The sequence below is a fragment of the Coniosporium apollinis genome (genome assembly GCF_000281105.1).
Source record: "Coniosporium apollinis CBS 100218 chromosome Unknown supercont1.1, whole genome shotgun sequence".
Lineage (NCBI taxonomy): Eukaryota > Fungi > Ascomycota > Dothideomycetes > Coniosporium > Coniosporium apollinis.
This window is the reverse complement of record NW_006913263.1, coordinates 728712-800800: the sequence shown is the minus strand read 5'-3', so window position 1 is coordinate 800800 and position 72089 is coordinate 728712. Positions and strand designations below refer to the sequence as shown.

Below are 72089 nucleotides of genomic sequence, written 5' to 3'. Positions count from 1 at the left end.
GCTGCAAGTGGGTAGCTTATATTAATATAGTAGTCTTTATCTACTACTTCTAGTATAAGGCGGCTTTTAATTATTATATATTTATACTACTAGAAGCTTTAGCCGGGTTTAGTAGTAGATAGAGAGGCTATTAATTTAATAACTAGTAGTAGTAAGTCTATCTAGACTTAGAATATTAGTATCTCTAGTAGCTAAATAGGAGGTTAGTAGTTTTACTTCTTATAGATTAGACGAACGTGCTATTATAGCTTATTTCTAGAGTTAAAGATAGAATTATAGGTAAGGTATTTATAGATAAAAGGTACCTTAGATATTATTAGTGTAAGTAGAATTAGAGTTAGCTTTAGCGTAACTACTAGAGGTAGTTAGTAGGACTTAATAAAATCTATAAAGGCTTCTTTTAACTTAAACCTATTTTTACTAGTAATTATATTAGAGAGAAGGTTATTATTCTAGTTCTCTATATTCTAGACTAAGGTCTTTTTCTAATTAGAAGGATACTTTATATTATTAGCTAGATTTATATTAATACAGTAGGTCTCTATAGGCCTCTCCTAGTTCCTACTAGTATTTTTATTCGAATTATTCCTTAGCTTATTTAACTAGTAGTTACCTTACAGCTTATTAAAATAGCTAGAGAATTAGATTGCTTAGCCGCCTTACTTTAGCTTATTTTCTAAGGTAATATATAGGTGCTCTATTATTGTTATATACCTCTCGCTTACACTTAGCGGTTATTACTATAGAGAGTTAGGTTTTTAGAAGTAATTATATTAAGTGGAAGAGTTAGGGTGTTAATTGAAACTCTTACTCTAGTCTTATTTATTACCCTTATACCTATTTAGTTTATTCTTATTTAAGTTCCTTTTCTTATTATACTAAGACTACTATTAATAGATGTCTTTCTAGGTCTCTTTCTTTTATTTAAGCTAATTAATTAAGTCTTCTATAGTAGTTAATAGTCTAGGCTATTAGAAGTTAAGTCTAGGTACTAGATTAATATAGTTCTAGACTTAAGCTAGTTATCTTTTAGTAGCCTTAATATCTCTATTCCTTAAATTATAAATTACTAATAGAACGAATTTAGTAATTAGGCGGCTATTCTAGATATTTTAGGGTGTATAGTATTTGTTCTTTAAGGCTTTCTAAGCTGTAATAGAGTGCTTCTTATACCTATTAGTTAAGTATTTAATCTAGCGTTTAATTCTATTACTATTAGTTAGCTACTCGCGCTATATTAGAGAGAGTTAGTTAATATACTATTATTAGGCGGAGTTATATAAGTACTTATAGAGATTCGTGCGAATTACCTTAGCTAAATAGAAGACATAAGCGTTCTTTACTATATTAATAAAGAGGAAGATACTTTAATAGTAGATCTTTCTATTTTTATTAATAATATCTCCTTTAGAAAACCCCTTAGTATCTAGATCCAGATTAAAGAAGCTAATATTTTTAGAGAAGAAATACTATTAAGATTAGTAGTCTTCTTCCTCTTTCTTTATATTATGCATTAAGTAGAATTAATAGTATAGTTCTTCCTAAGTGTATCTTAGCCTTTTAAAAGCCTAGTCTAGAGGGGTTATAACTATTAGTAGTTTAGCTAGAGTGCTAAGCCCTACTTCAGCCTCTTTTATATATTAATTCCTCTTAAGCTATTTCTAGTTAATAGATTCTTAAGTAGAGTTAATTACTTACTATAAAAGTAGCTATATCGCCTAAGCCTATTAAGAGGTAAAAGCTAATAGTAAGTCTTCCACTAGAGGGGTATTATAGTTAGATCCTTTCTTCCTTAGAATAGACTTAGTAGAAGAGGAATAATAAGGTAGGACTATTATCTCTTACGTTATTAGAGGTGTTATGTATTAGTATATAGGTTAGTTCTAACCCTTAGTCCTCTATAGAGCCTTATATAAGACTTAAGCGATAATTAGGGTATTATTCTAAACCAATTAGTCCTTTAGTAATAATTTCAATAGGGGGAAGAGGTTCCTTTAAGGCTTAGAAGGCATCCTTATTAATTAGTTAATACTTACACTTAAAGTCTTTTCTTAGCATAGACGGTTCCTTAAAGACTCTTAATAATAGAGGGATAAAGAGTAGGAATGAGTCTATTACTACTAGTATAGTAGCGTTAGATAGAATAATAGGTTGTAAGGTTTCTAATCTATAATCTAGCTAGGAATCTAGGGGTACTAGTATAGCTAGAATAGCTAGAGTTAGGGCTATAAGAGTGCTATTAGTTTTAACTAGATAGTGTCTTTCTAGTATTTCTCTAGGGGTTAGTTTATTATCTTACTTCTAGACTAGATAGAAAGGGAACTCTTTAATAAATTAGGTATCTCTTTAGAAATATAGAGGGTAAGAGTAATAAAGTATTTACTATTAATACTAATTATCTAGTTAATTAGGTAGCTTAGTCCTCTAGCCTATTTTTAGATAGCTTTATTAAATATTAGAGGGAAGGGAAAGTAATTAATAATAAAATCTTAGAGCTTATCGACTTTTTCTTTTATAATAATAGACTTATAGCTTAGAACTCTTTTATAAAGACTTGAATATAGTATATAGTCCTAATAGTAGCTATAGATAGGTCTAGAAGAATCTCTATTAAGATAGCTAGCTTAAAGGCTTACTAAAATAATAGAGTTCCGTTAACTTAAGATAATAATAGAGTAATACTTTAAGTATTAAAGGAGATAGAAGTAAAAGTAGGAGTTATAAGAGAGTAAAAGAAAAGAGAAAGAGAAAAGAAAGAGGGGGAGTATAAGTTAGTTAGTAGTAAGGTAGGTAGATTTAGTACGTCGCTAGTAAGAAAGAATCTAGCCCCTAGCTTAGTTTCTAATTAGTAGATTAAACTATAGTTGCTTTTTAGATAGAGTCTAATAAATAAGATTAAATTAGGAAGGCCTAGAGCTATCAGTTAATTAGAATTACAGCAGTAGTATAGTAAACTATATAGTAGCTAGTAAGTATTAAATTAAATTAAATCTAGGTTAGTATTTATTAGTGCAACTATAGAGGGCGCTACTAGATTAGTATAATTATAAGAGGCGCTAGTTTAGTAGAGTTAATACAACGCTTTAGTTAGCTTATTAAATATAGTACAGAAATCTTTTAGCGCTATATAGTAATAGCTAGTAGAGTCGATTAAATAGTTAAATTCTATGGTATACTTTTTAGCTACTATATATTATAATTAGCTCTAGAAACCTCTAAATAGTTATAAATATATAATTAATTAAGTAATAGTCGCATTATCTTAACGCGACCGACTATATATCTATTATTTAGTTAGTTCTTACTATTTAGGCTACCTTACTATAGCTTAGACCTATAATAAGAATAATTAGAGCTAATAAAGGAAATAAAGTTTAGTAAGTATATCTAATACATAGTAAAATTAGGTAGTGTTATTAATAAGAGAGTAGTTTAGTAATATAAAAGAGTAGGTAGACTACTAGCTAAACTAATATAGAGCTAAGACCCGTAAGTGCCCTTATATAGAGAAGCCTAAGTACTTAAGAAAATAAATTATATTTAGCTTTCTAAGACTAAAGAAGAAGAGGGAGATACTAAATAAAGATATTAAGACATTTTCTAACTATAGAGTATTATTAAAGAGTTAATATTATTAAAAGTAATAGATTTCACGAATAAAACTAGTAAGAGCTTGTATAAAACCTTAAAAAGTAAGAAGTAAGTGTATTTAAAGTAGTAAGGTAGAAGGTAAGACTATAAAAAGTATATAACTTTATCTAGACTAAGCTTCTATATGCCTTTTAACTAGTTAAACTCTAACTATTAAAGTAGCTAAAGATAGGCGTTAACTATATTAAAACTCTACTCTTATAATAGATAGAAGCTATAAGCTTTATAGTAGAAGTATAATACCTTATTCCTATTCTATTAATAGTATCTTTATTAGAAGACTTTCCTAAAATACTAAGTATTATCTCTTTTTTATCTAGATAACTATTCTCTAGTTATTAGACTTAGCTAATAAACTATCTTTCTTACTAAAAAATATATCTCTAGGGTACTTAAATTAAAGAAAAGCTTATCTCCCTTACCTAAAAGATAATCTTAGGGTAGTTCTAGATTTAACAACCTTAATTCTTAAACTCTTTAATAAGTATCTCTTATTACTTTTTAGATATTAACTATAGTCTTCCCTTCTCTTAAAGAGATTCTCTAAAGTTCTCTTTTTAACTAGATTTAGGTTTTCTTTTATTAAAAATAATCTCTTATTTAAGGTCTTAAAATAAGATATAATTTCTTTAAAGTGCTTTTAGTATATTTCCCTTAACTTCTTTTTAATACTTTATAGAGCTATAGCTAGCCGCTCTAGCCTACTAGATATTCTCTAGTAATAACTTATAAAAGTGCTTTTACTTTCTTTCTTTCTTCTTTTTTTTTATTACTAGCTAATAGATAAGCACCTTATAGTATCTATTTACTATACTAACTTCTTAGTAATAGCTAGGGAGGATAATAGTAAAAATAAAGCTAGAGTCTAGAAGTTACTTTCTTTCTTTCTCTCTCTTTCTTTTATTACTAGTTAATAGATAGCTATCTTATAGTATTTGTTCTTTATACTAATCTAGTCTATAGAGTAGAAGACTATATAGCGCTTACTTTATTTAAGATACTAATCTAGTTTATAGAGTAGAAGATTACTTAACTATAGCCTTTCTATAGTACTAATCTAGCTTATAGAGTAAAAGACTATATAAATAGTACTCTATCTACTATACTACTCTAGCCTATAGAGAAGAAAACTATATAGTAGTAGCCTACTTATAATACTAATCTAGCCTATAGAGTAGAAGACTATATAGCGCTTTTATTTAAAAGATAGCGCCTCTATACTTATAAGAAGTAGTATAGGCTATTACTATACCTAAGTTCTTCCTAAATAATAGACATAGAGAGAGTGATAATAAAAATAGAACTAGATTTTAGAAGCCAATAGAGAAGCTAAAGAATCTTAAAAAACTAGATAGTAATTACTAGCCTACTATAAACTCTAACTAGAACTTAACCCTACTATTTTAGGCTTAATTAGAAATAAACTACTTATATACTAACTTAAAGTACCCCCTATACTACTAAAGGGTAAGTTAGAAGCGCTTTTAACTAGCTATAAGCTCTATATTAGCTTTATTACGCCTAGATAGTCTAATTATTAGTAAGAATATAAATACTTAGAAACTCTAACGCGGACGACTATTCTTAGGTAAGAAAAAAACTTATAAATTAAATAAAAGTCCTATAGTAGTAGGTAAGTGAATAGAAAAATAGAAAAAATAAATATAAGTAAGTAAAAGTTTAGTAAATAAATCTATAAGAATTACTATATCTACCTATTTCTTACCTTTCTTTCTACTTAGAGTCCGATCTATTAATTATTTCTATATATAATTATAGATAATAAGGCATTACCACCTTAGATAATATAGTATAGTACTATATTACTACCTATAGAGACTACGCGCGATATTAAATAACTATTTAAGGTAATAGAACGCGTCGGTTTTATAATACTTAGTTAATTACTTTCTAAATAATAGGCTTAATAATCTCTTTTAATAATTTATATAGAGTAACTCCTTCTAGTAATAAAGGGAGACCTAGGGTCTTCTTATTCTCTTCTACTAATAGAATATTCAGAAGCTTAGGTTCTTTATCTTCTAGTATAAGGCGTATATAAAAATACTTTAGCCGGTTACTTTACTTTATACCTTTAACTACTATTCTATTAAGTTCCTTAATTATATACGTCCCTTAGTTAATAAAAGTAGAGTAAATATAGTAAGAATCCTTCGATTAAAAGTTAAGCTTCTTATAGTGTACCTTGTTAAGTTATATATTATAAAGAAGGGCTAGATTACTAATATTAAACGTATTCTAGTATAGGCGCTAATAGTTATTAAAATACTTCTTATTCTACTCTTAGTAATAGCGTATACTTAAAAGAGCCTTACTTATATTCTTATTGTATTACTCTAACTATTAGGCTTATAATATAAGAAGAGCTATAGTTATTTAGATATTCTTCTAGAGTAAGGTTTACTAGATTAGGAGTTCTATCTTAATTAGTAAGATATTGTTATTTCTATAGATAACTTATACTAGCGTTATATTGGTAGTAGCCTATATAGTAGTGCGATCTATCTAGAGAATAGCTAGTAGATAATAGATCTATTTTCCTATAGATCTATTTATTATCTTTACTAAAGCGTCTATTATAAGTTTATATCCCCTTTTAACTATTCTATCTACTTAGAAATAGTAGGTAGAGACCTTAACCCGCTTTATACTATATTAGTCTAGTAATTTAATTAACTCTTCTTAGTTTTCTAGGCTTCTATTAATAATTAGCTTTCTAAAACCGCTATAATAGTAGAGGATATTATCTTAGATAAATTACGTAATAGACTCTAAGTTATTAGTAGTAAGAGTATAACCTTTAACCTATTCTAAAATATTTTTTTATATAAGAACTAAGTAATATCTACTATTTATAGTAGGTATATATACTATATCTAGCATCTACTTCTTATATAGCGTGGAGGTCTAGATTAAGTATAAGGCTTTCTTCTTACAGCTTAAGGCTTTTATCTAGTACTACTTATAGGTCTTAATATACTATTTAATATTCTAGTAAAGATTATTTTAATAGTATTAGTCTATAACCCTTTAGTAAGTGTCTTTCCTTTCTTAGTACCCTAACTTATTATAGTAACTTTATAGAATCTCTTAATAATATTTCTTATAATTAATAACTCTTTATAGTAGAATATTCTTTAAAGCTCTTTAGAATAGATATTTATTTCTTATAAGATACTCTAAAGCATGCTTCTCAAATTAAGAAAAATCTACTACTAAAATACTTAAAGGTCGCCTAAGAGTTAAAAGGTATTTAGTAATAACCTAAGAGTTCTCTAAATATTTAGACTCTAGCGGAAGTTTCTTATTATTCTTAATAGTTATATAACTAACCGGAATTATAGAGAGTTTTATATTAATAAAATTATTAATATTCTTAGTGTTCTATAGAGAGTTATTCTTACTTAATAGCCTTTATAAAAGGGTGTTAGCTATTAGATTCTTTATATCTAGAATATATTAAACTTCAAAGTTCTATAGCTAAACCTAAGTAAGCTATTTAGTTATTAGTACTTCTAGTAAGTTAAATACTATATAATCAAGTTATATAACTAGTATATTAGTATTAGTCTCTATAGTAAAATTCGCTCTATAGAGCTAGATCTAAAGCTTCTTAAAAGTATAAAGTAGCCCTTAATATTCTAACTTACTAGTATTATACTTTTACTTCTATTCTAATTAGAAGCTACTTTTATACTAATATAGATACTTTCTATATTTTTTATTAAGCTATATAAGATTGCCTCTCTATTCTTTTCTACTTATATTAATAGTAAGAGTAATCTCTTCCGCCTTTTCTAAGTAATTTAGTTTAACTAGTACGGGCGCTATTATTAGAGTATTCTTTAGTATTTTTATTACCTTCTTTTATTCTCTTCTCTATTTAAATTTCTAGTCGGATTAGAATAGTTAGAAGATTAGCAATTCTTATATAGTAGCTAGTTAATAATCTTTATAATCTTCTTATTAACTAAATATTATTCTATAGTATTATAAAGAAACCTAATAATCTTAATTAATACTATATAGAACTATAACTTTTCCCTAAAAATAGTTTAACTAGCGCGCTTAAAGTCTATAAGAATACTATTAAGCTACTAGATATACTTAAAAATGAACTAGTAAATTTTAATAATAATCTTTTTATTATTATATATAATTATTACGCCTTTAATAGTAATATTATTAAAAAAAGGGGGACTTTTCTTTAGAAAATAGTCTTAGAGAATCTTTATTATAATTTTTATAAACTATATAACCGAATTCGTAGCTTCCTAGATAAGAGTAGTTTATTAAAATAGTCTAAGAGGAGTTATAAAGATAGTAAGATTACAGTATATCTTATCTAAAAAAATCTAGTTATATCTAGAGAAAAAGTTAATAATACTTATAATTATATACTCTATAAACTATTTTAAGAACTTATCTAGATTTAGAGATATATTTACATCCTAAATTATAACTATACTAATATTCTCTATAGTATTAACTAGTTAATACTTTCTATTTTTTTTTTTTAACTAAGAACTATAGATTATAGTAAGAACTATAGCTAGATTCTAGTAGACTATTCTTAAGTCGCTTCTTTAGTATTATTATTACCTTCTTATTTAGTACTTTAGGTATTAGAAAGCTCTTTACCTACTAGATATTATATAAAATAGTATATATTAATTAGAGAGAAGTGATATCTAGATTTAATTAATTAATCTTAAAGAAAGTCTAAGTAAAAGTAGCTTCTTAGTTTATGATTATTACTTTAAAAACCTTATATTCTTCTAGCTATAGTCCTTTTCTAACTACTATTACCTTTAAGCGCTTAGGAGTTATTCTATATCTAACTAGTAGATTTATAAAATAAGGCTTAATCTAGTAATTATATAGTTCTTTTAAATAGAGATAACTATAAATACTTACTCTTTTAATTACTTTTTATTTCTAGTTAAAAAAGCCTCTAGACTTAGATCTATTAAATTCTATAGAGTCTACTAGATAAATCTGATCTACCTTTTACTTATAGAGTATTAAGATATATAACTAGTTTTAGTATACCTCTATTCTTTAGTAGTATAACTCCTATTTAAGAGTAGTATTATTAAATCTCTTTAAGAATTACGCTATTAAAGTGAGTTTAATACTATTTACTATAAATAATAAGGTTTAATATAAGTGCTCCTAAATTATAGATTAGGATACTTACAATACTTAAAGATAGAAATTAGCCTCTTAATTTAGATTAACTCTAAAGCGGTTAGTATAGCTAGTAAAACTCTAGTCTACCTTAAAATATTTACTTAAAATTTTAAACTCTAAACTCTAAAAGTTATTATAAATATAAAAAGATTAGCTTCTTACTAGAGTGTTATATACTAGCGTAAAATCTAATATAAAAATATAACTAGCTACTATCTCGCGTGCTCTTTTAAAGCTATAGCTTCTATAAAATAGATTATTTAATCTAGACTCTCTTTTATATAACTTATAATAAACCGCGCCTTATATAAACTATTAATAGAAGTAATCTAGCACTATATCTCTCTACTTAGAAAATACTAAATTAGTACTAACTTATAGTAATTAAAAGGTTCTTCTAAAATAATATTCTAAAATATAATTTTTACTACTAAGAATAGTGTATTAATAGTAACTTTATCTATTAAAATAAGCGTATTAGTAATAATCCTAAGAAACTCTATCTTTTTATTATTTACTATAATAAGTCAATAACTATGTATATACTTAGAAAGACTATTAATAATAAGATTAGCCTTCTTAGCGCACCTCTCTTTTATAAGGTTAATTTTAACTCTAGTATCTTGAAGGACTGTTAAAAATACTATACCTTAGTAATCTCCTATAAAAATAAGAATAAGAGAATACTTATAGTAATATTTCTATTAGTTTTAGTAAACTTCTCGCTTTATAAGCTCCTCTATAGTAAAGAATTAGATATAACTAATATAGAACGCCCCTCTTAAAGCTTTCTACTTCTTAGTAGACTATATAAGCTTCTCTTTAAGATCTTCAACTTTATTCTTAGAAACTACTTCTATTGAAAGCTTTTAGACCTTAGGTATTCCTATAAGTGGCTAACTAAGAGAAAGTGTAATCTTTTATTTTATAATTATTAGAATTCATGCATTTATACATAAAGACTAAATTAAGTAATAGAAAGTTAATTCTCTATCTAGATTAGATTAGGCTTCTTTTATAATCGATTCAATTAGCGCCTACCTTATAGTAGGCGCGCATTAACCGGATTTGTCCTATATAGAAGCGTAAGACCTAGATTTATAATAACTCCCCCCGCCTAAATTTCCTTCTAATACTCTTATTAGTAATATATAAGTAAGCTTAAAGGCGAAATATAAATGCGAGCTAGGCAGCGCCTACTATACCTAACTATCGATTCTATTAGGTAGTGGATTAGCGGGCGGGCCTATTCTATAGATAGCGTGCAGGCGGAAAGATAAATAAGAGAAGAAAGATAAAAGGTAGTACAAGCTAGGTAATACCTACTATATCCAACTATTAATTCTATTAGGTAGCGAATTATTAGACGGACTAGTTCTTATAGATAGTATTACGGGCGGGAAAAACAAGTAGATTAGGGAAAGTATAACTTTTAGTAGTTTAGAGGAGACGGGCGGGGCCTAATTAATAGCTAGGGCTTCTCAAATAGTGTGTCTAGTAGCGGTACTAATGCTCCTTAATTAGTAAGTAATAGTATAGCTTATATAAGTCTTACTTCTATAGAGTCTGCGGTACTTAGTAGCTAGATTAATACTAATATAGGGCGTATCTAGTCTAGTGGAATATATTTAATAACAGCATACTCTAGGTCTAGTACCCCTAAGAGGGTACGTTAGGGCCTATAGCGGCTATACTTAAGGCGTACTAGCGTAAGAAGCGGCCTAATAGCCTTAGTATTAACTATACTACGCTATGGGCGGAATATAGTAGAGAGTATTTAGGCCCTAGTAATATAGCGCTAGAGGGTACCCATAATTAGGTCCGGGCGCTAGTAAGACGAAGGGGAGTGGGTTTATATAAGGACTCTAATAGTAGTTATGCGGATTACTTTATAATTCCTACCTTATAGACCCTCCGCTCTTTACTATATTAAACTTAAGAGAATATTGCGATTTAGTGCTACTCTATTTACTCTCTTTTTACTAGACTACCGCTTATTTGCAATCTCTATATAGACTAGGGGGTTAAAGGGTTTACGCTTCCTTCTACTCCGCTAGACTAGTGCTTAAGTAGATAGAATCGAATTATCTTATAATAGGGATGTCTTACTCGGGTGTAGGGCTATATAATAGAGCTTCTACTCGCTTTTTATCTAGTTCGTCGCGTAGATTATTCTCTTCCCCTACTAGGGTGAGGCTTATAAACTCAGATACATTCTTATTACCTTCTACGCGCTATTTCTATTACTAGCTATTATACTAAGTAATTAGCTGTTTAAGTACGTCTAGTATAAAGATATTAGGCTAATCTAGAATAGTGAATCTAGATTCTTTCTTATATACTACGAAACTTAGGAACTAGAGGCTCTTAATATTATTAGCTTTATTTTATATTAATAGAATCTTCTAGACTACTTCTTCTAGTAAGGTAGATACCTCTTTATCTTCTCGCTTCAATCCGTATAATCTAGCTACATAAGCTTAAATCTCTAGCTTTATTTAGTTTTTCTAGTTAAGAATGATTCCCTTAGTCTCTCCTAGAGTTATTAGTGCTATAGTAGTATAGCCCTAGTTTAAGGCGCGGGCCGCTTACTTGAGTTTTCGCTTTATAAGTTAGAAATTCTTAATAATATAGTATTCTAGATATTCGGCGTCCTTATAGAGTAATTTCGCTTATATAGTGCTATTTAAGTATACTAATTAGCGGAGATCGCTAATACTTAGCTTATACTTATAGTTCTTATTTATAAAGTAAATATCGTCCCTCTCTTTATTTAGGTTCTCGCCTTATTTTCTAACCTTAAATAGTACCGCGCCTAGGTTCTTAGCATCCTCTAAGGTTAATCTAGAGTATAGAGTGATGCCCTTAGGGAGAACTACTTCTTCTAGTAGGGTGTTATTATAAATCTTACTATCTTCTATAACTAGGTCCTTTTTAGGGTTCCCGCTAGCTGGATGTAGTCCTAGGATATACTAGATCTTACTAGCTCTCTTTTTTACTATTTTAATCTTCTTCTTTAGAAAGGCCGCGGTTATCTCTTTATTTAGTTAGTAGAGGTCTAGAAGGCCTATTCTTTAGGTATCTTTATTAAGATTAGCTTTAAAGCCTATATAGATACTCTATTTAATAGGTATATACGGCTTACTAGCGGTCTAGTGGGTATATAGGCCCCTATTAAGGCGCTATAGTTATTAATTGTAGTGTTCTATTACTACAGACCTAGTCTAGTTTATCTATCTCTACTTCCCTTCAGCCCTCTATAAGACGTAACTCTCCTAGTATACTAGGTATCTAGCTTAGATAGTCCTATTAGTATTAGCGTATAGGGTCTTTACCGCGATACTAAGTAGCTTATAGAGTTACATCTCGATTTTCTAGATTAGAGAGTTACTCTACCCCTCCACAGTATACGCAGTCGTGATCTTATTTAGACTTTTCACCTAAATAATTTAATAAATATGCCTACACCTAAGAAGAGTAAACTTTATAGGTATATAGTCGATTATAACTATATTATTAAGGTTATAGAGCGGTTAAGCTGCCTAATCTATTATAGAGGGCTTCTTACCCTTTTTAGACGCTAATAGAATGCTTAGTTTAGATTCGTCTAGTTAGTATAGGTGTAGGGTGAAATTCTTTAGAAACCTATTCTTTTTAGATTCCTTTAGGGTCGTCTTCTTTACCTTTAAGGCCTTCTTAGTGGGTGTTATTAGAGCTTAGTTTAGCTTAGTTTCGCTAGCTTTTAATCTTAATTAGATCTAATACCCTACTACTATCTAGGTTTCTAGTTCTTTAGGGCCTAATTCGGCTTACCCTATCTTTACCTTCTTAGTAGTAGCTATAATAGCTGCGCTATCGCCTTTATACTTCCTAGCTAAGACTATCTCCTTCTTATTCTTTTACTTTTATTATATCTTCTACTCGGCAATTAGTTTTAACTCGGCTATATTATTTATAATATCAATTACTCTAGAGTCTATAATAACGTGAACGTTTTATAGGAAGTGCTTAATATATTAAATCATGCCCTTATCTTTAAGGTGTTTTTTAAGATATTTACTTATAATCCTTCTTGTATTTATATAGATACTTAGGTCTATAGTAAGCCTTAATAAGTTCTTATATACTACACTTTAAATATATAGCTATTTAGGTGGAAAAGGGTCTAGTATTAGTATCTTAGGAGCTAGTATATAGTAGATTTAAACGCGTTCTATTACTAATAGTTAGACTAGTTCTACTAGCACTTCTTCCACCTAGAAGTCTAAGTCTAAGGCTTTAGAGCCTAGTACTTACCGCAGTCGGAATATAGTAGTGTTCTTAGAGCTAAAGAATAGAGTAGCTATAGTAAGCTTCGATTCGTTCTAGCTTAAAGTTATAATTAGCTTATATTTCTGGGTAATTGCAATATTACTATTTTAATTAGTAAAGTATATATTGCTTTATTTACGCCCTAGATTCTTCTAGGTGTACTAATTAGTGTAGTTTACTACTCTCTAAGCAATAGTAAGGTTGGTTATAATTAGTAATATATATTAATAGTATTATAGCGGCTTATCGCTTAGTGTAGTATATAGTACTATACTTACTTATCTAAGTGTATTTTACTCGCTTAAAGTAGATAGTGCGGCGCTCTACTCTAGTAGGCTCTCTAGAGTAAATTAGCTAGAGCGGAAAGGGCTAATTAGGGGAATAGTACTATTAGTAAGCTAGTTTATTAGAAGAGAGCTAGCTAATAGGCTTGCTTTATTAGTTATACTTAAAAGTTCGGACTTAGTAGTTTTATTACTTAGAATTTAAACTAGAATATCTAATTCTTCTATTAGCTCTACTATAGTAGGTTAACTCTTAGGTTAGTAAGTTTATTATATCTTTACTAGTATTTAGCCTTTCTTTCAGGCTTTAATTACTATCTCTTACTTTATAAAATAGATATTATCTTAACTATAGATAGGGTTTTTTACTAAATGCCTATTAATAGCCTTAAGGGTCCGGTCAATAACCGCCTTCTAGTCTAATACCTAAAGTATACTTTTGAAAAGTCGTACTACTAGCTTAGCTTTAATAGCTAAGAGGGCGCTCTTTACTAGTGGGGTTAAAGGTTACGCTACTTATTTTAGCTTTTAGAGCTTATTAGTTCGCTTAGGGTTTAATTATTTTCTTATTATCTATAATAGAAGAGGCTAATTGCTTATAAGTGGTCTTTTAAGATAATAGGTATGTATACAATATTATACTATTTATTTATTATAATTAATAATAGTAGTTATGTATTAGCGCGAATTAGAATAGATGAAAGGTTACTACATGTAGATCTAATAAGGTGATAATATTAATTAAATTATATCCCGCATGAATATAAGCTATAGTATTAATAATAAACTAAACTCCCTAATACCTTATAATTATAAAAGACTTATTTGCGCTAGAGGATTACTATCCTTAGTAATTCCTATCTTACGCGGATTATATTTAATTTAGGTGAACTAATAGTCTTAGGCGTGGATTTTTTTTAGCGGAATAACTACTTAAGATAAGGCCGCTTTTATTCTAATTAGCTAAATAGGTTAATCTATTAGGCTTATCTCTAGTTTAGGCGGCTTTTTTTTAATAAATCTTATTCGCTAGATTATCTCCCCTAGATTAAGAAAGCTACGCGGTGTTCTTATTATACTTCTTAGTTTAGGCTATCTCGCTTAAGGTTACTTCTATAGTCTTATAGGCTTTTCTAGAGTATCTAGCTAGCCTGCGCTTCTCTAGACTAGTCTCTTATTCTCTTTTATACTTATAAAGCTTATTAATCAGGTTCTAATAGTCTATAAGATCCTCTTTATTACGCTATATATTATATAGAGCCCTCTATTTAAGCTACTTTACTAGGTATTATTTCTTTCTAGTATACTAGTTAATTTAGTATGCGAGTAGGCGTTCCACTTTATAAGGAGGAGCCGGATCCGATTCTATTACTACTAGAGGTAGCTCTAGATTAGATTAGTGTCTATAAGAGTCCTTATTAGTTAGTGCTAACTCTAGTTAGGAGATTAATACTACTAGGTAAATGCCTATCTACAGTAGGAGCTTTAGCTTATAGGCGAGCTTACTAACTCTTTAAAGAATTATAAAGAGGCTCTTCTATTAGTGCCTAAGCTTCCTATTAGTATGTCTATAGATCTTATAACTATAGTATAGGCGTAGAAAGACCTTTTAGCCTAGTTTTAGGCGAATTAGTTTATAATACTTATTATATCTATTTTTTATAAAAATATTTAAAAAGATGATAGCTTCCTCTACCTCTATATAGAACTATTACCACATCTTCTTAAAATTACTAAGCTTAACCTTATTTAGATATTATAGGCCGTCTATATTCAGTTTAAACTCTATTAAGACCTTATTAGAGGAGAGTCCTATTATCAAGTTTACGGCGTTATTAAGTAATATATAAAGGTAGAGGATAGAGTCCATCTACTTCTAATCTAGGTTAGATATAATAAAGTACTAAAGGGTAATCTCTATAGTTTAGTTTATCCACTCGCTCTACTTATCCATCTAGGTATAATATATAGTTAAGGTGAGTAGCTATATACCGAGCTTAGTAAAGACCTTTTTCTGAAAGTTTAAAAAAAATTGCGGATCGCGGTTGCTTACTATACTCTTAGGTATATTTTAGTAATAGTTTAGAAGGTTCTCTACCTAAATACTCGCCTATTTATAGGCCGTCTATATTTCTTTACTAGGTGTGTAAGCAATACTCTCTTTATTACTTTATAGGTGGTAGTAAGAAGGGTGTTAAATTTCTCTCTAGTTAGAGGTAGGGCCATTATAAAGTCTATAGTAACTATATAGAATAGGTAGGCTAGCGTTTAGATCGAGTTTAGTTTCCTATAGAGTTAGTGCCGCTTAGTTTAATTAACCTAGTAATTAGGGTAGTGTTTAATATATACCTTCACCTTATATATAAGTTTTTAGGTAAAAACTAAGGAGTTAAGGCGGTTGATTATATAATAGATGCTATTATAAAGATAGCGGTTATATACTAACTCTAGTACTTCTTTCTTAAGTGTTAGCGGGATATATAGCTACTTCTCCTAGTTATTCTCTTAATAGTAAATTAGGCTGTTTCGCTTAAAGAACCGCAATCTAGTTAGAAACTTAGAATATTCTTAGTCTATTTTAAAGTCCTATGTATTGTTTATACCTCAATCGTTATCCGATTTATAGTATTCTTAGAGTAGGCGGATTATTTAGATCTACTTTAGGTTATCTTTATACCCTCTTATTAGTCTCTTCTTAAAATTATTTAATATTTCGACTAGAGTAATATAGTATACTAGAATATTAAGTATACCCTTATTATCTATAGATTAAGATATTATCGTTCTAATAAGCTAGCTTAAGGTATCTAGTACTAGGTAGGTACGCTCTAGGTGGTACCTTATATCTAGTTTATACTAGAAAAGGTAGTGTAAAGCCTGAATTAGCCTAAAATTTAGCTTATCTATACTTATTATTATTATAAACTAGGTCTAGTTCGCGATAGTAGTTACTATAGAGTAATCTATAAAGATATAAGTCTATAGTGCGGTCTTAATTATATATTAGGTCTTCTTAATAACTTATACTAGAGCGGCTATCTCTATCTTAGTAGGCTAGTACTACTTTTCGATGTTAGTAAAAGCTTTACTTAGAAAGAGAATTAGTTTAATACTATTACGTGGAAATAGCTTAGCTTATCTTAATTAAGCGGTTAAAGTAAGCTATTACTTAGTAGTATCTAGTACTAATCTAATTAGCTTTTCTAGATTAGTAACCTTTATAATAGGTGTTAGGTCGCCTTTAATATAATAGATAAAGCCCCTAATACTATACTCTTTTAATATATTATAGTTAATATAGAGCGAGCGTTTAGGGTTCTAGTATACTAAGAAGCTCGGTTTCTAAAAGTAGTTCTAAATCGCTCTAAAGGCTTTAAGGTACCTTTTAGAAGGTACTAGCTTAGTTTAGAAGGCGTATATTTTCCTCTACTCTTCTTTTAATTCTAGGACTATAAGAAGAAGCTTAGTCTTAAGTTCTTATAGGGGCTGCGTAAGCTAGATATAGTATAGAATGTATTAGTGTAGCTAATCTATTAGCTTAAAGTAGTTCTTTAGCGCTCTAAGTATAGATGGGAATTATAAGGTGTAAATTACTTCTACCTTCTTCTTATTAGTCTTAAGACTAAGGCTATTAACTTTTTACCTAAGTAGAGTAGTTATTAGGTAACTAATAAATAACTTATTAGGAGTAAGACTAATACCTAGCTTATTAAATCGCTAGAAGACTATATAGAGGTGCTTAATATATTCTTTAAGCGTAGCGGAGTAGATGTAGATATTATTTATATATACTTTTATAAATAAGAGATCTTTAAGGATTTAATCTAGCTACTATTAGATATACTACACGGAATTATAGTATCCTATTAACATAACCTTAAAGTATTCTTAGCTATAGTAGCTATTAATAGTAAACTTATATTAATCTACCTCTATAATAAGCTACTAGTAGAACTATATTATATAATCTACTATTATAATATAGCGGGATTCTTATAAGAACTAAATAAGGTCGGCCTATAGGAGGAGGGAATATAAATTCTTTATAGATACCTTATTAAGGCCGCGGATATCTATTATAACCCTAGTCTTCTATTTAGTCTGTAATAAGGTGCTATTACGAGATAATAAAGGTTACTGTGATAGTTAGGGTCCTAATTAAGGAGATAGGGAATAGTGCTAAGATATAGTTAATAAGGTAAGGATTAATATCACGTAGTAAGATTAGATCAAGTTATAAAGAATACTAGATTCTTATTTAAGTTGAGCACACTGTTTTAATAAACGAGAATGGTGTCTCCTATATACTACCTAGTACTATCCGTGGCTAGCTATAGCTAGTAGTACTTGCACTACTATCTCCTACTAGCCTTACTATCCATCTCTAATCACGTGGTCCTTTCTACTAGTAGTGGCTAGCAGTTACGTGGTGGCTAGCCTGTACTAGCTATTATTCGGCCTTATGCCGGTCGCGCCGGTTCTATCCTATAAGGTCGTAACACTAGCCCCTCCCTTTAAGGCACTTTATCCTTAAAGGCTCGGGCCGGATAATATAAGCTGCGGAGCGCTAGTATTAAGATGTTATCTCTTTGCTATACCCCTAGTTCGTAAAACTTCTTCTATAAATTATAAGACTACTTCCACGGAGTGAGCTAACACTCTTACCGCTATTCTTTATATTACTAGTCCCACTATACCTACTCTGTGCTCTCGTTATCGAATTAATAAGGTGGCCTATAAGGTTAACCTTACTATAGGCCGTTATGCTAAGTGTATTGCAAAAGGTCGAAAATGTGACCTAGTAGTAACCTAGGCTAAGTGTCTATTAGTCCTTCCGTGATTACCTACTTACTTACTTACTACTTATTAGGGGCGTAGCTACTTAATGAGCGAGAACGCCTTCGTAAAGAGTGTAAAGAGGCTGAAAGTGCTTTATTAGCCGCTATTTCCCGGAAACTCCAGGCTAAAGCCGAATAGAGATATTATAAAGAGAAAGAGTCTAAAATAGTCCGTCGGGAACTCGCCTCTCTTAATAAGGTTCGTGAGCTGGAGAGTAGGTAGTAATGACTCGAATATGAGTCTAGCGCCTTTAACCTCTCCTCGATCCCTAGTGACCTTTCCTTATCGCCTACTACTTAGGCGGAGTTAGACCTTAGCTTTCTATCTACCGACTTTAGTTATACCTCTTAATTACCTCTTCGCTTCTATCGAGATTAGTACGTAGCTCCTATATATTCTTTAAGTTGGGGTAGCCTTTCTATTTTACGAGGTATTATTATACACTATTATTGAAATTAGTGCTGTCGTCTAGGATCCTTTACACTTCGTATAATCCTTCCTATTCCATTAGGTAGTTATCTAGTACCCTAGCTAATACCGGTACTTCTAGAAGGGCCGGTTCTAATAGCAAAATGTGGAATACTAGGTGTATTTTTATTCCCTCTAGTAGGTCTAGCTCGTAACTTATATCCTTAATGTTTCTAATAATTCTGAAAGGTCCTATCCTAATATAGTCTAATTTCTTACTTAGCCTCATTATCTCGATGTTTTTCCGAAAGAAGTAAACTTTATCCCCCTCTTTAAGTATAGATCCTCTAGATCTATATTTATTATAGTGAAATGCTAATCTTTACGATAGAAACTCGATATCCTTTTGCAATTCCTAGTATATCTGCTGTATTTCTTCTATTATTAACCTAGCTGCTTCTGCTAGGGTCTGGAATTCTCGGGGTTCATGGAATATCTAGGCGTAATACCTATAGTTTACGTAGAACGGCGTTTATCCTATTATCTCGTTTACGCTTGTATTATATGCTAGCTGTGTAAGCGGTAGTAGTGATACCTAGTTTATTTATCTATAATCCACGTAACCTCTTAAGTACTATTCTAGTACTTAGTTTATGCGCTCGGTTTATCCGTCCGTCTAGGGATAGTAGGCTGTTAAAAGCTTATAGGCTAGTCCTAACTGTGCCGTAAGCGAGGTCCAGAAATTCGATATAAATAGTTTATCTCTATCTAAGATGATTTCCTTAGGTAGACCCTATATTACTATCACATTCTAGAGGAAGGTATATGCTAATTCCTTAGTGTTAGATGATTCTTTATATAGTATAAAGCGTACTTCCTTTATTAATCGATCCATAATAGTAAGCACGGAATCGTATTTCACTTTTATTAAGGGTTCTTTAGAAAGAGATAGCTTAACGATAAAATCTATAGCTACTAAAGCCTATAGCCGTGTTAGTATTACTACTATTTTTATTAACCTGTATGGTTTATACCGAGTTACCTTTATCTTATAGCATAGATCGCAGGTTGCGATGTATTCCTCCACTTTCTTCCTAAGTCTAGGGAAGAAGTAGGTGCGGCTGATTACTTTAACTATTTTAAAAACTCCGCGATATCCCTCCGTAGGACTATCGTGATATTGCTAAATAATCTCTATCCGCTAGGTGGGTGGAACGTACACTAGGCCCTTAAATAATAGTAGACCTTTATCTATTTATTCGAATCCTTCGAGGGTTTCGGAGAGTACTCTCTAAGTATAAGCGTCCTGCGCGTATACTTTCCGGATTCGGTCCTTAAGGTCCTTATTTATAATCACTATAGTAGCTACTAGTATACCTTAATTATAAGTAATCTTCCCATCTAGATGCTATTCTAGAATGGAGCTGACTGTCTAGGGCTTCTCCCCTATATAATCTAGTCTTCTACTAAAAGCATCTACTTTCGCGTTCTCGGAGCCCTTTTAGTAGTAAATTTCGAAACTAAATATCGATAGTTCCTTAGACTATTATACTTATCTTCGGTTTAATACCTTTATAGTGGTGAAGTATACTAAGTTCTTATAGTCTATAAACACTTAAATTAGATACTTTACTCCTTCTAGATATACTCTCTATTACTTAAATGCTTTAATAATAGCGAGCAGTTCTTTATCGTGGATTTTATAGTTTAGTTCGGGTTCGCTAAACTTTCGTGAGTGAAATGCCACTAGATGCTAACGCCCGGCGTCGTCCTATTAATTTAGACATACTCCTATAGCTAGATCTAAAGCATCCGTTTCGATAATAATAGCCCTAGTTAAGTCAAATATTATTAGAACTAGTTCTGTACTAAACCGTTCCTTTAGTGTACGAAAAGCTTTATCAGCCTTATTGTTCTATTAGAAACCTTAATCTTTCTTTATAAGATCCGTTAGTGGTGCTACTATCTAGAAGTAGCCTCGTATAAACTTTCTATAGAAGTTCGCTAGTTCTAGGAACGATTACACATCCTTTACTAACTTTAGTATAGGCTATTCGAGTACCGCTTTCACCTTAGCTCCGTCTATTTTAATACCCTAATCGGTAATAATATAGCTAAGAAACTCAATTTCCTATTAGTGGAATTAACTCTTCTCTAGTACTATTCGTAAGTTCGCCCGCTAGAGTGCCTCTAAAACCTATCTAATATATCGTATATATTCTTCTTTAGTTTCCGAGTATACTAGTATATCGTTAAAGTAGACGACCACGAACACATCTAAGTATTTCCTTAAGATATTATTAATATATACCTAGAACGTAGCGGGAGTATTAGTAAGTCCGAATAGTATAACTAAATACTTATAGAGTCTGAAACAGGTTCTTATCGCTATCTTCTACTCTTCGCCTACTTTAATTCGAATCCGGTTATATACTCCGGGGATGTCGAATTTACTGAACCACTTAGCTCCTTAAAGTCGATCCTATAACTCCAAAATTAAAGATAACAGATAACTATTCTTAATAGTTATATTATTTAGTCCCTAATAGTCGATATAGAGTCGCAACTTTCCGTCCTTTTTTAGTACGAATAGGATAGGATATCCTACGGGTGACTAGAATTCTCGTATAAATCCTTTCTTTAGATTCTTATTTAGGTACACTTATAGCGTCTCTAGCTTCTCTAGTAATAGTAGGTAAATTGCTAACTTCCCTAGTGTCTTACCTTCTTATATAGGTATCGTGTGGTCCTATACCTAGTGTGCTAGTAGAGCTTCCTCTAGAGCCTTATCCGTAAATAACCTCACGTAGTCCCTATATTCGTCTGGAATAAACAATAGGGCTATAGTAGGCGCGAGCTCTTATCGCTTACTCTATAGAATCTATACTTACTTAGGATTCTTTCTAACTTCTTCTATTAGTTCCTTAGCCGAGATTACGCATATCTTGAGATCGTCTCCTAGTGTATCTTCGCTTATCTAGACTAATCTCCCCTAGAAAAAGTCTAGTATCCGACGGATCTAATTAATCTTTAGATTCGTGTCCTTAAGCTATAGTAACCCTAGCACTATATCGTGGGTTCCTATTACTGTGATATCGAACTACATATTCCTAATATAAGGTCTAACCTTTAACCTAACTATCTTAGTTTCTTAGTCTACTAATCCCTAATTATAGCCTAAAGGTTGGCTATCTACTACTATTACTAGGTAGGCGTCGGGCTTATGTTACAACTATAGTCTAGCTCCCTATACGAACTATAGTGATATAAAGTTCGCGGTGGCGCCTAAATCGATTAGTGCCTTAGCCTATACTTAGCTAATCTTAACCTATACTTATAGGTTTCCGGCGTATCTTATTACCGCTAGGGTGTGCTTTCGGTATCCTATTCTAGGTACCTAGGTGCCTTTACACCTATTTAAAAGTCTTTTGGTAGGCGCTTCCATTAACCCTCTAGCCGGAAGGCCTCCTAGTTTTTTAAATTAGAGTCTTCTGAGTCGGAGCTCCCGGAGCTCTTATCCTCGGCCGGAGTCTCTATTCCATTATACTGGAATTTGCTTAGATCAACCCGGCGTCCCGGATTCACTCGTGGATCTCTAGCTACGAATTCCTGTCGTAATACTATAACTTTCTATCGAAGTTCCCTAGGAATATAGCCTCCTTTAGGGGTAATATATCCTCTATCCCTAGTAAATCTTACTTCTATAGGCGGATGTTCTCACACTATATTATAGTATTCGTGTCCTAGGCGGGGCATACTATCCAGCATCTACCCTAGCTAGCGTACACGTTCCGTGACTGCGACTAGTCGTCCTAGAATAAGGTCGTAGACTTCTTTATATAGCTCACTAAAACTAATAGCGGATCTCTACTATACTTCGTATGCGGTTAAGCGTATCTTAATTTTTTAAAGCTTCTCTTTAAACTCTAATTATCCCGCTTATTCCTCTATGAGTTCGCATACGTCGTAGTACACTTAGTGCCATACCTCGGGTGGGTACCCACCCGTAATAGGGTTCGGTTCTAGTACCCTTTCTTCTAAGTCCTCGTATAGGACTAGGTTCGATATATTAGAGCCGAATTCCTCCTCCAACAACTCTTCTTCTAATAATACGGCCTCTTCCTTAGAGAGGGTTCTTAGTACCGTGGTAGGTGCGACTAGGCCTTCCGTCCGTGAACCTTAGTGACTAGATTCCGCTTGAATCCTTTCCCTAATTAAGAGAGGTCGTGGTTCCTCCTTGCGTGTAGGGGTCCTCTAGCTAGGTTCTTTCTTAGTAACCTGCAATGCTTGTCTCGATCGCGGTAGTTCTAGAAACTATCCTAATCTATTTTTATCGCTTAGGTGTATTTAACACCCATTATCGTAGTATGTAGTCTAGAACATAGCCCTATAGTGAGTTATAGTAGCAGCTAGCTTGCCTTACTTCTTTAGGCTAGTTGTCTTTACTAGCGATTAGAGCTTCTTTAGCTACCTATAATCTCGGGCGATATGTTCTATATAATTGTAGTTAAAGCACTTTCCTATAAAAGGCTTCTTCTATTCGGAGAATAGTCCTTATCCTCTTATAGGCATCCCCCATCCTCCCTGCAATCTTCTTTTAGAGAAACGTCCCGGGCGTCTCTCCGTCGCGTTAAGTTCTATAGGTCTAAGCCTATATAGATCTTAGTTATACCGAGTAGGGTGGTTCTATTTACGTCCTACCACTACTAGCGCGTTATAGCCTTTCTTTTCTAACCTTCGTTTATATAGTCGATTGTTAATCCTAATTAATATTAAGATTATTTCCTATAAACAATCTAGTCGGTCGCTTTTAACTAAGTTATCCTTAACGTTTTCTTTCAATCCTTAGTAGTACTATACAGTTAAAGCCGTCTCATCCTATAAGGTGTTAGACGCTACTAATTAGAACTAGGTAGCGTAATTAGCTACTAATCCCTTCTAGATTAAGTTTATTAATTCTTTTTCTATAGTACGTGCCGCGTCGATGTCTCTAAATACTCATTATATCTTTACTTTAAACGAGAGTATGTTAGTAAATAGTTCCGTTATTTTCTAGAACCAGTTACGCTCATCATTCTTAAGGAAATCCTTAAGATGGGGCTAAATCCATTTAAATGCTCGTCCCCTTAGATAGGTAATAACGAATATTACTTCGTTTTCTTCCTAGAAACGTTCCTAATTGTGCCAAATATATAGGTCGCATTAGAGTAGCTATGAGTCGAGTTCATTGCGCTCTCCACTATACTCGTCCGGTACCTTAACCTTAATTGGTTTTAGTGCTAGGGGTGGCGGTAGTGCCTGTCCCCTTAATAGTCCGGCGGTTAATCCTGTAGTAGATATATCGGCGTGTTAATCTTAGGTGTTCCACAAAGGTAGTGCTTAAAGTATAACAAGGTGCTATCACGAGATAATAAAGGTTACTATAATGGTTAGGGTCCTAATTAAGGAGATAGGGAATAGTGCTAAGATATAGTTAATAAGGTGAGGATTAATATCATATAGTGAGATTAAATCAAGTTATAAAGAATACTAGATTCTTATTTAAGTTAAGCACACTATTCTAATAAACGAGAACGGTGTCTCCTATATACTACCTAGTGCCATCTGTGGCTAGCTATAGCTAGTAGTGCTCGCACTACTATCCCCTACTAGCCTTACTATCCATCTCTAATCACGTGGTCCTTTCTGCTAGTAGTGGCTAGCAGTCACGTGGTGGCTAGCCTGTACTAGCTATTATTCGGCCTCATGCCGGTCGCGCCGGTCCTATCCTATAAGGTCGTAACATAGTCGCGCTATCTAGATTAGTAGTTATCTTCTAAACTACAAATACTAGGAAGCTAAATAGGGTAGCTTTCATCGCCTAGCCTATCTTACCTTATTTATAAAGCTTATTAAAGGTCTTATTAACGACCTGCCGATTCTTTAGACCTAAGAGATATAGCTTTATTAGTATCTTATAGCTTTTCTAGCCTTTAATTAATAGAATCATTAGTTATTCGGTCCTTAATATCTTTACTATAGTGTTCTTTTTAATCTATAGTGCGGGGTAGGCCTTAACTATAATCTTAAGTTAGGTTATAGTTTTCGTAGACCTATAGATAGTTACCCCTTATACTATTTTAGTTTCTAAATCTAGGTTAATTTAGCTAGTCTAAAGGGCGGCGAGGGCGTGATTTTTAGAATTAATAGTATATACCCCCTCCACATTATAATCGATAATTCTCCCTAATAGGGTCTTATACTAAATAACTAGTAGAAATTTACTATTATTACGTATAAATACCTTAGGCGTACTAGGACTAAGGATACTCTAGTAGGCTAAGCCTCCCTATACTCTAAATCTATTTAGCGTGATTTTATTATCCGGTTTAAACTTATAGTCACAGTCCTATAGGATCTAGCTATTATATTTAACTAGGACTATTTTAACCTATTTTAGGTTAATAACCGCTCTTATAGTAGCTTAGAATTAGCAGGAGGTTTTTACTACTAACTTTAGCTAGATTAAGATTCTGGTTTTCGCGCTACTATAGGACATAATTATTAGGCTCTTCTCTAGAATATTAATAGTTATCCCCTTAGGGCTGAGGATATCTATATCTATTAGAAGCCCTAGTTATAGGTTATCTATAACTCTAGCTTTACGCTATATATTCGCGAGGACCTTTCGCCCGTCCTTCTCTATAGAAATATATAGGTTAAGTATAGTGTACTTCTTAAAAGGTATCCTCTTACCTATTACTTCCTTAATCTAAACTAGTTTTTTTATAGTATAGATAACTACTTTAGAGGTGTTTGTAAGTAGAAAGAACCAGTTAATATAGCTTAGACGGCAGCTTATATTAGAGTAGACTTTTACTATAGGTCTATTCTTACTTAGTTTAGCCTTTACTTAGATATAGTACTAGTTCTTAAATTCTTTTCTAGGTTCTTTAGTCAATAGGAGTGCTATTAATTCTACGATTATAGACTCTACTTTATTTATATAATAGACTCTAGTATAGTTACTTAGAATAGTACTTAGAGCCTTAAGCCGCTCTATTCTAAAGCTTTATATTAGAGAAGGGGGTAATAGGTTAATATGTTTAATAGAGTAGTCCGATTTAGAATTCTAGTCCGTTTTAGATAGTAGGAAAGAAGAGTCTTCTTCCTACTTATTATTAGGTGGGGTTAGTAATTTATTAGCTAGCTTACCTTTAGTTAAAGCGTTAGCGGTATATATACTATTTACTTAAGAGCGGTAATTAACTTTCTTCTTCTCTATAGTTTGTGTCTTTATATAGTAGTTATCCTTTAAGTAGCCTTATTAGTTATAGTTATAGTTATAGTTATAATTCTCTCCTTAATCGCTTTAGCCTAGGTTCTTCCTTAGGCTTTAGTATAGTATACGCCTCTCTAGCATGTTTACCTACTATTAAGTGTAAGTATCCTTCTAATAAGAATAATAGTTAGCTATCCCTTATTTTCTAGTTATAGCAATTATAACTTTAATTAAAATAATAATTATAGTCCTTACTATTACCGCTTTAAGATCTGGATTATAAGTATTTATAGGAGATTTCTTTACTTATATAAGAATAGATTCCTTCCTATACCTACTACTTCTCCTTAAGTTCCGCGATAAAGTCTTTAATTATAGTCCGGTTATTTAGGGACTAGATATACTACTAGAGTTATAGGTAAAAGCGCTACTAGACTAGCGTAATTTAGCTTTTATTATTATATATTCCGGCGTCTTAGGTATACTAGACTATATTTAGAATATATTTTAAGACTAGTTTACTTTTCTTAATATCCTCTAGGCCGAACTACTCGGCCTTAATAGCCTTTTATACTATTATAGACTTTATTTTAAACTTCTTAAGTAGCGCCTCTTTCTAGCATGCAATACCTAATCTGCTACGTAACTTAGTATATTACTTACATATAAGCTATAAGATAAACTATTTAGAGGCTATACCTTATAAGCACTTATCGAGATCTTAGCGAATAGTAGTTAAGAACTTTAAGTAGATAGCATTTTCTACTATATTAATAAAAGTATAGATACTCCTAAAATAGATTTTGTTTTCTTTATTAACTATATCTCCTCTTCTAAATTCCTTTTTATTTAGGAATAGATTAAAGAAACTAACGTCTTTTAGGTAAAAACACTTATTATTTCTATAATAGGGCGCGTCCTTATCCTTATTAGATAGGTAAGAGTAGTAGAGTCGCTATTTGCAGCCTTAATCGCCGCGTTAGTAGTAGTAGTCTAACTTACTACTTAGAAATCTATTAGAGCGGCTTCTACCTAATCTGCGGCCTTAGTTTAAGCTTCTACTATAGGTATAGTTAGATTTAGTTATACTTAATTAGCGTCTTCTAATTAGTTCCTAGAAATCTAATTGGTAATACTTACACGTGCTATCTCTATATACTTAATTATAGTTATCTTATACTCTAGCGTCACGCTTATAGATAGGTAGAACGCTAGTTATTAGTTACTCTTTAGAGAGTAGTCTAGCTTAGCGCTCCCTTTTATACTATTTAGGCTTAAGAAAATAGTTCCTTATATCTTCTTAGACTTAAGCGGCTGCTTTATCTATAGATTAGTAAAGAATTAGTACTATTACTTCTCTAATTAGGTCGAGTAGCTCTACGCGCTATTTATTAGTAAAACCCAGTCTCCTATTAGCGGGAAAAGGGGGAGGGAGCGGCGCCTTATTAGCTAATTCCGCTTCTAGATTAACTATAGTAGCTTAAGCGGCATTATAGGCGGATCGTACCCTTCTTAGGTTAAGATTACTTATTATAGTTTAGGAGGTTACTATAGTAGTATCTAATCTACTTAATTTAAGGTCTAGAGGATTAGCGTAATAGGTAGAGTCTATTTAGCACGGGAGCTTAAAAGGAAAGGACTAGGTAATAAGAAGAGTGCCGAGAAGGGTAATTACTCTTATTAGGGTGGATTATTAAGTTGCGATAGTATTACTTTAGGCTCTTACTCCGCCTATTATATCTACTAGATATAGGGGTCTAAGTTAAAAAGCAGTACTACGTTCTAGGTTAGGCCTCTATAGGCTTTCTCTAAGAATTAGCTATTACGGAGGAACTAAGTAATAGAGTAACCTAGTATAGTAAGAAGGGTCTTAGTACTTAGGGTTCTAGTTAGCCCTTATTCCTTATATAGTTTGCATCTATCTAGTTCAGTTTCCTTAGTAAAGAGTCCTAGGGCGGAATAAAAGTAGATAATTAACTTTACCGCCTTCTAGGCGTTAGTAGTAATACTTTAATCTAGATTAACTCTATTAAAATAGTTAAAACTAAAGGTAAGAACGCTATATACTATTTAGATTATAAGAAGGTTAAGATTGAGAATAGTAGCTTATATATAAGAGGAGGACGCTAGTATAGCTAATTATAGAGTCTATTAGATAAAGAGGATTAAAGAATAAAAGGCTTCTAGATTAAAGGAGAGTCGAGTGAATTGATCCGAATAATAAAATAAAGTGTAATAATAAAGAGAAGAGGAGAGGTAAAGAAAGAGAAGTTATAGAAATTAGTCGAGCTAGTATTCTAGTAAGCGAACCGGTCTTATAAGGAAGATGGCCGGTATTTAGAATTAAGAGTCTATAGTTTAGGAGGAAGAGCTATAGTGTTGCTTCTGTTTAGAGGTTATACCTTTTTAGTTAGATTAGGTCGTGTCTTAGCTGGTAAATAAACTATAGTTTAGCATAGAAACACTAGCTTAGAATAGGAGATCGGTTTTAATTTAGCGGTAACTTAAGAGTAATTATACTAAAGTGTATTTAAACGGGCGGAGCCTACTATACTATTCTATTTATTTACTAAATTAGTAGCAATCTAATTATTAATCGGATTATCTTACGTGCAAAAGATTTAAGTGCGCTAGGCGGAATCTACTTAACTGGTAGGATAGGTTAATTATAATTATATAGTAATAATTGCTAGATAGTAGGACTTTTAGCTACTAGATGTTAGGATTTACGTATTTATACATAAAGACTAAATTAAGTAGTAGAAAGTTAATTCTCTATCTAGATCGGATTGGGCTTCTTTTATATTTAATCCGATTGGCGCCTGCCCTATAGTAGGCGCGCGTTGACTGAATCGGTCCTATATAGAAGCGTAAGACCTGGATCCGTAATAATAATTAACTCTACTATTTCCTTTAGGAGCTAATTATTAGTTAATAGACTCTAAACCTTAATAGCCTTTACTTACTCTATTTTAATATTCCTCTTTCTAGTTATAGGCTTAGTTATAGGCGCTTCTACTATAGTTATATTATTTATTAGTTTAATCTTTTATATATTTATAGCTCTAGTTCTACTATCTATAAGGTTCATTAGTTTAGTAGTAGCTATAATAGTAAGATAGCGGGTCTATTATAAGGGAAGTACCTTTTATTATATATTCCCTTTATAATTATAGGCTTTAGTTAAGGTTTTATAATCCTTATATTACTATTAATTATAGTAGGTCTATTATTAAACCCTTAGCTAGAAGCTTCTTATATACCTCTATAGTACCCCTCTTAATGTCTAGTATTTTCTTAAGTAGCTGCGTTAATACCCTATCTAGATTCTACTAAATAGGCCCTATACTTGCTATTAATAAGCTCTTTCTTTCAGTACTCTAACAACTTCAGGCTAATCTCTTTTTTATTACTTTCTAAATTATTCTTACTAGGCTCTAGCAGAGTAATTAAAGAAGTAGATATTTTTATACCTTTTATTATATAGTATTATTCTAGCACCTTTAGCTTATTCTTTCTTAGTAAATAGATTAGCTATCTAGGATTCTTATAGGTGCCTTTATTAATCTAGTTTTCTTCTATATAGTAGTATTCTTTCTTAACTATCTCTAATAGTTACTTATAGTTAAAGAAGAAGTTATACTATTTTCTATAATCTCCCTAGTAGTAAAATGAATTTAAAGGTCGCTAGCCTATAGAAGATACTCCGAAATTCTAATTAGTATAGAAAGTATTATTTCTAAATATATACTAGTCCTAGAAAGGAGACTAACTAGTATAATTTATAGAATAAGAATAAAAGGCTTTTTATCTTTCTCTAAATAGCTACGAACTTCTATCTATTATAATATATATTCCTATATTAAGGTATCTATATTATTAAACTACTAATACCTACTTAGTTAAGACCTATTATAGTAAACTATTATACTAGATTATTAGTCTTACTCTTATAAATAGATAGAAGTGTCTTTTAAACCCTAGAGATTATTAGAACTATAGGCTAAGTAGTCTATAAAAGACTATAACTCTATTCTAATATTACTACTATTATTAGAAGAAATATAGGCACCTCTAGAAATAAAATATCCTTCGCCCTTAATATCTTTAGACCTTAAGTACTACTAGTTAGATACTTAAGAGTATCTACTAAATCGACCGCCCCGAATTACTTAAATATCTAAAAGAATTTCTTAATAAGAACTAGCTTATCGACCTTCTCTATTAAATACTTAAATTAAAAGAATACTAGGTTATAAGTTATAAACTTATACTACTTAAAAAGACTTTCCTAGATCTTAACTAGCAACTTCTAAAGAAACTAAGTATACTATAAGTATTAATCGAGTACTCTATTATCTACGCACTTTTAGAATATAATAATATATTTATAAGTAAAGACTTTTAGGTTAGTAACCTTAGTTTTATACTCTAAAAGCTAGCTAATAAAGAAGAGTTAAGTTCTAATATACTATATAGAGTTATTATTGTAAAATTCTAATTTAATATACTTTTTAAGCTTAACCTAATTATTATTCTTCTACTCCTCTATTCTCTTAATTATAGCTTATATTTGCTTAGCATAGAAGTCTAGAAGCCTAGTAGCTTACTCTCTATTAGTAAGATAGTAATCTCTTATAGTAGCCTTATACTAATAAAGCTAGTAAATAGTATTAATACTATTAAAAAGAGAATGTTTAAGAGAGCCTACTATAGGTATTAGTATCTTTAAAGCTATTAGGCGAGATTTAAAATAGAATATAAGCTAGTCTATAGTATTTCTTATATTAGTAGAGGATTCTATAGAAGAGGCTCCACCTATAAAAATAGATATAGGCTTTAGAGCTTCTCTAAAAGAGAAAGTAGGTAGAGAAGCACTATTATTATTACTATTTAATAAACTAGTAGCATCTCTAGTAGTATAAGCTTAGGCGGAACTAAGTCTAAAAGATAGAGTAAATATCTTTAGGGGTAAAGAATAGATTAAATTGAAAGTTCTAATAAGAGTAAATAGAAATCCTTTAAGAGTAAGTAGTATAATAGTAAATAGTATTTAAAAGCTTTTAATAAGAATACGGCGCTAATTTCTTATAAGAAAAGAGTTCTATAAATACTTACTAGCTATTTTATAGTAACCTCTATAGCTCTACTCCTATTTACTACTTTCTAGATTATGGAGATATCTCCTATTAATTAGAGTTTTATTCTAGCTAGAATACAACCCTATTCTTTTATAAAGGTAGATCCGAACTATCTAGAACTCCCTTATAGCTATACTCAAAATAGATAAATAATAATCTTGCTAAAAAGATAGCTTCTAGCTCTTTCTACTAGATACTATTTTCCTAAATATATATCCTATTATTCTAAACTATCTATACTCTTTATAGCTATATAAATCTCTTTCGAACCTCTATTTAGTAATTATATCTAAGTCTATATATTAATATTAGTTACTCTAATGTAAACTAAGACTTCTTAAGGTTAATTTAATATTTATATTAAAATATTAAGTTAAGGGAATCCTCTCCCTAACTATTATTAGGTACGTTAATACTTTATACCTAGTAGAGTCTTTAGAGTTCTTTTAATATTATTAAGATACTAAGTTAAGAGAGTTCTCTCTCTAACTATTATTCTACTTATTAATACTCTACACCTAGTAGAGCTCTTAGAGTCCTTAATATCTATAATTCCTTACTATAATATATTTATAGCCTATATTCTATTCTTAATACAAATTCTAATTCTTATAATAGCTCTTAACCGCGAATTATATACCTATATATTACCTTATAAATCCTCTAGTATAGTTACTAAAATATTATAGGTAAGAGGTTTAAGTATAGAACTTAGATAAGTAGGTTGTATATATTCATAGAGGTAAGATATTAAGGTAGAACTATTAAGGTAGTAATAGAACCGCGGTGATAGATTATATAAGGCTAGATAATATATAGAATAAGTATAGTATTCCTTAATACTATAATATAACTAATACTTAACTATCTTAGTTATCTTAATAAAGAATCTTAAATCTCTACACGCACACTCTATACTAGCTCCTATATAATAAACCTTCTGCACTACTATAATACTAAGAATTTTTTTATACTATTATATTACCTATAGTCTTAGTAATACTACTACTATAATCTTACTATAAACTAGATATATTATTTATAATTGTAAGTTATAAAGACTTAAATAGAAGTTTAAAGAAGATTTTCTCTTATAAAACTAGAAGAGAATAGATAGTATAGACTAGATTTAATATCATTATACTATTTTTTATCTACTACTATAGCCTTTTACTAAGTAAATCTAAAGTAAGTATTTTAATATAACTATCTAGATTATTAAAGATAAGATTTCTTTATATAAAATAATTTATTTATATACTATTTAGAAGTAATAAAAATAGAGTATATATATAGTAAAGTAGCTAGTGTACTTATTAGCTCTTGTTCAGATTGAAAAGATATAGAATTATATTAGAAATAGTATTTAGAGAATCTTTTTACTAATTAGTAATAAGATTATAGTATAGCGGCAAGCTATATATAAGTTTTATACTAAACAGGCGTCTTTACTACAAGATATAATAGATTGCAAGTATATAGATTTTCTTAGAAAGCTCTAGCAAGTAGAGAAGTATAGTAGAGATAATAGCTTTAATAGATAAAGCGATAGTAGGAAACAAGAGGTTCTAGTACACTTGCATGTGATATAAACCTTTCTTAATATAACGATTACCTATTAATCTAGTCTCTATCTTACTTAATAGCAAGCTATCTAATACATGAGCTTAGAATCCTATATATACACAAAATGACTGAAAAATGCATCGTATCGCATCCACATCGAACACAAATATCATGACATCATCGTCTTCTTCTTGTCGTGCTGCCCATCCTCGCCAGACTCCGCCCGTGCCAAACAGCTCCGTCTTGATCCGGCCCGGCTCGACGCCTGCGCCGACCAGCCATGCAAACATCTGGGTCATGAATCCCTCCGGCCCGCAGATTTATTATCCCGTCTGCGCATTGTCGAGGAAGAGGTCCGCGCTGCGCCTGGGTTTCTGCAGGTCCACCCAATCTAGGTGGTAGAAGTCGACGCCGCGCTTCTCGTGCGCGGCGGGTGAGCCGGTGAAGACGATGCCGCGCATGACGGGCTGCTGTTTCTCGACGGAGGAGATGTGGTCGCTGAACGCGCGGGCGCCGTAGATGAAGTGGATTTTGCGCGAGGGCAGTGAGCTGGAGCTGGAGCTGGAGCTGATAAGTGTGTCTAGGATGGAGACCATCGGGGTGAGGCCGACGCCCGCGGAGAGCAGCACGACGGGACTCTTGTTGTTGTTGTTGTCCGATAGACAGAAATCGCCGTACGGTAGGAGACTTCGAGGATGCCGCCCCCCCTTCTCCCTTCTTGGTACGTATACAAGTTGCTGGGTTCAAGAGCACGTCAATGTCCAATTCGAGACCTGCTACCTAACCTGTAATCTCAGAAATCTCACTTTACTAACACAGACTTGAATGAACTACCAAAAGTTCGCCAAGGGACAGTGCCTCCCTTTAACACTCAATTAAAAGTCCGCACCCTGCTAATGAATCGCCGAGCCTCGTTTCTACAAATGAATATCTTGCCAGTCCTCTGCCGCGGACAGCCAACAGTTGGGCAGCAGCATAAAGTCCTCGAACCCACCTGTAACGTTCGCATCGAGCGCTGCGTTCCAGTCGAACGAAGGTAGAATATTATACCGTTGATCGGTCAACGGCGGATAGACGCTTTCAGTAGCAGCGGCTTCTGAAGTGGTCGACAGCTCATCGATCATATCGATTCCCTGCCGACTCACTCTATTCTGCGCGTCGTCTGTGCCGCCGGAGCTCGACAGAAGAAACTCAAAGATCCGCATGGCCCAATTCCCTGGATCCCACGATTCACGGGCCTCGTTCAGCACAATCTGGCAATTGTCAAGGGACGCCCGTCCTATTTCGGCAGCGGCCGGATCGAATTTTCGTGCTTGCCGGTAAAGAATAATCCCAGCGAGGAAGAACGCGGAAAAAAGCTCGTGTGGTAATGCAAATATGACTGATTTGGTCATGAGTGTGACAGCAGTTGATGCTATAGTTAATGCTGCGGACTCTACGACTGGAGAAGACTGAATTTCGTTGTATGCTGTTTGGGAGGTAGACGACACCGCTTGTCCGGGTCCCGCCATATGTAGAAGAATGAGGTGATAGTGGAACAGGATCTTAAGAATTACAGCGAATGTGGGGAGTGGTCGGTTATGTTGAGACCAATTCATTGCCGGCTGGAGCTCTGATTGCCAACTCTTCAACTGACTATGCAGATCGTCTACTGTTGTTAGGCTACGTACCGGACCTATACGGTGATAGACAACATTTCGTAAAATGAGAGAAAGTTTGGCCGTTTGGATTTGGTAGAAGATTGAATGCTTGCAGTTACAATCGGAGTGTTGGTGAGAGCAGGCTGCGTCGTTGTCGAAGTCATCGTGTGACAAGGGTTCTGTGTCGCATATCGACATGTTGATTCGGAACGACCGGCCAAGCAGCGTAGACAAATACGCGTCTCGAACTGAAAGGGTCCACCACAAGCGTCGCAGCAAACCCTTGTCTTTGGAGTGTGCATGTGCAGATACTGTAGACCTGTGTATACCGAGAGACACCGCGATTGTCACTCCAAACCCAATCCAGCTACACGGGTTCCAATGGTTCTTTAACTGAGGTCCACAGAAACTGAGCATAATGGCCGCTTCCAACAAGATGATTTTGTCTTTCTCGTAGCCCACGGTAAATAGAACCTTTGCCTTTTCATAGTACAAAGACCGCGCTTCAACTCTTGATTTGAACCCTGATTGATGTATCAAGGAGGTGTCACAAAAGGTTGCGCCGATGAAGCAAACGGTATGAAGCAATATCCATGGGAGCTTTCGTTCGCAGTACGCCCTTTCGAACTCGGCTTTCTTTACTATAGAGTAAAGCGGGTGGAACCTTTCAAGATATGCGCTCACAAAGGCATCCGCCGTGTCATTTTCGGGATATTCGAATGCGCCCTTTGCTTTCAAATACGCGATATCGTGGGCCTCCAAGTGGGGTGGATGGACATCCTGTTCGATCACAGTCATAGATGCACTCTCGCCGATATGGTCGTGCACGTCATGTAGCCTTGGGTTTCTTCCACGTTGAAACTCTTCAAGCGCGAATGTCAACGGTGACGGTTCGCCGAGGAGTACTATTCCGTGCCTCTCCAGCGTGCTTTCGTTCTGCTGTTTCAGGAATTCTTCGAACATCTCCTTCAATGAGCAAGCCTTCGAATTCGTGCGTATCCTTGGCGCGCGATTAGAGGCTTCCTCCGTACAGGGTTTCTCTGAAGACGTAGAATCATTCAACTGAATCGAATCCGGAGACGCATGGGATGAGGAACCAGCCAAGCTCTCTGGTTGGGCATGGCCACGCAAACTGTCACTTGCGCTCATGGATGTGTCCCGAATAGTAATTGGAGATCCAGGATTCGCTTGGGGCTCGTCCTGAGGGTCGACTTGTGGTGTAGATCTACCCACGGCTGCTGGTTGGTCTAAGGATTGATGATGTCTTCGCGAGTTCTTTCTATCATACATCCCTCGCTTAGAAACAATCAATATGCAGTCATCGACGTGATCCATTTGGCAGCGACTGCAAGGCACACCCATCTGCGCCGCATCGCATTTAATCTTGCGCTGGTTGCATCTCCTGCAGGCTTTGGACGCTCTGAGGCGAGCTCTGATGGTCCCATCCTGCATGTTGCCCCAATCGGTACTTGTTGAGACGTCCGTACTACTTTGGCCGCGAGGTCTCAGGTTCTGGTGGACCAACGAGGAGTCGAACTCTGCGTTGTCCTTCCTTTCCGCGGGGTATCGCTTCGTCAATAACCTGCTCCCTGCGCAGATATGGGCAATCACGACTAGAGTGTCAAGAATGCCTAGATGTTACTCGTCGCAGTGGAGATGTCGCACTTGTGGTCTCACTGAGCGTTTTACTCAGAGGCAGGACTCTTGTGAACTGCTGACTGGGGATGGTGGAGTCGAATCTGACGCGGGGAAGCTCTTGGCGCGGGAAAGTTCTTCGGCAGATTGCAGGCGTTGCACGGTTCGGCGCCTGCTCGGCTCATGAGTTGAGCGTTTCTCTATGCGCGCCCCACTAAAACTGACCCAGCGCTTAAGCCTATTAGCCTATAACTTCACCGTCGCTATATTTCACAATATAGGAAAGCTTAGTACTAGACCTTAATTTATTAGAGTAATATATAAGATGTTACATAAGGTTAAAAGGTATAATAAAGAAAATAAAAAGAAAACTCTATAAGTAAACTATATAACTTAGTTATATAACTCTAGAATAACTAAAGAACTAAATACTAAGAAATACTAAGTCTAAACTATAATAGTAGCTTCTCTTTAAGAGCTAAGTTTCTATAAGATATTTAAGCTAGATTTATATTTAGATTTAGTATTAGAGTTTTTTTCTAATTTTTTAAAAAATATAAAGTAGCTATAAATCTTAAGCTCTAACTAGTAAATATAGCTAGACTTAAAAGAATAGTATATAAGAAAATAATTAACTTCTATAGAAGCTATTAGCATATAAAATAGAGAACTTTAGAAGTTTTTATTTAAGCTAATGTAGTCTATAGGTGCTTTAAAGTGCTTATAGTAGTTTTATAAATTAAGAATCTAGTTTATACTCTATATATCTTCTATTAAAGTATCTAAGTAGAGGAAAAGAAATAGTAGAGCTTATTTAAGAAGTAGATTATTAGTAGAGAGCTAGATTAGTAAAATATAGAATATAAAGTAGTAATACTAAGACTAAGAAATCTTTAGGTAGTAGCTATATATATTAATAATCTTAGTAATATAAAAAGAACTACAGCACTTATTTAAGAGCTTCCAAAGTAGATAACTAGATTATAGGTTATATATATCTAGATATACTTTATTACTAATCTAGTACTATAGTATAAAAGCCTATTAGTAGTTAATAGTATTCTTATAGAAAGCTTATACTAGATATATTTACTTCTTTAACTTTTAAGTAGTTATAGTTATTTTATAATAGAATTAAACTACTTCTTTATAGTCTAGTATAGTAGATAGATTTACTTTAGAAATATATAGTTTCAAGTTAAAGTAGAAGTATTAACTATAGCTAGTAATAAATAGAGAGACTTAAGTAGTTTTTAATATATGGTTATTATATATAAATTCTATATAAAATAGCTAATCCATCTAGTTGTTTTATTAAAATACTATATATACTTATAGATACTACTCTAGAATTATGTTAGTATTCCCTATTTAGCTGTTAGTCTTAGAGTAGTAGTCTATAAAAAGGTTATACTAAATATCTAGCTAGAGATATAGTTTCTATTAGAACTAGCTAATAAATTAGCTTTCTTTATTAAAAATAATTAATCTAGAAGTACTATAGTACTTCTACATATAATAAAAGAAGAGCGCTATAGTAGTTAGTATATCTATCTTACTATAAGAAATAAAGTACTTTATTTTAAATAGGTAGTCTATAACTATAAGATTATTCTTATATAAGTTTTTCTAGTAATTTCTACTCTTAGAGAACTTAATAATAAAATTAAGAGAGATATTAGACTAGTAATATTCTAGTAAAAGTAAGAGCTTTAGTAGACTATAGTAGTAATCCTATAAGACTTTTATATAAGTATAAATAGAGTAGTTATTAATAAATTAGTAGATATTTTATATTATTTCTAGCTACTAATAGAAGTATACTAAAATATTTAAAGTTATTATTCTTCTAGAATATTTAATAGCTAGAGAAGAGTAGGTTTTATATAGAGTATATATTCTAATCTAGTAAGATTCTAGTAAAAACTAGTAGTTTTAGTAGATTGTTTAGTTATTCTCTTTATAGACTTTAGATAGTAGAAAGCCTTTTAGTATATAGATATCCTACTATAAGTAGATTAGAATTTCTTAGGCTTATTTGTTTATTTATAAATAATATTAATAGTCTAGTCTAGTTTAGTTTTAGGAATTCTATCTAGTATTCTAATTATATTAGACTAGACTACTAATAGTTCTTATTTATTCTTAGTATCTTATAGAGAGTTAGAGAGGGTAGTAGAGATCTTAGTAGAAACTATATAGGTTTTACTAGTAGCTAAAAGTATATATTTAAGCTAAGAGTTAAGATTATACTATTTTAGTACTATTTGAAACTAGTCTTTTCAAGAACTACTCTTTCTTTTAGTAGAGAAGTCTTTAGGCTAATAAGTTAGAATATTTATAGTTATATTTAGACTACTCTTCTAGTAAGTAATCTTAAAGTTAAAGTAAGATAGAAATTTACTCTAGCGGATCTAGTAATAGTTAAGAGACTTTATAAATATAAAGTACTTAAGATTATTATAGCCTAAGATAATATTAATAGATTCTTTAGTCTCTTTAAGTTTAGGCTACTAGACTTAAAAGGCTTTAATAATAGCTAATAGTTTCTTATTATAGATTTTATAGTTATATTTAGTAATTGATATCTTAGTAGAGAAGTAAACTATCAATTAAAACTAATTCTTTAAAGCTAGTTAATAAAGTACACTAGTAATAATATAGTCTAAGGTATCTATTTCTATAGTTACTAGCTTATTTTAGTTAAAATACTATAAAATTAGTATAGTAGTAAAAGTAAGCTTTAGCTTATAAAAAGTGTATCTATAATCTAGAGTCTATAGAAAGAGATAATTATGCTTTAAACCAAGCTTTAAACTAAGCTTTAAACTAAGCTATAAACTAAGCTATAAACTAGACTAAAAGCTAAAAGACTAAATAAAAAGCTAGAGAGTAAGTTTGAAAAAAAGCTATTTTCTTTATATATAATAATGACTACTAGGGGGATTTAAGGGGGGGAGTGTCCCTTAATTTAAAAGAGAATAGAGAGTTTAAGGCAGAGAATCCCTCTTAGAAAGAAAGCATATAAATTCTATTTAAGTAAGAAAGAATTAATTCTCTTTATAAAATCTATAATACTAAAAGCTAAAGTAGATAGTATAGTATAAATCAAGCTAGACACTAGATAATAAGCTATACTCTTAAGAAACTATAAGCTAAGTTAAGCTAGAAACTTAGCTAAGCTCTAAGCTAGATACTAAAGATAGGAACTAAGCTATAAAGTAAGCTAAAAATATAATAGAAAACTAGATTAAATAAGGAATATAAATTACTCTAAGTATAGAACTAGACTAGAACCCAAGTAGTTAATTAAATAGTAAAGTAAGTTATAAACTAAGAGATTAACTAAGAGATTAACTAAGAGACCAACTAAGATATAAACTAAGATATAACTAAGATATAGACTAAGAAATAAACTAAAAAATAGTCTATAAAGTAAGCTAAAAATGTACTAGATAAAACTAAAAAAGACTAGAATCTAAATAAAGAAAAAAGATATCTCTTATATAGAGAATAAAGAATACTAGGGGGGATTTAAGGGAGGGAACGCCTCTTATATCTAAGAAAAAGAGTGATAAAAAAGTATAGAAAAGAGATAAACTCTCAGAAACCTTAATGTACTAAACTCTTTCTACTAATACTCTAAATCGTTTTAGTATAAAACGGGCACACCTTGTATCTCTTATTATAATTATAAAAAGTTAGTAACTAGTCTTCTTAGTATTTACTAGATAGGTAAAGAGTACAATACTAATTATATAGATATCTAGAGTCTTTTATAGGGGTAAGTTAAGATTAAGTAGCTTTTTAGCTCTCTTTTAGAAAATAATAATAGAATCTAGATAGATATAGAGTATAGTATTTCTACTAAAGAGTACTAATAGTTATTAGTTAGTATTAAGTATAGTATAGTAAGCTAGTAGCTAAGAGTAGCTAAGAATAATTAGAAAGTAGCTAAGGTAAATAGTAAAGAGAGTAAGAGTCTATTTAAATAACTCTACTAAAAACTTAGTTTAGATAAAATAGGTAATAATACTAATAGTAGTTAAGTATCTATTAATAATTTTAAAAGTAATAGAGAACTAAGAGAAAGGAAGTAAATACTAAGGCTTTATATATAATATTAGTTAATAAAAGTAGTACTAGATACTCTAGTATTAATAAGAGTACTAAATCTATATTTATATAAACTAGAAACTAAAGTATAGTAAATTATAGGGTATTTATCTTTATTAAAGTCTTACTAAAGTAACTAGGAAATTATATTAAAGGAAGCCCTAACTATTCTAGATGTAGATTTCTATAAGTAACTTTTAATAGAAACTTCTTATTTTCTAAATAAGTTAAGTTATTAAATAGAGTAGTAGAGCCTAGAGTATTAAAAGTAGAGCTAAAGTTAAATATATATATAGTAGTATAAGGCTTGTTTATATAACTATAAACTATATAGTTCCTACTATAGTATAGATACTTATTATTATTAAAGTACTACTATTTTATCTTTAGTATAATTAGGCTCTACTAGATGCAACTAACTATAAGATTTATAGAATTACTATAGTTCTAGACTATAAGAGTAGACTATAATATAGTTAGTATAAAACAAAAAGTAAATAAGAAAGTAGTTATAGTAGTTATTAGATAAAAGATACTAGTAGTAGAAAGTATAGTTAGAGCAATAGACTTTCAAAAGAATAAAATACTAGTAGCCGTACTAGTAGTAGTATATAGGCGCCTATTAATATACTAGTAAAGGTGGAAGTACTTAAAATAGCTTATTTTCTTAGTATTTTAGCTTATAAGAGTGCTCTATATTTTTTTTTGATAGGCTTATAAAGATTATAGACTTCTTCCTATTATTATTATACCTAGTATTATAGATATAGCGCTAGAAATCTATAATAAAGAGGATAAATTTATAATTCTTTTAATAAAGCTTAGTAATCTTAGCTTAAGTAGTTACTTTAGAATTTAGGTTTCTAAAGAATATTTTAAGATACTTAATTATTTTCTTAATAGAGTTAAACTTAAGTATACTATTAGTAAGAATATATAGAAGAAAGAATACTTATATAGTTTCCTCTAGATAACTATATAAATATAAGGTTTAGGTAGCTTTTGTAGAGTATTAGTTAGTATTAATACTAAGCTTAATATAGATATTTATAACAAAGAAGCGGAGAGTAGTATAGTTAGAACTAGAAAATAGGTCTAGATTAGAAAGTTTCTTCAACTTCTTAGTTAAAATAGTATTTAGTTAAATAGCTTAGGTAGTAAATTAAGTAATTTACTTAGCTACTCCTAAGTATATAATAGTTATAGCGTCGTGCTATACTATTATTATATTATACTATTTAGTAATAATAATATAATAGTGCGTAATATTCTTGAACTACTCTTTAAAAATACTAGTATAGGTAAATATTTTATTGAATTAATTTAAGAGGTTAATAAAGAACTTATATAGTAAGTACAATAGGTAAGTTAATAGCTATAGAAGCTTATAGAGTATTAGGAGTATTATCTATAGATATAGACGCTTTAGAGAAGATAGAGAAATATAAATAGGCTATAGAAGAGCTTAATACTAGACCTTAATTTATCAAATTAATATATAAGACATTGTATAAGATTAGAAGGTGTAGTAAAGAAAATAGAAAGAAAACTCTATAAATAAATTATATAACTTAGTTATATAACTCTAGAATAACTAAAGATCTAAATACTAGAAAATACTAAATCTAGACTATAATATTATAAATATCTTAGACTCTTAAAACTAAAGCTAAAGAGCTCGATTAAACTATCTAATATAGTTAAGTATTAGCTAAAGTATAGAGGCATGCAGCCTATACTATTAAAATAGATAAAGAAGAGAAGAGAGCTACTAGCTACTCTACTAGCGTCTAATCTAATAAACTAAGAGACTTTAATCTAAGTCTAGTAGTATAATAAGATGTACTAGTAAGCTAGTATTAAGCTATCTAAGATACTAACTTAGCCTCTTGATTATACTAGTTATAGTAGTTCTGTTGTCTAGTATTAGCTATTCGCTGAGCTTATAGTAGTCTATAGTATATTTAATAAGAATAGAGTACTATAGAGCGCTCTAAAAAATATTAAGGTTAAAGAAGTAATTAATAAAATCTTTACTAGCAGAAGTGAGTAACTAGTTTGACTATTATAACACTTATGCTCTAGATACTAGTACTACTAGCTACTATGAAGATTATTAGAAATGGTATTAGCTCAATAGTCAAATTTAAAAGCTATAAGGTGGTTAACAATACAAAGTAAAGCGTGAAAGTTGATTTTACTTACTACTAGATCTATTACCTACGTAGTAAAAAGATAGAGCTTTTAGCTACTAAGATTATTAATAAGATACTTAAAGAGATGACTTATTTAGCTAAGATTTATATTAAAGCCAAGGAAGAAGATATTATTCTTACTATAGATTTTATTTATTCTAACTAGATATAGGTTAATAAAGCGCTTAAAGCTTTTAGTTAGAAGTTTCTGAATAAAGCGCTCTATATTAATATCTTATAGAAGTTTAATATATAGATACTAGTACTAGCTACTAAATATCTAGAAGAATCTATAAATATAATGAATTAGTAAGAATAAGAGTAAAACTATAAAGACGCTAATAGTAAGATAAAATATTACTAGTATATCTATTAAGCTATTTAATATAATTATAGTAGCTATAACAATTAGAATAAGTAGTACTACTAGTTATTTATTATTAAGTATATAAAGCTAATCTTCCTTAATTTAAAAGTAAAGTATAATAAACAGAAGTATAGTATACTACTAAGTAAGTACTTAGTACTAAGAGATTATAAGTAGACTAAGTACTAGGGCGCTACTAAGAAGTAATTGATACACTTACTATACTTAGTAACTAAGTATACTAAATAGACTAAGTAAGGTATAAAGATACTTACTTAGAGGCTATAGTATATAGATAGTACTATTCTCGTTTCCTAGAATAGTATATTTAACTTACTATAAAAATCTTATATTTTAATAGTATACTTAATTATTACCTTATAATATTAATTTAGCTTTCTTATATCTTATACTACCTTTCAACTTTTTAATTAGAATAATACTTTATTCTAGTAGTCTAGTAATATTATTTAGAGATAGTATCTATTACTCTTTAAGTACTATCTTAAAGAAATATTTAAGATTAATTTATTAATATATCTCCTATAGGATCTATTACTATGTAATTAAGAAACTAGATCTTAAGAGACTCTTCTAAATATAAGTCTATTAAGACTAAAGTACTAAATAAATACTATAGAGCTAGAAAAGAATTAGAATTCTTTTTACTCTGGTATAATTTATATATCTAGTATAGCTAAGTTTAGTTTAAGACTAAAAATATAATTATATCTATAGTTACCTACTTTAGAGGTAAAATGTTTAAGTAGATTTAATTTTACTTTAAAAACTTCTTAAAGAACTCATACTTAAATTAAGAGCTTAAAATAAGAGTTATCGTTATAAATATAAAATCTTTTAAAAAGAAACTTTACTAACATTTAGAGATATTAATTTAGAATATACAATAAAAAAAGAACTTATAAGTTTAGTATAAAAAAACTTTATAGTAGCCTATACTTTTTAGTTCTAGCTAATTATAGTAAATACTAGTTATAGTAATACTATCTTAACTATATAGTACTACTAAGAATTAAAAGAGAGTATTAAGAACAATCTAGTTAAAGAAGAATAGTCTGACAAAAAATAGCCTAAAATTGCTATTTTTGTTAGAATCAATAATAGTCTATTTAAATAATGTATGGAGAAAGCTAAAAAGACTATACTAGTTATAGTAGCTAAAAAAAATTTACTAGGCTTTAAGATAATATTATAATCTATATAGACTCTAGCCTATAGAATTTAATACTACTACTATAAGATACTTGATTACCTTATAAATAAATTATGGGAAAAATATAAAGCACTCTTAAAAGGAAAACATTTTATAAGAAAATACTTCAATTATAACTAAGTAGAATATATTATTAGAGACTACTAATAGTCTAGAATATTAATACTAGTATAAACTAATAGCTCTAGAAAAATAGAATAGGTTATAAGGATATAAGTTAGAGATAATAATATAAAATTCTAGGCTATATACTATAATAATATGTATTAAACTAAATAGACTAAAGTGATAAAAAAAGCTTAGAATAGTATCTATCCAAACCCTAAATATAATAAGTATTATAGATTATAAAATATAAACTCTAAGTAGTTTAGCTTTTTACTATTAAAAAAATAGAATTAAGTAAGTCTAAAAGGTGAAAATAATAACTAGTAGAATTTAAGAAAAAAACGCTAAGATTCTAATAATATCTATTAAGAACTAAGAACTAGAGCCTAACAAATATAAATTTCTATTTAAAGAAATCTTTAAAATAGAGTTTAAGGGTTCTAGAGTCTCTAAGCTAGCTCTAAATAAAGAAATAGAGATAAAAGTATTAATAAAATATTCTATAACTAGTAGGTATTTAGCTAAATTATAGTATTGAGTATACTAAGATATATATAAACTTATAGAAACTAAGATAGATTAACTAGAGTTTAATAAAAGCCTTAAAAAAGTTAAGATATAACTTACTATATATAAGATATAGTAGAAGTCTACTATAAGTTTTAGTAAACTATATAAAATAGTCTATAATTTAGTATTAGAAAAACTAGTTATAGCTACTAAGTATATTAAATGACTTAAGTAGATACTTTAATCTAAATTCTAAGTATTATAATATAGTATAAAAATATCTACTGATAGGTATAAGATTTATAAAAAATAGAGAATATATAAGTTTCAAAAAAGATTATACTCTCTATAAACTTTGATAGAAAGTTATAGTATTATAATAGGAATTTACTACTAGAAATCCAGTAGAGAATTTAGAATACTAAGTTAATCCTAGTAAATCTAAGTAAGGTAGAACTAAGACTTATACTAGAAATAAGAGTGTTATAAGCTCTAGTTTAAAAAACTAGAAGATCTTATAACTATAAAGCTAATAGAAGTACCTACTAAAAGACTTTTAAATTAATGTAAGAGTATCTAGATAGCTAGCTTAGACTACTAAGAGTATACTCTTATAACAACCTAATATACTAGAATTCTTTAAGTAATAGTTTAAGTTAGCTAAGTATAGGCTAAGGCGTTAATAGATTTAGAAGCTATAGTAAACTTTATAGTACTAGACTTTATAGTACTAGACTTTATAGATTATATATAAATATACTTTTATAAAATGCATAATATCTATTAAGTAATAGTAGTAGATACTTAACCTTTAGGCTATAATTAAAAATTGATAGACTAAGGCTAAATTAAAGATTAGATTCTATATTTAAAATATATAGTTTAATATTATAGTAATAGAGATATATAATATAGTTCTAGGGCTACTATTACTCAAGAATATAAATCTAAAAAGTTACTAAAATTGCAAAATGATAGACTTTCTAAGGGGAAAATTAGTCTAAATAAGCTAAGAGATACTAGAAAGTAGTATTAATATTTATATAGTTTCTACTAAAGAACTTAAGTAAGAAGTTTACTAAAATTTCAAGTAAGCTAAGACTTATAAAATAAGTAATAGTTCATATTTACTATAGCTCTAATATTTATACCTATTAAGTATAAGAACTATATAAGGTAATTTATAGATAAGAGTCTATATAAAGCCCTACTAGTATGCTAGCTATAGGATCATATAGACCTATCTAGAAAAAAGTAAGATAGTAGGGATATTAGTAATTTATCTACTATTACTAAAGAAGCTAAAGATCCTATAAGTATATCTCAAGAAGAATCTAAAGAAAGAATTTATATAAGAATTCTATTTATTTTTGGAATAGAATATTCTATTTATATTTAAGAAGAATAGTATTCTATAACTATATATAGATTATTAGGGGCTAAATAATATAGCTATAAAGAATATCTATTTATTAGCCTTAATTTTAGAGTTGTAGAATTAACTCTAAAAAGGTAGGTAGTTTAATAAATTCAATACCTTAGAAACATATAACTAGATTTAAAGTAGAAAATATAATAAATAAAAGCTTACAATAAAAATATAGTTTAGATTCTATAAGTATTTCGTTATACTATTTAAGCTTATTGATACTGTATTAGGAAAAACTTGGACGCTCGTAAAATTAGTATTAGTTCAAGATATCTAAGGCGCTCGAAGCGCGCTTAGAGCGCTTTACTAAACCGCTCCGAGCGCTTTGGATATCTAGAACGTCCAAATCGTCTAAACCGTCCAAAACATCCAAAACGTCCAAAACAATAAAAATGCGTAGAGCGTTAAAAACGGTTACCGCCGCTTAGTAAGCAGAAAATCTTAGAATTTCTAATCTCGCTTAACTTTTACCCCCTAGTAAAAAGGACTAAAATATTAACGAATTTAAAAAGTAAGCGGATAAAAATTGTTTTTTTCCTAAATTACCCCCCTATGCTAGCTCTTTTATATACCCCCTCTATCCTACTAGTTAAATTGGACTTAAACCTTTTTCTAAAAAATTTTGATGCTAACTAAGTAAGACTTAGTATGCTAAGCCTACTAAGCCTACTAGCCTGTACCTCTAGACGTTTTAGACGTTTTAGATACCTTAGATAGCTTAGATATTTTAAATATTCTAGACGTCTAGAGTACTCTAAGTATTTTAACATGCTCGCAAGCAGCTCGCAAGCGGGTAGAGTCGCTTAAAGGCTTTAAGTACTAAGAGCGGACTCCGAGCGCTCCGAGTAACTCTAAGCGTCGATATCTTTTTCCTAATACTCCACTATATTTTAGATACCTACTAATATTACTCTAAGAGATTGCTTAAATATATTTATAGTTATCTACTTTAATAATATACTAGCGTATATTTAAAGACTAAAAGAGAATATAAATAGTAAACTAAGAAAGTCTTAGAAGTACTATAGTAAGTAGGCTAACAAATAAAATTAGAAAAAAGTTAGTTCTATAAATAGAAGATTAAGTTCTTAGAGTATATTCTCATAGAGTAAAGTTTCTAAATAATTAATACTAAAATAGAAATAGTACTTAAATAGTTTATAATATAGTTAGTAAAGAATATATAATTATTTCTAGAACTAGTAAATTTTTATAGAAAGTTTATATAAAGCTAATTCTAGATTATAGTACTACTGGTAAACCTTATAAGAAGAAACTAAGTATTTTAGTAGAGTAAGAAAGCTAACAAAGCTTTTCATATACGAAAAAAATAGTATAATACTAAACTGGTTTTAATAATAATAAACTTAACTAAAATAACTATTATTAAAATGAATGCTTTAGCTCTTACTATAGAAGGTTGTTTAAATTAATAGAATAATACTAGGTATTAGTATCTAGTAGTATTTTACTTAAGAAAGTTTAGTAGACTAGAACTAAACTATAAGATCTATAATAAAGAGCTATTAGCTATTATTAAAGTATTGAAGTAATAGAGTATATCTAGTAGAAGTAAATAATAATCTAAGGGATTATTAATATTTGATTTTAGAATTTACAGTTATAAAGACTTTAAGGGCGCGAAAGTAAATACTTTTAATAGAAGACTAGATAATAAAAAAGAAAAGCCCTAGATAGTTAACTTAATATTAAATAGTAACTAAATAGAAAAATTAAATATAATCAATCTATACCTACTACTACTATAGTAGTTATAGATAATAATCTTTAAAACTAGATCTAGAAAGTATATAAATAGAGTATATACCCCTAGATAGTACTTCTTAAGAACCTTAAAGAATTTTAATAAATAGATAAAGATTTACTACTATTTAAGGAACTAGTATATATACTACTAGCCTATTAGATAAAGATTATTTAATAGTACTTCTTAATAGGCTAATAAAAGAGGACTATAGAATCTTTAAAATAAATAAAGAAGCTAGTTGCACTTACTTCTTTTTAAGATTAAGAGAAAAGATAGAGGAATATGTTTTAATATATAATCTATACTATAAGATAAAGGTAATTAAGTATAAGGTAATATAATTTAATAAAGTTAATAGTAATACTAGTATAACTATAGGCTTTAGTAGCTATAGACTTTATTATTAAAGTATCCTCTTTAAAAGAGCTTTTAGTAAAGATAAAATTTAACCTTATACTTACTATTATAGACTAATTGATAAAAGAAGTATACTTTATACTATATAAGAGATCATTTAATACTAAAGAACTACTATATACTTTCCTCTAGAATATGATAGTAATATAAGACCTATCTAAGAAAATTATTTTAGATAGAAATAAGCTATTTATATTAAACTTCTAGACTATCCTTACTAAATAGGTAGAACTAGTTTATAAGCTTTTAATAGCTTATAATATATAAATAAATAGAGAGATAGAGCGTATAATCTAAGTATTAAAATAGTACTTTAAAGAATAAATAGATTATAATTAAAAAAACTAGGTATCACTATTACTACTTAGCTAGTATATAATATAAGTTTAAATAAAATAGTAGAATAAATACTATTTTCTATTAACTACAGATATTATATTTAGATATTCTATAAAGTAAAGAAAATCTAAAAACTAGAGTAGTTAGGCTAACTAACTATAACAGAAATATAGTAAATAAACTAAAAACTATAAAGAATATTAAAGTTCTATTATAATAGCTAGTATTCTACTATAATAAGTAAAAATATTAAGAATCTATATTAAGAAAAAGAGAATAAACTTTACCTTCTAAAAAAAAATATTAGAGTAATAAAGCTAAGTAGGAAATTAGACTATATTAGAATAGATCTTTTTAAGCTTATTAGAAATAGTAAAAAAATAAGCTATAAGCATAATTTAGTAAGAGAAATAAATATATATCTAGTATTCTATATTTTATTATTAGAACTAGTACTCTCTAAAGTACTAGTATTAGTAAAGATGCTATATAACTATCTAATAAAATAAGAAGAATAATATAAAGTATAAACATCCTTAATAGAAGCTTTAGATCTAAATATAATAAATAACAGTTCCTTATAAAATAAAAAGACTACTTAGACTTAGTATATAAACAGAAATAGCTATAAACCTTAATATTTATGAAAATTTCATTAAGAAGTATCTTTAGAGGGTACTATTTTAGAGAAAAAAGGTAACTATATAAAATTAAATACTTCTCTAAAAGTAAAGTCTAGTCTAATAGATATTCTCTCTAGATGATAATACTAGACTACTAAAGTATAGTAAAATTCTAATTAAGAGGTTAGAAAATAGTATAAGATATAATAGGTTAAATTAATATTATAAGATAATAACTAAGTATAATATAAAAATATAAGATTCTTATAATAAGTTAAGTAAACTATTCTAAGAAGTAAGAATAGTGCTATGTATATATTATAGCCTTAAGTATATATCTTTATACCTTAGTCTATCTAGTATACTTAGTTACTAAGTAAGATAAGTAAACTAATTACCTTTTAGTAGTACTCTAGTACTTAGCCCTCTTATAATCTCTTAGTACTAAGTACTTACTTAGTAGTATACTATACTTCTATTTATAATACTCTCTCCCCCCCTCTAGCTTTAATTCTTAAAAGGTATATATTATCTTTATTATATCTAATAGAATAACTAAAAAATTAAAAGCTAAATACTTCTTAATAAATACTATTAAGACTTAGTATTCTATCTTTATACTACTAGATGTATTATATCTACTTCCTGTAGCTATTACTATAAGTAGTTACTTTGTTATTATATTAATACTTATTCTAATTTTTATACTAGATATATCTTTTTAAGCACTAAATATAACCTTATAGTTACTTATAAGAAGTAGAAGTAGCTATATACTTAAAGTAAAAAGATTTATTATTACCTTTATAAGGCTAGTAAAGCGATTACTAAAGTATATTACTATTAGACCTAGTTTATATAGAGGCTAGCTATTTAAAAAAAAATTAGTCTTTAAAGGCTATTTCCTATAAGTTAGCTTCTATTAAAGAGATTAAGTATCTTAAGCAACTTAAGTAAGAGTAACTAAGTCCTTCTTTTAAGTTACTAATAGAGTTCTCTAATCTAGCCTTAGCTTTTTTTAGATATCTTTATTATATTTTCCTTATTCTAAAGTACTTCAGATAGTTTTTCTTTTAAGCTCTTTCTTATTTCTATAGAGCTTTTAAGTTCTTAGAATACTTCTATATAGCCTCTTCGCTTCTATTAAGATTAGTATATAGCTTCTATATATTTTCTAAGTCTAGATAGTCTTTTTATATTATAAGATATTAATATTAATTATCTTTAAGCTTATCACTATTATTTAGAATCCTTTACACTTTATATTATCCCTCTTATTCTATTAGATAGTTATCTAGTATCTTAGCTAATACTAGTACTTTAGAAGATACTAGTTCTAATAGTAAAATATAAAATATTAGGTGTATTTTTATTTCCTTTAGTAAGTTAAGCTTATAGCTTATATTCTTAATATTTCTAATAATTCTAAGAGATTCTATTCTAATATAGTCTAATTTTTTACTTAGCCTTATTATCTTAATATTCTTTTATAGAAGGTAAACTTTTTTTTAAGTATAGGTTCTCTAGATCTATATTAGTTATAGTAAAATACTAACCACTATGATAGAAATTTAATTTCTCTTTCTAGTTCTTAGTATATATACTATATTTTTTATAGTTAGCCTAGCTAATTCTACTAAACTCTTGACTTTCTTAGGTTTATAGTATAATTAGGCGTAGTATCTATAGTTAGTAAAGAATAGTACTCATTCTATCATCTTATTTACAATTATATTATATACTAGCTATATAAGCGGTAATAGTAATATCTAGTTTATTTATTAGTAATTTATATATTCTCTAAAGTACTATTTTAGTACTTAGTTTATACGCTTTATCTATCTATCTATCTATAGATAGTAAGCTATTAAAAGCTTATAGAATAGTTCTAACTATCTAGTAAGCACGGTCTAGAAGTTTAATATAAATAGCTTATCTTTATCTAAGATAATCTTTTTAAATCGGCCTTATATTACTATTATATTTCAGAGAAATATACATACTATTTCTTTAGCGTTAAATAATTCTTTATATAGTATGAAGTAGACTTTTTTTTATTAACTAGTCTATAATAGTAAGTATAGAGTTATACTTTACTCTTATAAAAAGCTCTTTAGAAAGACATAGTTTAATAATAAAATCTATAGCTACTAAAGTCTATAGCTATATTAGTACTACTACTAATATTATTAATCTATATAGCTTATACTAGGTTGCCTTTATTTTACAGTATAGATTATATACTATAATATATTTTTCTATTTTCTTTCTTAGTTTTAGAAAGAAGTAGGTGCGGTTAATTACTTTAACTATCTTAAAAATTCTATAGTATTCTTTACTTAGATTATTGTAATATTACTAAATAATCTCTATCTACTAGGCTAGTAGTACATACACTAGTTTCTTAAATAACAGCAAATCTTTATTTGTTTATTTAAACTTTTTAAGGTTTTTAGAGAGAGCTCTCTAAGTATATATATTCTATATATATACTTTATATATCTAGTCCTTAAGGTTCTTATTTATAGTTATTATAGTAGCTATAAATATATCTTAATTATAATTAATTCTTTAATATAAATACAATTCTAGAATTAAGCTAAATATCTAGAGTCTTTCTCTTATATAATCTAGTCTTCTACTAAAAGCGTTAACTTCCCCGTTCTTAAAGTCTTTATAGTAGTAAATTTAAAATTAAATATCAATAATTCCTCGGACTATTATATCTATCTTTAGTTTAAGATCTTACTCGTTATAAAGTAAACTAAATTTTTATAATCTATAAATACTTAAATTAGATACTTTACTTCTTTAAGATATATTCTTTATTATTTAGATACTTCTATAATAGCTAGTAGCTCTTTATTATAGATTTTCTAGTTTAGCTCTAGTCTACTAAACTTTCTTAAGTAAAATACTACTAGATACTAATACCTAGTATTATTTTATTAATTTAGATATACTTCTATAGCTAGATCTAAAGTATCTATATTAATAATAATAGCTCTTACTAGATTAAATATTATTAGAACTAGTTTAGCACTAAACTATTTCTTTAGCATATAGAAGGCTTTATTAGCTTTTTTATTTTACTAAAACTCTTAATCTTTCTTTATAAGGTTAGTTAGTAGCGCTATAGTTTAGGAGTAGTCTTATATAAATTTCCTATAGAAATTCGCTACTTCTAGAAATAATTATCTATCTTTTACTAACTTTAGTATAAGCTATTTAAGTACTACTTTCTTCTTAGTACTATCTATCTAGATAGTCTAATCTATAATAATATACCCTAAAAACTTGATTTTCTATTTATAGAATTAGCTTTTTTTTAGTTCTATTTATAAGTCCGCTTACTATAGCGCTTATAAAACCTATCTAATATACTAAACATACTCTTCTTTAGTCTTTAAATATACTAGTATATTATTAAGGTAGATAACTATAAATATATCTAAGTATTCTTTTAGAATATTATTATTATACGCCTTAAATATAGTAGGAGTATTAGTAAGCCTAAATAGTATAACTAAGTACTTATAGATTCTTATTATAGTTTTCTACTCTTTATTCTTTTTAATCTAAATCTGGTTAAATACTTCTAGGATATTAAATTTATTAAACTACTTAGCTTCTTAGAGTTAATTCTATAACTCTAAAATTAAAGATAATAGATAAATATTTTTTATAATTATATAATTTAGTTTCTAATATTTTACATATAGTTGTAAAGTGCTATTCTTCTTAGGTATAAATAGAATGAAATATTCTATAGATAACTAGAATCTATATATAAATTCCTTTTTAGATTCTTATTTAAGTATACTAATAGCGCCTCTAGCTTTTCTAGTAATAGCAGGTAAATTACTAATTTCCCTACTATCTTACCTTCTTTAATAGGCATCATATAATTCTATAGCTAGTATACTAGTAGGGCTTTATTTAGAGCCTTATCTATAAATAACCTTATATAGTTCTTATACTTAATAGGTATAAATAATAGGGTAGTAGTAGATATAAGCTATTATCGCTTACTCTATAGAATCTTTACTTACTTAGAATTCTATTGAACTTCTTACTTAAGTTCTTTGGCTAAGATTATATATATCTTAATACTATCTTCTAGTATCTTTTAGCTTATTTATACTAATTTCCCTTAGAAAAGTCTAATATCTTATATATCTAGTTAATTTTTAGATTCACGTCTTTAAGCTATAGTAGCTCTAGGACTATATTATATATTCCTATTACTATAATATTAAACTTTTTATTCTAAATATAGAGTCTGATCTTTAACTTAACTATCTTAGTCTTTTAATTTACTAATTCCTAATTATAGTCTAAAGGTTAAATATTTACTATTATAACTTAGTAGACATTACGCTTCTTTTATAGATATATTTATATATAGTCTATAAACTCTAGTACTATAAAGTTTACTATAGCTTTTAAATCTATTAGTACCCTAGCCTATATATAGCTAATTTAGACTATTACTTTAAGGGTTTTAGTATATTGTATTACTATAATAGTGTACTTATAGTAGTCTAAATCTACTATTTAGATATTCTTATACCTATTTAAAAGTCTTTTAGTAGGTACTTCTATTAATCTTTTAGTTAAAAGATCTTCTAGTTTTTTAAACTAAAGCTTATAATATTCTTATTTCTAGCTTAAATCTTAGTTTTATCATACTTAAATTTACTAGAGTTAACTTAGTATTCTAGGTTTACTTTTGGACTTCTAGTAGCTATATTCTTATTATAGTACTATAACTTTTTATTAAAGTTCTTAAAGAATATACCCTCTCTTAAAAGTTATATATTCTCTATCTCTTATAAATCTTATATCTATCAGTAGATATTCTTATACTATATTATAGTACTTATAACTAGGTTAGGGTATACTATTTAGTATCTACCTAAACTATCTAATACACTTAATAGCTATAACTAGTTTTTCTAATACTAAATTATAGACTTTTTTTATATAGCTTACTAAACCTTATAGTAGACTTCTACTATACTTTATAAATAGTAAGTTATATTTTTATAAGTTCTCTCTCTATAATGTATTCTATATCAATATTCCTAAATATCTAGTAAATCTTTTTCCTAAAAGATTCCATGTTTATAAAAATAGTTTTCATTTTAAGCTTTTAGTTTAAGTCTAAGTTCTCTAAGAAGTTCTTAAGGTATAGCTAGATTCACTTAAATACTTTACCTCTAAGATAGATAACTATAAATATAACTTTATTCTTACTCTAGAATTAAACTTAATTATAGTAAATATATAGGTTATATTAGAGTAAAAAGAATTCTAATTCTTCTCTAGCTCTATAATATTTATCTAATATCTTAATTTTAATAGGCTTATAGTTAGAAGAGGCCCTTAAGACCTAGTTTTTCTTTTATCTAGTAATAGATTCTATAATAGATATATTAACGTATTATTCTTAAATATCCTTTTAAAGGTAGTACTTAAAGTATAATAGGTGCTATCTCTAGATAATAATATCTACTACTATAAAGTAGTATAATTCCAATTAAGGAGTTAGGGAATAGAATAAGATATAATAATAGATTAATATTACTAAATTATAATTAAATATATTATAAAAATTTAAGATTCTTATATTAAGTTGAGTATACTATTCTAAGGAACGAGAATAGTACTACCTATATACTATAGCTCTAAGTGGTATCTCTATACTATACTTAGTCTACTTAGTCTACTTAGTTACTAAGCAAGATGAGTAGACTAATTACCTCTTAGTAGCACCCTAGTGCTTAATCCCTTTATGATCTTTTAGTACTAAGCACTTACTTAGCGGCGCTCTAGTACTCGATCTCCTTATAATCTCTTAATACTAAGTATTTACTTAGCGGCGCGCTGCACCTCTATTTGTAATATTTATCTTAGAACTTACTTTTTAAGAATATATTATATATGCTTATAGTAGTCTATATTATATTCTTACTTTCTTCTTTTTATTATAAAAGATCTATAGTTCGAGACTATCTTAGAGAGTACTCTCTAGAAATTCTTACAACTATTTTAGTATAAAATAGGCATACTTTATTAACTAATAGTAATTATAGATTAGATAGTATATACTTTAAGGTACTTAGCCTTATGCTTAGAAGGATATAATACTCTAGTATTTTATTTCCTTATATTTAGCTACTTATATTATTTGTATCTAAGAGTATTAGGAAAAATTTGGGCGCTTGTGAAATTCGCATCGGTCCAAGATATCTAAGGCGCTTAGAGCGCGCTTAGAGCGCTTAGAGCGCTTATAGAGATACTCTAAGCACGCTTTAAATGCTTAGAGAATGCTCGTAGCGGATTTAGGTTTGCTTTAAGTACTTAGAATCCGCTTTGAGTGCTTGTAATAAGCTTTAATCTACTATAAGTATCCTCTAAGTACTTAGAACTAGCTTTAAGCGGGTAGTAACTAATAAGTAATATAATAAGCTTATATATTACGTAACTAGTACCTATCTATTATATATATTACTTCTATATAATAAGCTCTATATAATATAATAAGTAACTACCTATTATTATATTACTCTAGTATTTAATTATAGTTAGAGTTGCCCGCTTATATATTGAGGTATAGTATAAGTATTCTCTCGCTTCTAATACGGTATTAATACTTAGTATATAATAATTAATATCTTAACTATTTCTTAGTACTAAGTTTAAGCTTCTTAATTACCACCTAGTGTTTCTCTATAGCTAAAATGTGGTTTAGTGCGACTTATATAACGTGTAGTAATATAGTAATAGGTTTAGTAATAGAAGTAATAGAGGTAGTAGATAGAGGTATAGTGCTAGAAGTAATAGGAGCGGGTTACTAGAGTGAAGAGGGCGATAGAGAAGCTTTATTATTAATTATTAGTAGTATTAGTAGGATTATTATTTATATAAGGCGTAGTGACGGGGCTGTATTATAGTAGAGATAGTATGGATAAGCGAATAAAGTTAACTCTAGGTATTACATATCTATAGATATTAAGAGTAGGGTTTCTTTCTACTAGTACGCAATATACTAGTACACTAAGTATATATAGTATTAATAGCCTTTAAGAGAACTAGGCTATTAGGACTTTATAACTTATTATCGGCTTTATATACTTAACGCTCTCTAATTTATAGATCGTAGCATCTCCTTTATAAGTAAGGTAATTAGTAAGCTTAGATTCTTTAACACTACTAGTATTATCGCCTAAGGTAAGTATAGCTTTATCTACCTTATAGCGGCTTAGTACTGCATGTTTTAGTTATATAGTAGGGGATATAGGTTTAAATAATAAGGGTTCTAGATTCTAGCCTCCACGCTATCTTTATTCTAACTACTTATCTTAAAGTAATAATACATTTGTAGTTATATCTAGAAAGGAATAATATTTCTATACTACTTTATATAGGTAATATAATATCTAACTATTATATAACTATAGTTTTTTTATAACTACGCTAAAGTTATAAAAAGTTAGCTAGCTTCTTTAAGCGTTTAGTAATAGGGATTAGAAAACCATACTCCTATATTTAAGGTTAATAATGCTTATATATAATAGTAGGCTATAAGATTAGGTGTTAATATAGTCTTAAAGTAACTTAGGGGTCTTACTCTAGAAATATAAACTAGCTTCTTAGTAAAACTATCTTCTAGTTTTACTATACGGCGCTATAGGCTATTTCGGCGAATCGTCTAATAACTAGAGGTAAATCTTATAATATAGAGGTATTTAATACCTATCTAGCTAGCCTTAATATAAATAAATCCGGTACTATTAGAAGTAAGGAGAGAATCGCGCGGGTTTATAATAGTAATAGTAGCGAATCTATTAATAGTAAATTAGATACTACTTCTAAGATTAACAATTTTATTAAGGAGCTAGCTATAATAGATATAGATAGCTCTAGAGTTTCTATACTTAAATTAGCTAAAGCTCTACTAGAGTCCTTTTAATAGAATATAGTAGATTCTAAGCCCTTATTATCTAATAAGTATAATAATAAAGAGAGCTTACCTAAGATAAATATTAATAATAAAATAGATAACAAGGCGGATAATAAGATAGAAGTCTATTTAGACACTCTACTAATACTAATAGAAGCTACTAATATAGTATCTAAATATATTCTATCTATATATAGTCTAGTACTACTATTAAAGGCTAAATCTAAGCTATAGGTGTTAAATTCCCTCTAGTTAACTAAAGTTATTAACCTTATAATTAGTTTAAGTCTATTAAAAGCTTCTAGTAAGCTACTAACTAATAATAGAAGCCTTAGTAAGTTAGTCTTCTAGTAGTCTAAATTTCTTATAAGTTTACTAGAATATTTAAGTATTAAGAATATTTATATATAGTCTTAGAGTATACTTAAAGAATATATTAATTATAAGCGTCTTATTATTAAGTTACTTTAAATAATAATATAGCTAGCGGACTATTAGTCTATAAGAATATATCTTAGAGCTAAGACGGAATCTAAGTTTATAATAAAAGTAAAGAATATATTAAATAATATAGAAAAGAGCCTATTAGATTCTACTAAGGGTAAATTCTTAGAGTCTATCCCCTGTTACTAAGGAAGATATATACTATTACTACTATTATATTAAGCGAAAGATCTAGGCTAAGAATAAGAATAAAGATAATACTAAGTAGTTTATAAATAGAAATACAACTTAAAGCCTTAGCAGCTAGCTGTATATATAACTAGACTATTACTATAGCTAGATCTATATATAGAGCGGCTAAGCTAGGAGTACTATAGTATTTTAAAGGACTATAGAGCGCGTTCTTATTACATACCTCTATACTTAATTTAGCTAGCCTAGTAATCTCAGCTTTAGTAGTTTAAAAAGGAGTGGCTATATAAATTTACTTAGTTACGTAATATTATATTAGCGGTGGGACGGTATAGTAGTTAAGTAATAAGAAAGTATACCCATTCTATTATAGTAACGCGTAATATACATATAATACTAAAAATAAGCCTGCTTCTAATAGCTAAGTTCGACTCCTACTAACTTTTTATATTTTTACGTTTGCGGACGCCTTAGATATAGTAGTAGATATAGCTTAAACGCGGTAGTAGATGCAGCTTAAATAGAGTAGTAGATATAGCTCGAATGCGGCGCTAGATATAGCTTAAATAGGGTAGTAGATATAGCTTAAACGGGGTAGTAGATACGGAACACGTTCTTATTATACACCTCTATACTTAATTTAGTCGGCCTAGTAATCTTAGCTTATAGGAGTTTAAAAAGGAGTAGCTATATAAATTTACTTAGTTACGTAATATTATATTAGCGGTAGGACGGTATAGTAGTTAAGTGATAAATAAGTCTACTTATCCCTTAAAGTAACACGTAATATATATATAATACCGAAAATAAGACTAGCTCCTAATAGTCAAGTTTAACTCCCGCTAACTTTTTATATTTTTACTTCTATAGACATCTTAGACGCGGCGGTGGGAGCGGCTTAAATAGGGTAGTAGATGCATCTTAAACGGAGTAATAGTAGATATATCCTAAATAGAGTAATAGATACGGCTTAAATAGGGTAATAGGTACGGCTTAAATGCGGTAGTAGATAGTTCTAAGAATTTTCCGCTAATAATAATAAGGCTTAAATATAGTATCTAATAGTTATAAGAATCTTCTACTAATAATATTAATCCTATACTAGAGCTATTAGTAAAAGATAGAAGAATAGGGAGTTATAAGTTTAAACTATAGTTCTTTTTATACTAGATTCTAATCTAATCTCTAAAGGTTTAAGCTTTAGAAACTTTCTAAGAGGTTCTAGATTAATAAAGCGGCCTATAATTTTAGGTTTTCTATATAGAAATAGCTAGACTTTATAGGATAGATCTTCTTTAGAAGGTATAAAAAAGATAGTTTTAGTAGATTTATTGTTTTAAGCTAGTACCTACTTATAGGTAACTTTAAGGTATTAGAGTATATTCTTAACTAGCTCTTCTATTACTTCTAGAAGTAATAAAGACTTTAAGCCTTTATTTAGAGTAATAAAGTACTAATAGTCTATTCTTATAGGGTCTAGTACCTTAAAGCTACTTTTAAGAACCTATTTAGAATAGAAAGAGACTTTTCTTTCTAGCTATAAAAAGACTACAGTTAATATAGACTATAGACTCTTAGATAGTATCTATTAAATTATTCCCCTTCTAGCTTTTAGGTGGGTTTACTTCTTAGTCTTTAGCTTTATATTCTTAGTTATAGCTTCTATTTTAGCCTACTTCTACTTACTCCTTTTTAGATATACTATAATTATCTATTAAGAAGTTAGAATATACTTTAGTAAGAGTAGATTATAATATAGATTAGATTATAATATAGATTAGAGTATACTATAGTAGCTTATCTAGTATAGATTAGCTAAAAAAGACAGCCTTTTAGGCTAGTATATTAACCTAAAAGATATTAGGCTAGCTATTATAGGTTATAAAGACTTACTTAAGCCTACTACTAGTAGTATCTATATAGACTACTAATAGCGGGCTAGTAATATTTTCTAAGAGACACTAGTTTCTATAGTATTCTAATATTATAGTTTAGTAATAGTTTTAGATATAGAAAATAGAGAGAAGACTACCTACTATCTACTTTATATTATATATTACTACTTAATAGTTAACTTAATAGCTCTATAGAACTTAATAGTATGCTTCTTAAAGCCTTCTAGTCCTAGAAGTTTTTAAAGTATACTTTTATTAGCTAGACACCTACTCTTTAGTACTAGTAGGAGTAGCTACTTCTTTAGGCGGGCTAAGAGAGATTAGTTATATACTTCTATCTAGATATTTACCTTTATTAGAGCTTAGCGCTTACTCTTTTATAGCTAACTTCTAAATAATATTACTATAGTTTAAAAAGGCTAGAAAAGAGACTTATAATACTACTAGTAATATTATCTAAGATATTGTATAACTATTATATAATAGTTATATTACTAATATTTTATCCGCGGAAATAAGTAGATATAGAGTTACCTAGTAAGTAAAATTATAGATAGTAAAAGGGATAGATTATATATTATAGAATTAGTTATAAGCAGGCTTAATATAGATATAGAACTAGTTAAAGAATAGATACTACTACCTAATAAAGTTATTAAAGGTGGAATAAGAGCTTTAGTAAATATATTAACTAGTACTAGATAAGTACTCTTATTAATTAGAAAGTAGTACTTTATACTTTATTCTACTTCTTTATTATTTCTTCTTAGTCTTAAATTTCTAGTGTAAATACCTAATAGATAGGGTGGTATATCTATTACCGCTTATTTAAAGTACTTAGTAAAATATATCTACCTAATTATATAGAATCCTTCTAAGGGGTTTTACTTAATATAGCGGCCTATAGTTTTGAGGTATCTATATAGAAGTAGCTAGATCTAGATAAGTAATTATAGTATAATTAATAGTTAAGATAATATAGTATAGTGCTTAGGCGGTTAGATCTTAGAGCCTAATTAGTAAGGCTAATAAGGTTATATAGGTGCTTTCTTACTATACCTAAAATAATAATAGTACTATAATAAATAATACTCGCCTCTTAATATATATTAGTTCTAAAGAGGCTAGTGTTGCGGACTATATTAATAAGGTAATAATAATATATATAAGTTTAGTAATAAACTAAGTAGGCAGGTAAAAGCTCTTCTTACAGGGCGTAATATTAATAAGAGTTATATAGTAAGTAAAGTGTCTATAAAGAGAGTAGTATCTTTAGTTAAATACTATAGGTATTATAGTAAACACTACACTTATATAAATATAGATTATATAATATAATAGTTACTTAATATATATCTATCTATAGAAGGAAGTAGTTTTAGAGTTATCTAGTAAGTAAAGTATTTATAAAAAGAGCGGTATCTTTAGTTAAACGCTATAGGTATTATAGTAAACGCTAAGCTTATCTAAATATAGATTATATAATATAATAGTTGTATTCCTATTACTTTATTCGCAGAAGTAAATAGGTATATACCTACTTTCTTAGCTAGTAATAATAATTAATTATTACTAAAAGTAGACTAGTAAGTACCTACTACTTAGAATCTCCACTCGCTTCTTTTTATATAGTAATTATACTATTATATTAGGTGCTATTTAGATGTAGTCCCTAAGCTAACTACTTTATAGTTAAGTCTTAAAACTATATTCTTAAGAATATCGACTAAGTATTAGATAAGATTATACCTCTAAATAGTAATATAAATCTAGGTGTATCTATCTATATAGAGTCTCTAGAGAAGTAGGTAGATATTAATAAGCTATACTCTAGCGCTTATATAAATAGAAAGTATAAGGCTTATACTAGTATCTTAAATAGTAAGAGCTATAAGGAGGCTAGCGCCTCAAAGAAAGAGGATAATATACTCTTAGTAGACTATTTAGTATACTTTTATTACTTTACTTAGACTCTAGCTAGCCGCTTACTAAAATAAGCGGTATAAGATATTAAAGTCTAAGCTAGCTTCTAACCTAGAGCTTAGTAATAATAAACCTATAGCCTATAAGACCTATACTAAGAAGTCTTTAAGGGTTATAGCTATATAGATTAGCGAGTTATTAGATTTAGATACTCTATTAACTACTAAACTTACTAAGAAAAAGAAGTAGATCGAGAAGGGTACTAAAAAAATAACTAAGGTAATCTATATAGAAGAGAAGCTAGCCACTATTAAGAAAAAGCCCAAGAAAGAGAATACTAATAATAATAATAACGTCTATTTTATTAAGAGGAAGAAGCTAGTAGTATCTATAAAAAAAGCTAGTAATAAAGTAAAAGATAAGTTTAATAATAATATCCTATTAAGCTATAAGGCGCATCCTATAAATAAGGCTAAAGGTAAGGCTAAACTATTAGCACCTATAAAAAAGAGTAAAAATAAGGCCTTAAAGGTAGAAACTAAGTAAGATAAGAATACTAAGGTAGAAGAAGAGGAGTATAAATAGTAGGAGAATCTAACTAAGGGTAATAGAACTAAAAAGTAGACTACTCTTTAGTATAATAGTATTATATTCCTATCTCTATATAAGCCTCTTTTAAAGTATATTAAGATACGCTATAATAGCGTCCCTAAGATATAGCTATTATATTATACCTATAACTTATATAGTTACTAGTAGTGAAACACTATAGATATAGTAAAAGAAGATACACTCTATCTAGCTATTAAGATTAGATAATAGTATAATAAGTAATAATATACGAGACTTAGTTATAATACTACCTAGTATATAATATACTTATTACGTCTTATACTAGTTACTTCTTATATTAATATCTAAGTTACTTAGTGTTTCCGGGATATAGCTACTTAGCTAGTACTACTAGCTATTTAATCTAAATATATCTATATTACGAGCTAATTAGTAGTTTATCTTCTAATTCTGATAAATTCTAGATTGTATAGTACTTAGTAGTATTACTAATCTATATAGTTATTAATATAGTATTACTACCTATATGAATTAACTAGTACTAGGTGTATACTTTAGGTTATTATCTATAGCGGCGTAAAAAGGCGCCCCCTAAGACTATAAGACTATTATATCTGTAATTTAGGCTATTTTTAAACTTTAATTATTCTATATATTTCATCTAGGCAGCTACTTTTAATAGGTAATATTAAATCGAGTAGGTATTCTTAGTATCTTAGATGATAATCTATCTTATTAACTTAGTTAATATCTACTACTATTACTATTAGTAGCAGTTATCTAAGTAGCCTACTACTTATTAGAAAGTTACGCTCTATTATAGTATACTCTTATATCTAGATAAAGTCGCGCTTCTACTACTCTAAATAGCGCTAGTTAAAGCTATACTAGATAAGTTTATTACTTATACACTTAATATTAAGCGGGTTCTTTCTATTCTATTTCTAGTACTTAATTAATAGGTGTAAGGCAACTAGAAGATAATCTATCTATAATAGATCTAGCTTTAACCTATTATCTATATAAAAGTCTATAGTATTCTTACTCTTATTTACTTATATTTCTCTTATAAATATAGCTAAATAGTTAAGAAACTCTAATATAGTAACGCTAGCTACAAAATCCTCTATAGTATACCAGTGTTTAAATAGTAGCTACCTTATTCTAAGCTATATCCAAGAAGTAGGTAAAAGCTACTAGCCTAGTATATAAATGTCAGCTAGTAGTCCTATTTAAGTAACTTTCACCTTAAGTTTATCTTTATTAGTGGCTAGTAAGTAGATACTTACTTAGAGTATATTATTCTCTAGTACTAGTATATTAAGCTACTAAGTATTATACTTTAATAGCTACTCTACGTAGTCATTCTACTTATTAGTTAAAGGGAAGAAGTTCTTTAAGATATAGAAGTATACTACTTTAAACATCTCTATACTACCTCTATTAGAATACCTAAACTATTAGATTTTAGCTAGGTAATATATTAGTAAGTGTATCTTTAGGTAGTTAAATACTTTAATTATCTAGTACATCTTAGCTATACTTTTAAGCTTATTAATTTAGTATATTACTTCTTCTATATACTCTAGAGTCTACTTAGTATAGAAGTAATAACTAACTATAAATATAAAGTTAATAATTATATAGTAGAGCGCTACTATAGCTAATACTTTATCTATAAGTAGAGAAGCAATAGTGGGTAGGACCTAATATATAAATACCTTCTCTTTATTACTAGTCTATATAGTTAACTTACTAAGTTTCTTCTATATAATTAGGCTTATAAAATATAGTATAGATTTAAATCACTTATCTAGCTACTATATTACTATAGTTTTTATCTAGATTCTTATCTTCCTCTTTCTCTTCTTCGCTATAGAGATATTCTTATTAATAGTAGCTTTAAACCACCCCACTATATTATCTGTAAGGCCTTTTAGGAGTTAATATAGTATATCTACTATTATTATATTATTGATATTAACTAGCTTATATTTCTAGGCCTAGTTATAGATTAGATATATTTAGTTGGAACCTATCTAAAGTATACTAGAATCTAGACTATACTATTTCTATAACTATATTATAGTTAGAGTGTAGATACGCTCTAGCTAGCTTATAAAGAGATTTCTAAGCTTATTTATATACACTATATAGCTTAGATAGTACCACCCTACTTTAATACCTATAATTAAGGCTTATTCCTTATAATTAATATACTACCCTTAAATTATAGGATAGTACTATCTAAGATACCTATTAGTGTAATAAAGGAGTATTCTATTATTTATTAGCCGCTTAATAGCTAGTAAGGGTATATTATTAGCTATTATATAGATAGCTATAGACTTAGAGAGTCTAGACTTATATTTTAGTATTAAGGCTACTATCTTATAATAAATATCCCTTTTCACCCGTTTATTCTACTTTCTAGTTATTAGAATAAAACTAAGTAGTATTAGTAAGAGTCGTGTTTACTAGCGTTATATACTTATATTAAGGTTTCTAAGAGTTGTATATATTAGCTAGATCTTTTTCTTACTATAAAGGTAGATTAGAAGTATCTTATTGCTTTTAAGTATTAGTAGTATTATAGTTACTCTATCCGGAAGCTTTATCTACGTCTCCTACTACTAATTATATTAGTAGAGCTTAGAGTATACTCTTAAGTTATTTTAATTAAAGTATTACTCTAGTATATATACTAGATCCTTCTTAAACCTCTTATAGCTAATAATAAAGTGGATAACTTCGATAATATTATAGTAGTAGATATTATATTTTCTAGATTCCCTATTTTCTATATTTAGTTAGACCTTAGCTACATTATACTTCTATATATCTTCTAGTACTCTATATCTAATCTAGTATATTTGATAATAAAATCTATACGCAGACTTAAAGCTTACATAGTTATATATTACCTATAAGTATTTATTTTTAAAAAATCTATTAATTATACTATCTAATATTCTCTCTTATCTTAACTAGAGCGCGAACGCGTAGTCTTTCTTAGTTTTAAATAGCGCGAATTATTTTTCTTTACTAGAATTAAGGGAGTCTACTATACTACTATTTATTATCTAGCGTTATTCCTTAGTTCCTATATTATTCTATTTACTATTATATATTATTCCGGCTCCTATCCCTATTAGAGTAGTATATAATAGAATATAGGTACTTACTATACTTAAGAATAAGCTAGTCTTATATAGAATTATTACTAGAGTAAGGCTAGATTCTTTTATATCTAGTATACTATTCGCCGTAGGGTTATTATTATTCTTATAGTACTAAACTATATCTAAATCTTTCTATATCTCTTTAGGTATTTATTCTTCTTAGGTTTATTACACTTATACTATTCCGCCTATATAAGCACTTTATTACCGAATTATATAGGGTATCATCCGCCGCGTCTTATCTAACCTTACTTTATATCTTAGTCTATAGTTTATAAGTCTATAGTTAGCCCTTAATAATTTCCTATAGTTTAAGTAGATATAACTAAGTATATTTATTAGTAAGATTTATATAGTTAGTACTATAATAGCTTATTAAAGTATAATACAGCATTATTCTATTAGTAGGTAGAAGCTAGAGTATAGAGAGTAGTAATAATATACTACTAAATAAGATTTAGGGAGCGTATAAGCTCTAGGGTAGTTATTGCATAATTAGGTAAAAGGTATTATATCCGATTATATAGCTTACGTATATAATATTATATATTATATAACGTGCTAAGCCGCTAAGTACTATTTTAAGTACTCTTATACTAAGATCTTACCTCTAATTTCTACTACTCTTAATTACCTATACTCTAGTAAGTTTTTAACTAACGAGTCTTATATATATTATCCTCTTACCCTTAATAGAAAGCTCTTCCTTATAAGTATAAGTAATAAGGTGTCTAAGTACTAGAGAAACCTTATATTCTAGATACTACGCCTCTACTTACTCTTTATATATTATAATACTATATATTTACTAGTTATTATATTCTCTTAGAATCTAGATTAAGTTAAATACAACTAGAAATATATCTAAGTCTTTATTCCGCCGCGTTTAATTCTACTTAGAGTGAATAGCTATTAAACCTCCTTCTATTTAGATATATAGGGTGTATTTCTAATAATACTATAGATATACTAATATATATACACCCTATTAATATATAGAAGGATATAGTAAAAGAGAAATTATAGAAATAGCTCTATCTACTATAATCTTACTAGCGGTTTATATAAGGGCTCTATTACTACTAGTTACTTTAATTTAAATTCTTAAAATTAGTTACACTCTAGAGCTATACTTGCCTCAGACTTAAACTCTACTTTATATCTTATTCGCGTACTAAGACTATTTAATTAACCTATATATAAGCGTAGTATAAAACTCATATAAAATATTATCGTTATATCTTAGGCCTAATTATTTCCTCTATTTCTACCACTCTAACCCTAACTTCTATTACTTATTTCTCCCTATAAATAATAGTATTATCTATAAATAATACCTAGGTAGCCGCGTGTTTACTCTATGTTAATTTTATATTATATAGCTAATATTACTTATTATATTATATAGCCGATATTACTTATTACTTTATATATTATAGCATAGTTACTCCGTAATTTTACTAGCGCTAAGGCTTTCTTTATTTACTTATTAAATTATATATATAAGTTTAAAATTTATTCTCTCTATAGCTCTCTACACCTATTAATATACTAGCTATAGAGAAGAGCTACTTTAAATATATTCTATCTTTAGTAAGACTCTATCGCGCGTGTATATATTATCTTTTATCTTAACTCTAGCCTAGTTTTAGTAACTCTTATCTAGGTAAATATATACTAGATTATTATTTATATTTCTATATTACTATTAAATCTATTACTATATATTCACTATAATATTACTATACCGTTAAACTATTTCCTTATAGCTAACTACCGCTAGTTACTAAGATTTTAGATTTATATTACTTTATATATAATAGATCCTCTAAAAAAAACCTCTACTAGAAAGAATAAAAGTAATATTAAAGTAATAGAGCTAGCTTAGTATACTATACTTCTATATTAATAGGCTAGTAAGAGAGCTATGATTTCTAAATACTAACACGCACTTTAAATCTTTACTAAGCGGTATAAATAGCTAGTAACTAATATAGAGAACCTCTTTAAATAAAATTAGCTAGACTATACTATAATTCTAGAGTTTAAGGCTATAGGGCTAAAGAAAAAGAAGAATACACTTATTACTACCTTTATCGCCGGGAACCTTAATATCTTTAATATACTAAATCCTCTACCTTACTAGAAGGAGTGCTATTAAGAGGTAGCTAACGCTATATTCTTAGTAACTAGATATATAATAAGAGGTACTTCTAAGAAGATTTCTAAACTACTACCTAATCTAGTAAACCCCCTAGTAGTACTCTTAATACTAACTCCTTACACCTATAAATTCTATTTAGTAGTTTTAGTATATAATATAGTCTCCTAGACTAATCTATATATACCTTTTACCCTAATACACACCTGTTCTAGTGTCCTAATATTCTAACTTATAACTAGTATTAACCTCTACCTTATAAACTACTAGTTTAACTTTAGCTTTAGGGATAAGATAATAACTAAGACTATAAGGTAGATAGCACTACTAGCTACCTTTATAGGAGGTAGTATATAGCCTACACTTTATACTAATAACTTTATACTTAAAAGAATCTAATAGCTTATTAAGTAAGAGCTATAGCTCTAGAAGAGCCACCTAATTATCCTAATTTTAGCTAATCTAAAGTATTAGCCTATATATACTAAGAATAACTTAGAGGTTAGTCTCTAATAGTTAGTAGCCGAGAATATAGATAGTATAAAGATTTATTTTAAGATAGTCAAAATAGAAGAGGAATTCTTATATATACTAGGTAGATATAGAAGAGTTAAAGCCTATAGATACCCTATTCTAGTATAATTCTTAGTATCTATATACTAATATTCTAGCTTTTCTCTTATAAAAGTGTACTATTAAAGAGTTCTATAAAGAGCTAGTCCCTATCTCACCCTTACTACTTAAGAGAAGAGAAGTTATTAGGCTCTACTATACTATTTTATTTAGCCGTAATAAGAATACTAGTAAGAAAGTACTACTACCGCGTAATTATACTCCTAATACTACTAAATTACTTAAGAGTAGTATATATACTAAGCCTATACCTATAGAAATTAAATAAGGCTTACCTAGTATAACTAGCACCTTAATTAAATCTACTATAGAAGTAGGATTATCTAGAGATACTACTTTAACTCTTACTATAAATAAGGTTCTAGTTTCTACGCCTTTCTTAGACTCTTTATTAAATACTTAACTCTCTTTATCTAACTATCTAGCCTAGCCTATAGAAGATAGAGAAGCTAGCTAAAATATAGCTATAGTTATTGTAGGCGAACGCTCCTTAGTAGAATCTATAAATACGCTTAATAGTAATATTACTACAGTAGATATTATATTCTTAGTTATACTAGTAGACCTAATAAAGGAAAATCTAATTATCTAATAAGAGGTAGTAAATAAGCTAATCTAGATTATAGATATATAGGCGAATTTCTATAAGCTTAATATAGATATAAGTATTACTAATAGTTAGTTCTACTATACTAGTATTAGCGCTACTCTATAAATAGAAGAGAAGAAAGAGATTAAAGATACTATAGTAATATAAGTAACTTAAGATATTACTACTAAGTATATTATCTAATAGTTATATAATAGTTAAGGTAAGATCTTTAATATTAAAGCTACTAAATAATTCTACTAGGAGATATAGGAGGAAGCTACTTATTTCTTTAATTTTCCTTCTAATACTAAAAGCGCCTATATAAGATTTCCTATCTATAGACTAAAGTATCTATTATATATATACTAGCTCTATTATATATATTAGATAATAAAAATAGAGTATAGAGCCTAAGCTAGGGGTATTCTCACTAATATAATAGGTTTTAGTAAGACTCTAGAGGTAATTAGCCTTTTTATTATAAACTAGTAGCTAAGTATTATATAGAATTAAGTAGATAATTCTTATAAGAAAAATAATAGTAAATATCTTCTAGAAGATTATAAGGAGGGAGCGAAGTACTCTACTAATAAATAAGCTAAAGGGAGGTAAGCCTTTATATTTAAGCGCCTCTACTAAGAGAATACTCTAGTAAGCTAGTCAGTTATATAAGAAGGACTAGGTCTATTTATACTCCTACTAGATCTAGTCCTAAATTAGAATACTAAATAGTATATACATATATATAAATATAAGTATTAAAGCCGTAGATTTTAAGTTTTAATACTAGAGTATATATATAATATAAAAGGTTTGAAAAGAGCTAGTATTAGAGAAGAAGGCGCTTATAAATCTTAACTTAAGAGTTAATTAGCTTAAGATAGTAGCTAAGAAATAGTAATATACTAATAAGTACTAGCGAGATATAAGAACTAAAGAGGTAAAGACCTACTTTAAACTAATTGGAGGCTTAAATAAATATATTATTCTTATACTATAGACGCGTGTGGTAGTCTTTTTTAAGAAGTTAAAGAAGCATAAAGTGCCTTTATTTCTAGTTATTTTTAGTCTAGTAGCTGTAGATAAGTTCTATTTAGTAAAGAGGCTAACTACTTAGTTTATCTTAGCTATATAAAAGCTTAATAAATAGATAAAGATATAGTTTCTATCTAGAACACTCTATAATATATTATTAAAGGACTTATTTAGGGCTCTATACGTCCTCTAGCGGGCTTAGAGCCTAGTAATACAGCCTTAAGAGAAAGGAAAAAGAGATAGAAGATTAATTAGGCTAAGGAGTTTATATTATAGAAGTTAGAACTATAGCTCTACCTTTTATATTACGCCGAAATCTAAGAAGTAGCTTATAACTATTTAGTAAAATAGATTATAGGAGAAGAGTTTAAACTTATATAAGCTAAGGTTCTAGCTATTAGTAAAATTGTTAATACTATATAGAAAGTGCTTATATTCTATATAATTAGATATATATATAGTACTATATAGTTTAGCTAGCCTGTAGTAGATATACTACTACATCTATATTAGAATATAACCGTGCGCCTTACTAATAATAATCTAAAAACTAGATTATAGTTTAAGATTAATAGAACTAAAACTACTATAGCTAATAGACTCCTAGATATATAGTATATATAGAATATAAAGTTAAAAGAAGAGCGGAAGAGTTAACTCCACCCTATAGTACTACTAAGATTCGAGTAGCTTAATAAGACTTATAGAACGTAAGTATTTATATTCTTTCTACTAATACTCTAAATTTATAAGGCTAATACCTATAACTTTATAGTTAAAGATATCTAACTATAGCTTAAGGATAAGGAATTAGAGAAAGAGTTATAGGTGTATAAGTATATAAAGAAAATTACTAGATTACTAAAGCTTATTACTATATACTAGTATATTTAGAAGATAAAGATAGATTATACTAGTAGAGTTAAGAAAGCCTTATTTTTTATAGAGAGTTGTTTATATTATTTACTCTCTATATAGTAAGTAATAAGCTAGTCTTAGCACTATTATATATAGCTATATTTAGAGTGTTTACTAATAACTTTATTAGTAGCTAAAGTACTAGGTTAAGCGTGGGGTTATAGAATATATAAGCTTCTATATAAAGATTAAATAGCGCTAGCCTATAGCCGACTAGTTTTAAAAGTATAAAAAGCTTAACTTTAAAGATAAAGAGATTATCTTTACTAAGTCTTCTAAGTCGCGGCTCTCTAGCCTCTCTCCCTCTTAATTCCTTATTAGCACCTAAAGAATTATAGGTACTAGGTATATACTCTATCACGCTATATATATATTTATACTAGAGCTGCTATAAGTTACTTAGAATAAGTTTTAAAAAATTAGATAAGTAAATAGATCTAGAATAGTATAGCTTAATATATATATATTCTTATACTAATTTCTACTAGATAGATTTAGCCTTAAGAAGAATATACTAATAAGGTAGGCGGTAAGATTCTCTACTTAGGTTCAAACTTATAGCGAAGAGGATAATAATAATAATAGTAATAACAAGAAGCGTGGTGGTAGGATTATTAGAAAAGCTCTATAGAAATTAGAGGCTATAGAACTAGAGGATAGAGGGATAGATAATATAAATAAGGAGGAGGAGATAGTCTAGAGTATAAGAAGAATAGATTAGCTAAGCTCTATAGTATATTATACGCTAAAATAATGTATTTCTAATTAGTAACTATAATATAACCGTAATATTGCTATTAGAGGTAATAAATTTAAGTATAAAAGCTTAGGTAAGCGAAATTATACGCGGTTATAGTAGTAGAATATTAGTAGAAAATAACTACGCGAATAATATTACATTTATAAATAGTAGTAGTATTAAAAAATAAATAAGAATAAAATCATACTCTAGCTATAACTAATATACGAAACTTATAGATAATAGCTTCTTACTCTCGCGCCTCCTATTAATACTTACTTATATAAAGTCTATTCTATATTACTATAGTCCTCTCTTATCTAATAGCTATCCTATTACTACTTCGATTAATAGGGTAGTATAAATAAAAACGCCTAAACTACCTACTACTACTAGCTAAGCTGCTACTATCTTTACTAAAACCTTATTCTAGGCTATCTAAAGCTTCTAAGAGGCCTTAATAGAAGCTAACTATTAAGCTAGTATTATTCTAAGTTTAGAACTAACCTCTATAACTATATAGCCTTAGAAGCTTATCTAATTTAAACTTCTAGTCTTTAGAGCCGCTATCTATAAACTACTTTATCTCTTTAGAATTAAAGGGTATTATTCTACTATTAAATATCTCGACTTTAGTACTATCGGGCTAGACCTCTATACTAATATACTTCTAAGTATTTTAACTATCTATTAATTTAGAGGCTCTAGCTGTTTTAATTTATAAGTTATTTATTCTATTATTATTAATTATAAACCTAGATAGAGCGGTATTAATTA

At 29.0% G+C, this 72089-nt stretch overlaps 1 protein-coding gene across 1 annotated transcript; it reads right to left on the bottom strand.

Moving 5' to 3' along the window:
- Window positions 1–32998: 32998 nt before the first annotated feature.
- On the bottom strand, window positions 32999–34069 carry W97_00262 (uncharacterized protein; the record flags this gene model as incomplete). The annotated part of the gene is made up of 2 exons (XM_007778178.1): window positions 32999–33412; window positions 33821–34069. The coding sequence occupies 2 exons, from the start codon at window positions 34067–34069 to the stop codon at window positions 32999–33001; spliced, it is 663 nt and encodes a 220-aa protein (XP_007776368.1).
- Between the last annotated feature and the right edge of the window lie 38020 nt (window positions 34070–72089).